At 43.2% G+C, this 70,407-nt stretch overlaps 6 protein-coding genes across 6 annotated transcripts; 2 read left to right on the top strand and 4 right to left on the bottom strand.

Annotated features, from left to right (window-relative positions):
• Positions 1 to 23,324: 23,324 nt before the first annotated feature.
• LOC121462146 (sperm-associated antigen 11) lies at positions 23,325 to 24,785 on the bottom strand. Its single transcript, XM_041673563.1, has 2 exons — positions 24,731 to 24,785; positions 23,325 to 23,488 (listed from the first exon to the last, which is right to left on the bottom strand). The coding sequence occupies exons 1-2, from the start codon at positions 24,783 to 24,785 to the stop codon at positions 23,325 to 23,327; spliced, it is 219 nt and encodes a 72-aa protein (XP_041529497.1).
• Positions 24,786 to 35,742: 10,957 nt separating this feature from the next.
• Positions 35,743 to 38,576, bottom strand: LOC121462145 (beta-defensin 15-like). The gene is made up of 2 exons (XM_041673562.1): positions 38,516 to 38,576; positions 35,743 to 35,906 (listed from the first exon to the last, which is right to left on the bottom strand). The coding sequence occupies exons 1-2, from the start codon at positions 38,562 to 38,564 to the stop codon at positions 35,743 to 35,745; spliced, it is 213 nt and encodes a 70-aa protein (XP_041529496.1). The 5' UTR covers positions 38,565 to 38,576.
• A 2,418-nt stretch (positions 38,577 to 40,994) lies between these two features.
• Positions 40,995 to 43,841, top strand: LOC121462303 (beta-defensin 12-like). Its single transcript, XM_041673826.1, has 3 exons — positions 40,995 to 41,064; positions 41,416 to 41,457; positions 43,189 to 43,841. The coding sequence occupies exons 1-3, from the start codon at positions 40,995 to 40,997 to the stop codon at positions 43,311 to 43,313; spliced, it is 237 nt and encodes a 78-aa protein (XP_041529760.1). The 3' UTR covers positions 43,314 to 43,841.
• A 3,356-nt stretch (positions 43,842 to 47,197) lies between these two features.
• On the top strand, positions 47,198 to 49,319 carry LOC121462304 (beta-defensin 13-like). Its single transcript, XM_041673827.1, has 2 exons — positions 47,198 to 47,255; positions 49,075 to 49,319. Exons 1-2 carry the CDS (start codon positions 47,198 to 47,200, stop codon positions 49,215 to 49,217), a joined length of 201 nt encoding a protein of 66 aa, XP_041529761.1. The 3' UTR covers positions 49,218 to 49,319.
• An 11,107-nt stretch (positions 49,320 to 60,426) lies between these two features.
• Positions 60,427 to 61,895, bottom strand: LOC121462144 (ubiquitin carboxyl-terminal hydrolase 17-like protein B). Its single transcript, XM_041673561.1, has 2 exons — positions 61,736 to 61,895; positions 60,427 to 61,646 (listed from the first exon to the last, which is right to left on the bottom strand). The coding sequence occupies exons 1-2, from the start codon at positions 61,893 to 61,895 to the stop codon at positions 60,427 to 60,429; spliced, it is 1,380 nt and encodes a 459-aa protein (XP_041529495.1).
• Positions 61,896 to 66,054: 4,159 nt separating this feature from the next.
• LOC121462394 (40S ribosomal protein S15a-like) lies at positions 66,055 to 66,489 on the bottom strand. The gene has a single exon (XM_041673957.1). The coding sequence runs from the start codon at positions 66,476 to 66,478 to the stop codon at positions 66,125 to 66,127; it is 354 nt and encodes a 117-aa protein (XP_041529891.1). The 5' UTR covers positions 66,479 to 66,489; the 3' UTR covers positions 66,055 to 66,124.
• Positions 66,490 to 70,407: the final 3,918 nt, after the last annotated feature.

Below are 70,407 nucleotides of genomic sequence, written 5' to 3'. Positions count from 1 at the left end.
TTTGCAACTTGCATGTAGGAATAAACACTCTATGGCTTAAACACCACTGAATTTTAAACATTGATATTGTTCTCTATCCACTATAATCCATACACTATATCAAGAGGAGAAGAGAGGCAGAGAGAAGGTGAGGGCAGAGTGTTCAAAGCATGAATAAAAAATTAGCACCAAGGATCCCTGGTTCATCCTGAGTCATGTAACTTGAGGTATAGCAGAGTCAATAATCCAGGCAGGCGCACAGATGTGAATTTTCCCCAGAAGCAAGATCACAGAGATGGGAAGCATCTGGGGAAACAAGGAGTGGCGATCAAGATTTGGTTCACATCTGCACTTGATTTAGTTAACGAACTATGGTGTGGGAACACTAAAACTAAGATTCAAGTTATCTGAAATTATAACCCTACCAATAATCCCTTGCGTGAAGACAGAGGAGAGATCCTGGAAAAGTGTGTACAATTTAACTGAGTCTTTAAAAAAAAAATCCCTGTGTTTACATAATCTACCTGCAAATAATGGTATCCAATGGCTGTTGGAGCATGGCCACCGGGGCGCATTCTAACCAACCTAGAAGCAATCTCTGGGTCTTTACCATTCTGCCCTCTGGTTCTCCTAGCAAAGACATGGTCCAGAGCACCTACTCTGATAGCTTAGGAATTTCTGCTTGGGAGAATATTCCTACACAGGCTGTGTGGGCCCCCTCGCTCTTGTTAAGAATGTGATCTGAGCCTATTTATGTGATGCAATGGTCTCCCAGAGAGACAATGGGGCTCCATTTTGGTAAAACACCAGTTATCTTCCACCACCACTCTGATCCCCTTTTTGTAAGAGCAAATGTACTTGATTTGTGGAGTTGATGCTTCCAGGACTGGCACTTGGTATTGGATAACCAATTGGGTTTGTTTTTTCCAAGGAAAGCTATTTTCTTCCACTCCCAGAATTCCTTAGTTGCTTGTAGTTCTTGGCCCATGGTTGGCATCCCATGAGGCTTCTCCCTTCTATGTTAGCATGTATATTGCCATTGTCCTTCTTCAGATCTTGTTCGGCAGCCGTGTTTTTGATACTTAACCACAGAGCTTCCTTGATATTTCTAGGACAGAGATTAAGCTTACGGTAAAGGTCTCCTTTCAAATTTCTGTGCATCCACCACTTCCTACTCAGACACTAGCAGACACAAGTGCTGCTTGGCTTTGGGAAGAGAGGATATCGTTTAGCACATGAACCCACATTCACATTGGTCACCAACACCACAGAGAACTCCCCTCCATCTCTTATCAGAACATGGGCCCAAATCCCTCCAACTGCTTTCCATGGCTGTCTTTCTTGAAATCATCATGCTTAACTGATATTGCCTGAACAAGCACTACAGGAAGAACAAAGAAAACCACAATTGTTTGGACGAATAGGGCCTCCAAGGACTACAGGGGATGGAGTCTGAAGACTGTGTTGTCCAGAGGTCAAGCCTTAAGGTAGTGAACACTATGTACAGAGATGAAAGGAGAAGCCAGATTACTGTAGAGAAGTTCTGGGGGTGAACATTCGTCCAAGATCTGAGCAAGGGCAAACTATGGCTTGCATGCACACTCAAGTTTGTTTCGATCAGGAAAGTGAAAATCAACCTGAATAGATGTTTATTTAGATAACTTGATATCCGTGTGCTGTAAGGAAACAGTTGGTTCATAAGGTGCGATTTCAAGAAAAAAATGAAAAGGATATATATAAGGTTCTAAAAATTGGTTCTTCCAGTTTACTCACTGTGGGGGCCAGGACTGATGGTCAAAACAGAAAGGCAGAGGTCTGCCACATAGTAAAAAGATAGGGCACACACAATTCAAAATTCCGGGAGCCGATAAAGTGGCACCAAGCACCAGATCCACTCTTCAGCCAGCTGGTTATACGCTGTATTTCCTGCAGCAGTGGAAGGAGCCAGGCCTGCTGATGGATTTTGAAATACAGACACCTTGGTGGATGTCAGAGGCCACTAATGCATGTACAAGGAACATTTGCAGAGAAGCCCTGCCTAGGCACTCCGAATTCCTCATTCTTGGAGTAAGCAGTTGGTCCTGAAGGTGTCCACAGCCTGTTGGCCTTTCCTAGCACAGTTCCCTACTCTGTGGTTTAGGTTAACAGGACCAGAACTCACCACTGTTGCCAGGTTAATCTCCATATTATAGACTCTTGCTCAAAGTTTTGTTTCCACCCATTCGTAATGCTTTTGTCTCAGAAAGTAATCGAATAATCTCCTTTTGGAGATGTATTTCTGTACCCTTGGAGCCCAACTCTGAACCATTGTCCCATTGCTACTTTGCTCAACTCTCTCTCAGCATCTATAGTGGCCTACACCTATGTATATATGCATATACCTATCTTACACTTACCTAATTGCCCATAAACCTATTATTTCCTGGCATCTGTCTCAATAAACCATCAAAGTTTTTCTTTTTAATTTCAACAATGAATTTTGCATATTCAATTCTTTGCCTTTTTTGCCTAATCATTTTACTTGGTCTCCTTGAATCATGTGACCTATGGGGCATATTTATGCCTATAGCCACCCCTCTACTTCAATACCCAGAAATCACTAAACACACCCTCTCTTGGGACCTTAGGAACTGAGACTGTACAAAGGTCAAACATAAATAGTATTCGGTATTTGGGCTCTATGGTCCATCACTATTTCTAGGTTTGATGGGGGGACACCACAGAGACTGACACGGGAAGACTTTCTATTTCCTCCAGTACCGATTGCTGCTTTTCATTCTTCATGGGCTGTCGCCTCTTTCTATCCCCAATCTGGCTAAAAGTAAACATCTTCAAGAATTCGACAATCCTTTTCTTCCTCCTCCTCCTGGTCTTGTCATCTACATTCATCTTTATCAAGCACACTATGTACCTATGCTCAATGCTAAGCAATAGAAACACACTTATTTCATTTGAATCATTCAATAGTTCAATCGAGTTATATTTATTTTACAGATAAGTAAATAGAGGCTTAGAGAAAATAATAAAATACCCCATGCTCTTAGTTAGGATGACGTTTGTACTCCTTTCCCTCTTCCCACGACACACAATCCTGGAATGTGGTAGAGAGTGTTTTCCAGCTTTTCTGGCTGACTTCCACACCTACTTGATTAGCATGAGCATGACATCTCAGTTTCTAACAAATCCTTCGGTCTTTTCTGTGAATGACACCTGCATCTTCCAGTTTTCTTTGTTATGGAATCTGGGGCTTCAAACTGTCTTGAGTCTTCTTGTTTCCTAATTGTTCAAATGCATCACTTACTGTATCCACACAACTATTTCCACATGGTGGTTTGCACAGTGTTCAGAGCCTGGCCCAAATACCATGCCCTGATGACCCCATCAGCATGATTAACAGGGACCCCTCGGTACTCTGCACTGACTCCGAGATGGTTTGTAAGATAGATGGACCTTTTAACAATTCTACAGAGGATATAATGTGTTATTGGTAATCATTTCTGGTGATCTGTATATTTATTGTCCTTTTTGTTTGGCTCCTTGGATTCATGAGAAAGTAAAGCCATGAGTCCTATATTTCCCTTACTCTTTGAAATATAGGAACTTTTCAAAACTTAGATACTTCAAGGCAAATATTATTAAGAACAACTAATTCCAGTGAGGGTGTAAATAAAAGGACCTTTATCGGATAATGGAAATGTATCACAACAATACAATAGCTAGTGGGTTAGATGGTTGTGGACACGAAGACCAGAAGACTAAGCTCACTGAGAAGTTGTCATATTTCAAGGACAATGGCACAAACAGATGGACTTGAGAGTCATGGCCATTTAGGAAGATGAAATAAAATTAATATCATAGTTAAGCTTGAGTTAAGGGAGAAATGGAAAGAAGCAGGCTGCGAAGAACACAGGGTGGAAGAGGATAGGGAGCACGGCTTAGAGTCAGCATTGGGGAAACCAGGACTGTCAATCATGCAGGTCTATTCTCTCCAAAGGAAGTGACTAATGCCTGGTCACCCAGAAGCCTTTAGTGAATGTTGTCTGACAACTTGGTGATCTTTTTGTTCTTCTATGGAGCCAGCCTTCTGGAATCCCCCCAAAATCCTGAGCATTGGAATCCCCCAAATCCTGAGCATTGGAATCCCCCAAACTCCTGAGCATTGTTTCAACCTTAATCATGAGCTGTGTCTCTTGGTAACTGGAACCCATCCTTACGAAAGAGGCACCGTGTACTCTGCATTCTCCAACAACAAAATTTAACCTTACACTTACTCCAAATTCTTCCTGTCTAGGCCCTGACCCTGAAATCTGTGTTTTCAGCCCAAAGAACTCCTTCTTATTGTAAAGGTCACAGGCGTTGTGGTACTTTGCACAGGGAGTTTCTATGTGGTTGTACCTAAAGCTTTGTTATGAGAATTATCACATGTGGATTTTTTTTTCTCTCCAAAGTTTGACCGTGTTTAAACGTGTAAGAGAATTAAACCACGGGATCAGACTCTCTACAAGTTTTGATCCAGTCTGACTGGTCAAGTCCAGATGTATCTAGTTTTCATCTTCACCTCTTCATATTTTTGCTTCCTTGCCAGTGATACCTGCAGATGAAGGTACCCTCCTGGAGGAGCAATCAGTAGTAACACTTGGCAGGGAGATAAGATCTGGAGAGGAGATAGCCAGAATGAACACACCCTACTTTTTGGATGTTTGATAATTTCCTACGTGCATAGGATGTACTTTGGTCAAAGCCATCCCTATCCCTCCTTCAGTTTCCACGCTATCCCCCATTACAATTCCCTCCTAATTCATTTGGTCCTGTTTTAAAATCGCTGAGTCCACCTAGCGTTGCCCGGATGCGCATGCATAAACAGCCACCTACTGCAGCAGGGGTAATGTCAACCCAGGAGATGACTGACACTCCCTCCTCCAGGAGCCAAGAGCTGCCAAGAGCACGGTCAGAGTTCGAGGTGGAGCTTAGTGACTGCCTCCCCTATGCATGCTGGGATTTTGCCTGGCTTGATCTGCACGGTCCTTGCCTACGCAGTCACAGCCGCTTTTGACATGCTCAAACTAGTTTAAGAATGTGCTGCTTAGCAGTGCTGTGAGCGCTTTTGTTCAGTCTCCAGAGTCACAGCTGACCCAGCAGGGGATGACTCCTGACTCTTCGGGATGAAATAAAGTAAGAGATAGCACAGCAAATTCTACAGAAGGTTGCCCCAAGGACATCCTTCTATACATTTAGCAGCGATTGGTTCGTGCCCAGTGGGATGAATGCACAGTGATGCCCCTATGTTTACATTGCTACTCCCTCATCAGATCCCCCAACTGCATTTCACAGCCCAGCTCCAGAGAGACCTCACCATGAAGCAATTCTTGCCAACAGCCCACACATCCTCTGAAAGAAGGTTTCTCGGGCAGGGGATTTAAAGGCATAAATGTTTCTTAGAAGATGATCTTGAAGTCAACTCATTAATGGAGTGGGGACTGGGATCAAGAAAATAATGTATCCACAGGCAAAATGTGGAACCCCAGGCATTATTTTTTGTATAACTTATTTATTTGAATAGGTTTTAATTGAAATAGAATTATACAACTTTCCCCTTAACTTTCTTCCCTACAATCTGCCCTGGCTACCTTCCCTCAAACCCCATTTTCAGGTTGATTGCCTCTTTCACTTTGATTATTGGTATCATAATATATTACATACAAACGTGTGTATGCATTGGTATGCACAAATATATACAAACACAACTTTCTGAATCTGTTTTTGGTGTGTGTTCAGGTAGTTTCAAGGTTGACCACTCTGCTTTATAATAACTAATAAGAGGGCTCATCCCTGAGAGGCCAGTTCTCCTTCTCCCAGCAATCAAAAGTTGTCTTTAATTCTTTCTAGTGGAGGGACCCCAAGAAAATTTTTCCCATGTTGACATGTCCCTTGATATTGTCACTGTTCTGGTCTTGTTTATGCAGCCGTCTCTAGGAGAGACAGTTTCACAGCAGACTTCCTGGTGTTCTGAGTCTTATAAACTTAGGAACTTTTCTTCTGAGGTGTTCCTTGATCACTGATTCAGGAACTGGGATGTAAATGTATCCATTGCCAGTGGACTCCATACAATCTCTGCACTGTGTTCAGCTGTGGTTCGAGTGTCCATTTGTTGTATTGTAAAGAGAGGCTTCTTGGGTGAGGCATGGTAGCCGCACCTACCTGTGGGCATAAGAATAAGATTTAGAATGTAGTAGGGATTATGCTGGTCTAGCAAAGTGGCAGTAGCAGATTCTTTTCTAAGATCCATGACCTTACTAGCTCCAGGAAACTGGATAGCTTTCCAGTACCAGGCATGACTCCTTCCTATTAAGCCAGCCTTGAAGTCCACTTAGATAGCCGCTTACATGTGAGCACACTTATTGCACATTTATGCATATCTCGCTACGCTGGTCATTGCTATGGTTCACAGGTGTTGCAGCTGGGTCATTACTTCCTTCCCTTGGCAGCTTGCATAGTATTTTCTGGAACCATGGGAGAAAAGAATGCAGGAAAGAGGCCTACAGGTCATATCCAGTTCAAATCATCCAAGACCACCTGTGTTGTTAATGTGTGGTGTCTTCGGCAACAGGGGCCCATCCTCAACCCTTGAGAGGAAACCAAGGCCTACATCTATAATCCATTTTTATGGGGACTCACTTGAACTACCCTCACTAAGTCTATGATTCTTATGGGAAACATTGTCAGACCAAGTGGCTGAGTTATAATATAATTTTAAGTAAATATAAAATAATATGATTTCTTGAGGATTTATCAAACAAGCTTGGTTTTGTTAGTCCCTCGTGTCCCCTTCTTCTTACGTATTGATCTCCTTCCCTTCTCCCATATTGGGGTCCCATTCATGTTATTTCTTTTCCCATATCATCTGCATCCTGCTTTTCCCCTCCAAAATCCCCTCCACCTATGGTCCATTTATACTTTCCTCATCTCCATGGTTATACCATTGTTGTATATATACTGTTCAGGCTAGTTTTCTTTTTTTTTTTTTTGTAGTTTTTCGAGACAGGGTTTCTCTGTAGCTTTGGAGCCTGTCCTGGAACTAGCTCTTGTAGACCAGGCTGGTCTCGAACTCACAGAGATTCGCCTGCCTCTGCCTCCTGAGTGCTGGGATTAAAGGCGTGCGCCACCACCGCCCGGCTCTCAGGCTAGTTTTCTGCCAACTTGACACACACGAGAGTCATCAGAGTGGAGGGTTGTAGTAATAGGGGCGGTGGGGCTGTGTCCCCAGTACCCCGGCTGCCTGGCTAGCTTATGCCCGAAATAACAACACACAAACTGTATTCATTTAATCACTGCTTGGCCCATTTCTATCTAGCCTCTTCTAGGCTAATTCTCACATATTAATTTAGCCCATTTCTAATCATCTGTGTAGCGCCCCTAGGTGCGCTTCCCAGGAAGATTCTAGCCTATGTCCATCCTGGGTCGGAGCTTCATTGTGTGCGTCTGCCTGGGAGCTGGGAGCATGGCCTCTCTCTGAGGCATCTGCTCCCAAGAGGAAAGCTGTGGAGTCTGAGCTCACTTCCTCTTCCTCCCAGCGTTCTGTTCTGTTTACTCCTCCCACCTATCTTCTAACCTATGAGGGCCAAGCAGTTTCTTTTTATTTAACCAATGACCTTCCTCCATCAGCGGGTTCTTCAATTAAGAAAACTCCTCTATAAGATACAGCTGCAGGCAAGCCTGTAGGGCTTTTTCTTAGTTAATGATTTATGAAGGAGTGTCCAACCCATTAAGGGTGCTGCCGTCCCTGGGCTGGTGGTCCTGGGTTCTATAATAAATCAGGCTAAACCAGTCATGAGGAGCAAATAAATAAGAAGCACTCCTCCAGGGTCTCTGTATCAGCTCCTGGGTCCAGGTTCCTGTCTGATTTCCTTTGATGATGAACATGCTATGGATGTGTAAGCAAATAAACCCTTTCCTCCCCAACTTGCTTTGGTCAAGGTGTTTCATCACAGCAATAGTAACCCCAACTAAGATGCTTACATCTGAGAAGTTAGAGCTAGAAACTGTTAATGAGAGAAAGCATGTAGTGTTTGTCATTCTGGATCTGGGTGGCCTTACTTAATATTCTTTTAGGTCCATGCATTTACCTGAAAATTCTCTAATTTCGTTTTTCTTTGCAGATGAATAGTATTCCACTATGCATATTTTCATTATCCGTTATCTGCTAAAGGATTATCTGTTATCTGTTAAAGGATCTTCAGGCTGTTTCCATTCCCTAGCTATTGTGAATAGAGCAGGAACAGATATGTCTGGACAAATATTTGTGGAGTAGGATGTCACATCATTCTGGCATATGTCAAGAAGTAGTATACCTGGGTCATGGTAGATTTCTTTGTTCTTTCTTTTTTCCTTTTTTGTTTTGGGATTCTCCACACTAATTTCCAAAGTGACGCCATTTGTAAACAGAAACTGTACTTTTGGTTCCTGGCCACACAGACCCGAATAATCGCACAAAACTATATTAATCACAACACTCCTTGGCCAGTGGCTCAAGTGTGTTCCTAGCTAGCTCTTACATCTTAAATTAACTTGTTTCTATTATTCTATATTTTACCACAAGGCTCATGGCCTGTTGCGTCACATCTTGCATCTTGGGTAACTACATGGAGTCTCCCTGATTCTTTCTTCCTGCATTCAATTTAGTTTTCCTGCCTAGCTACATTCTGCCCTGCCATAGGCCAAAGCAGCTTCTTTATTAACCAATGGTAATAAAACATATTTACAGCATTCAGAGGGGAACCTCACATCAGTGGCTATACCAATTTACATTCCCACTAACAGTGAATAAGGGCTCACTTTCTCCCACATCACCTCCAGCATCCCTTGCTCATTGTTTTGTTTACCTTGGCCATTATGACTGGGCTGAGATGAAGTCTCAAAGTTGCTTTGAGTTTCCCTAGTTACTAAGTATCTTAGCTACTTTTCTATTGCTGTGAAGAGACACCATGACCAAGGTACCTTGAAAGAGAAAAAGTTTATTTTGCTTACAATCTCAGAGAGTGTATTCATGACCATCATGGTGGGAAATATGGCAAGCAGGCATGGCACTGGAAAAGCATCTGTGATCCCACATGGGATCCCACATGCAATCTCACATGGGATCCCACACGGGATCTCACACGGGATCCCCAGGCACGAGGCAGAGAGAGAGGAGAGAACTCTCTCGGGTGGATGGGAAACTCCAAAGTCACCCCCAGTAACACACCTCCTCCAACAAGGCCACACCTCTCCAACAAGGCCACACCTTCTAATCCTTCCCAAATAGTGCCACCATCAGGGGACCAAACATCCAAATATAGAAGTCTTTCAGGGCATTCTCATTCAAACTATCACACTAAGGATGATGAACACTTTTTGAGGTATTTCTTAGCAATTTTTATTTCTCCGATTGAGAACTCACTGTTTGGATCCCTAGCTCATTTTTTAATTGGATCATTTGTTTCCCTAACCCCCCCCCTTTTTTTGAGTTCTTTGTATAATCTGCATATCAATCCTCTGTCAGATGTACAGCTGTCAAAGGTTCCTTCCCATCCTTTACTTTACTGTTTCCTTAGTTGTACAGAAGCTTTTTAGTTTTATGAGGTCTGGGTTGTTAATCATTTACCTTGATCCTTAGTTAATGGAGTCTTGTTCAGAAAGTCTTTTCCTGGACCTATATCTTGTGGGGAACTGCCTATGTTTTCTTCTATCAGTTTTAGTGTTTCAGGTTTCAAATTGAGGTCTTTGATATAATTGGATCCGATTTGTTCTAGATATGGGTACAATTTCATTCTTCTGCATGTAGACACCCAGTCTTCCAAGCACCATTCGTTGAATATGCTATCTTTTTTTCTAGCATATTTCTTCGCCTCTTTGTCAAATATCTCATGACTAGTTATTCATTATTTGAGTCTTAATTTAATTCCCTTAGCATACATGTTTGTTTTGTGCCAATACCATACTGTTTTAATTACAATAACTCTATAATATATCTTGAAGTCTGGAGTAGCAATTTCTCCAGTGTTCTATTTTTCTCAACATTGATTTGGTTATCCAGGGTCTTTTCTGGTTGCACATGAATTTTGGGATGTCTTCTTTTCCTATTTCTGTGTTGTGAAGAATGTTGTAAATATTTTAAAATTTGTAAAATTTCTTTGGGTAGGGTAGTCATTTTTACAAAATAAATTCTACCAATCCACTTAAGTTGTCTTTCCACTTTCTAGTGTCAGTATCAATCTTTCTTCAGAGAGTTGACATTTTTCAATGTAGGGGTCTTTCACTTCCTTGGTTAGATTTATTCCAAGATATTTTATTGTCTTCAGTGTTACTGCAGAATTACCACAGATAATCAACAGCACAACTGGAGCATCCTTTATGCTATTGTAAAAGGGAGTGTTGCCATGAGCTCTTTCTCAGTATGTTTGTTGGTGGTGCGTACAAAGGCTTGTGATTTTTGTAAGCAGATTTTTGTACCCTGTTATTTTGCTAAAATTGTTGATTGTTTCTAGAAGTTTTCTGGTATAATTTTTAGAATGTCTTATGTATAATATATATCATATCATCTGCAAATAGAGATAACTTAACTTCTTGTTTTTCTATGTGTATCCCCAGGGGTTGTTTTTAATACGATGTCTGATGCAACCAAGCAATCAGAACTGGTTATTGAAATGAACTTATTGGCTAATGGTGCAACAGGCACCGGTGAAGCACTCACTGTCTGTGATAGCTTGTGATCATGGAGCTGTGATTTCACACCTGGCCCTGTAGTTAGAACTATGTTTTCAGTTTGAATTTTAATGCACTTTTTTTTTTGACCCAAATGCCGTGGAGTTACTAGTATAATCTGTATTGTAAGAAGAAGAAAACCATAATTTTTGAATTCACATTTGAAACCTAAGTCATATGACTCACAGACTGTTATGCTGCAATCCCTCTCTACTACTTGGGCTCAGTGTAAATATTTTTCTATTCACCCTGTTGCCAAAGGTTTGAAAGTTCACTTTCTGAGTGTAAAGACCAGTCACTGTAAGTGAAGGAATATGAATGAAAGAAATTTAGGGAACTGAAGACATGCCTCCCCTACTCAATACAGACCACAGAACAATTCTGGTTTTTGAGAGTTTCCAGCTAGCCACTTTACAAAACTGCGAGGTGTGGTACTTATGATGCGGGTGTCGGAGAGAAATCTAGTCCCAGCAGCTCAGTTTCCTCTTCGGGACTCTTCAGTTTCATGATGCCCTTGGTCAGGAACCAGTGAGTCTCCTCTACAGAGTCTAGATAACGAGGACTTTTAGATTTTGATGGCCACACAATTTCTACTGCAGCTACTCAGCTTTGCAGTGTAGCGCAAAATGTATCAGAAACAATAACCAAACACCTATGGCTTTGTCCAATAGAACACTGCCTACATAAGCAGGTGGTATCTGGAGTGAGCTGGGGAGCTGCAGCTTGCTGAACTCTGGGATGCATTCCAGAGCATAGGAGTCTGGTGCGCAGTCCCCACAACCTGATAGCCATGTTGTGTGCTCTGCTCCTTTGGAGCAGGAGCTGGTCTCCCAGACACTAGCTATCTCCTGGCCAGGCTATCTTCTCAACCTTTGAGAGCCTAAGTTCGGTCCTCAGCACCCACATGCAAGCCAGGACAGTGGCACATGTCTGCTGTGCGGTCTCAATGCTAGTGGTCTTTTCTATGTCAAATGACGAGTTGCTCATAGCACCAGGCATACCAACAGCCCGTACCCTGCTTCAGCCTTTCTCCAAAACATACTGGGGTCTGCCTCTTAAGAAGAAGGCTGTCAGGGTGGGAACCGTTAGCCTGGTGCCCTCTGGAGCTCGGCCCCTCTCACACCCACAGGGGCATGAGAGCACTACAGAGTTTCCTTATCACAAAGACACGGTCTTTATCCAAAAGGAGATGCCTTTTTCTTTATAACTTTTTTATTTCTGTGTATCATCTCTCTATATATCTGATTTCAAATTTGGTTATGTAAGTAAAGTGACAGATGATTTTCACACCCTACATTTTATTACTGTTTTTCTGAAGACCTGAACTTCCTCTGTCCACCTTCCTTAGGAAGATGCTACCATTTCGTTGCATCCTAAGTGGGGAGTCCGACATCACTGCCTCTAACACGAGGAGAGAATAACAGTATGTCTTGAGTGTCCAGGCAGACGTAGGTGGGACGGAGAAGATACCAAATGGATTCCTAAGGCTTTGGGAAGTGAGGAACTCTTAGCATTCAGGGAACTATTTCCTTCACCACCGTCATTACAAGTGTACTATTTTGAAAGGCAAACACCCGTCCTAAGGAGTGGTATAAATCCTCTGCCCAGCAAGTTTATGATATAAGGGATGAGCTTCTCTGCACTCATGCCAGTGAGAACAAAGAAGAAAGCCTCGGGCATTGGAACCATGCCATTCTAGACAGAACGCCATTGAAACCCCACAGACACCGCTCACACCCACACACCCACAGTTATCCTGCAGCTCCTCATGGTGGGTGATCCAGTCTGGTCATTTGAGAGGGTCCCCAGACAGGCGTTCCTGAATTGAGCCAGGGATGGAATTTCCAGGAGTACGTGGGAAAAGAATAGAGGAGAAAGAGAGTAGAAAGAAAATGAATTTAGTAGTCAGATAGCTTTGGGGAGAGAGACTGAGCCCAGAACATATAAGACAGCACTTAGAAATCCAGCTTTTTAGGGGGTTAGGGAAGGTGCATTTTTTATTTTTTATTTTTTTATTTTTTTTAGAATCCAAAGAAATCGTAAACTTGCTTGACTTTACTATTTTACCTCCTCTAAGGAAATACTGAAGACTTGTATTTGTGTCTGAAACATCCAGGGCGGGTGTGTTGGGGAGCTGGAGGACATGGGGCAATGAGGGATTATCATCATTATTGTTAGTCCTCTGTGAGCTACTGGGAAGAAAACACCATCTACTGCATATCCGTGCCAGCGCAGACTGGATGAGCAGAGGGCGGCTCACAGGTTGTTTGGGAAGCACCAGGATTCCATAACGTAGGGGATGGCTGTCACCTCATGAAATAAAATAATTGCTCTTTTAGAACCTCGATAAGAATATTGAAGGAGCTACTCCAGTTGCACAGGTCAGATCCCTGGGAAGGGGCCTAGGGATAACAGTAGTTTCCTGAGCTCTGAGGTTGGGACTGAGCGTCACAGCATTGGAGGAAGCTGATTCCTGAAGGGTGAGGACAGATGTCTGCTTGAGACACAAGCCCTGCCTAGCAACTGGCAGGAAGGATCAGTGTCCCTCCAGCCTCCTCCCCATGAGTACACAATGAGGGCCACAGTGAAATGAGACTCTTTCTGGCTCCCGTGTTTATGCTCCCCTGTGGTGGGCACCACGCCTAGCATCAAGCATTGCAGTGCAGCCGACTCAGCGAGTCATCATGACGCTGCTGCCGACTGGTTTGGCAAACGTAGGTTCCAGGAAACCCTGGGCTGACTCGTCAATGCCTTCCATCCACCGGGAAAGGCCCAGATCACCACTACTCTGTCTCACGGTGTCTTTCTGCGCCTGGATTGCTAACATCCACAGTGCTTTCCTCACCTGGAAGTCGGGGGAGTCACGTGTGTTTGGGGAAAGGAATGGGATCGAGAGGCACTCCCTCTGTAGAGGAAGAAGATAGAGGCCCTACACAATGAAGTAGAAATGTTTCCTTTGAGGACTTCAACTTTCGACATTTTCCAATTCTTCCTGCTTCCGAGTAGTAACCTGGTGTACCTGCAGAACTTCCTGGTGCACCTCAGAGAGCCTGAGAACTTCCTCCTTGGCTGTCCCTCCCTTCCATTTGCTGCCCTGCCACCTGGTCTGGCACCGATGCCTTCTTCCTTAGGTTCCCTCATCCTACGACTGGGAATGAACCAAGAAGAGCACAGCAAGGGCACTGGGGCTCCGTTGACCCTCCCTACATTCTGGACGATCTTGTCGAAGTCACGCTTCTGGGTGGATTGTGGTTCTATGCTTTAAACTCTTACCCTTCCTCCCTCCCTCCCTCCCTCCCTCCCTCCCTCTCTCTCTCTCTCCCTCTCCCTCTCCCTCTCTCTTTCCTTTCTTTCCATCTTCTCCTTCTCCCTTTCCCTTTCTTTCTTCTGTCCAAAAATATGAAACAGATGCCCAGCTTAGGGTGCAAGAAAGAATGGCAACTCTGGGTGTTCTGAGTGAGTGGCAGCTGGGCCAGGTGACAGATGAGGTGTGTGCCAGCTGATGAGGAAGAAGGTTAAGGCAGGCGCCTAGCCAGTGCATTATAAAGTGTAGAAACGCACTGGGCATGGGAAACAGAGGTACAAAATAGGGAAATAAATGGCATGGTAGTTAAGAAATCTAAGACACTTCGAAGTGATTAAAGCTGACCATAGGAATAGCTGCAAATATCGGAGTTTGACACAAGGGGTCCTAGAGGTCATGTTGGAAAATTTAGGTGGATACCTAGGCAATCCCAAGACATGAGAGAAGCAAAGGGATCGTGTCCTTCTCACCTGTGTTCCCATTGGCTCAGTACAGATAACAAGCATATGCCAGAAGGGCTGTGCGAAAGCCAGGTTCCTTGTGTTTCCAAAGAGTCTTACAAACAATGGACCCAAGCCCTCTTAGGAAACTCACACATCAAGGTGAAAAGGCTGTGAGCATGACATGGAGAATTTAGGGGGGGAAATCATTTGCTGCCTGCTGCTACTGCCAGGCTGTACTAAGAGAAAATTCCCCATGTTCCTGGGCCACCTTAACAGCTGTCTGTCACCCCGTTTTCTTCTAAGATAGGACAGGAGTTCTTTGAATTTTGCTCTGGTGTGGCTTGAGGTAACATCCCAAGTTCACTTCGAGCCTTGCAAATCTAGAAACACCTGAGGTATGTCAGAAATTCCAACGTCTTTTCACATTAGCCCACCGCAGGGGGATGACAGGCTGCTTTCCTCCCTTCCTGCTGCTTTCCTAACTCAGGTCCCCGTTTCCCCATCTCTAGAGTCTGCATGACTCACTCGTCCCCCAGAATCAGGCACATATGTGAAGCATGATTCGCAGTTCACAGTCTTCCTCTCATGTTGTGCCTATAGTGAGTCTCACGATCTCCATCTTCTAAGCTAGAAAGCTCTGGGGAGCAGGAGTAGCAGTGTGCACTGGTGCTGCAATCTGTATGTTTTATGAAATGAAAAGAATGTGTCATAAGAGACAGTGGTTTGGACTAAAAACCATTGACTTCCTGAGGGTCATAAGTACATGGCTTTATTTTGTTTGTTTTGCTTCCTTTGTGTGTGTGTGTGTGTGTGTGTGTGTGTGTGTGTACTGGGGGATAGTCTCTCTAATATCAGTGAGATTTAAACTGGAATTCTGCTCTTAAACATACAGAAATTGTAGGTAATCTGCTGACTGATCTATACCTACTGAGCACCAGCAAGCCCAGCTATGAATCACAAATCTCAAGTTATGACCTTCTTTTTCTGCAAAGAGCTAAATATTTTGGACTTTATTGTCACGTGTGACCTGGCGCTGCCGCTATAAGATGAAGACAACAAGCAATACAGAAATAAACTGGTGTGTTGATTCCAATCATTAAAAATATGAGGTGTATTAAATTTATTCCAACATGTACTTTAATATAATCATACTGAAAGTCTCTGCCTCTGTCTTGACAGCTAAGAGTCGAGCTTCCCTGTAGAGCAGCTCTGTGGCTCTCAGTGAGTGACTTCATGTGCCTGTAACTTAAGTGTCTCATCTGCATTGTGGGCAGATGCGAGCCACTCTGTAGATGAACTGAGGTGGATTTGTGGGAAGAGCTTAACGCAGAAGCTGGAATAGGAAGGGCATTAGATAAGCCACAAGTAACTAGTGATTCCCATCCCCAGAGCTGGAAAGTCCTCAGGCTCGGTGCCCAGTGTGCTGCTGTTGGGAGATAATGAAGCCTTTGGTAGATGTTTGCCTAGTGAGAGGTTCTTAGTACGGGGGTCGTGCCTCTGAGGAGACTGTGGTGATTCTCACTGATTCTTTTCTCCTCCTCTCCTCTAATCCTCTTCTTCTTTCTCCTCTTAACCCTCTTCCTCCTCCTCCACTTAATCTTCTTCTTCTTCCTTCTTTTTCTTTTTCCTCCTCTTCATCCTCCTGCTCTTCCTCCTCTTCTTCACCCACTTCCTCCTTTTCCTCCTTTTGTCTTCATCCTCCCTTCCTCAAAATATCAAAGCCTCAGATGCTAGCTAGATGAGGACCTCCAAATGTGTGAGCCCAAATAGCACCTTTCTCTTTAAAAGCTGATTCTCTTCGATGTTTTTGTCTTCCTAGCAGTTAAAATTAGACAGACAGAGAGAGAGAGAACAGTGATAAGGAAGGATGCGGTGGTCAAAAGGACACATGGGGCATGAAAGAGAAGACACTAGGAAGGAGGTCACAAGGGGGGGGAATCGGGTAGGCAGGGGTGGGGAGAGGAGAGGGGGGAGAATCACTAATTGCACATTGTGTGACAATGTCATAATGATACCTCCTATGCTGATTAAAGAACAAATGCACAAAAGTTAATTATCTGCAGTGTTTTGTTCATAGTGACAGAAAACAAACACGGGAATGTAGCTGAGTGTGTCTTGGAGTACTGCCTGGCTTTTGGGACATTCCTCCCAGAATTCATTTGCATCTGGGTGCCGGAACACTTCATCTGAGTCTGAGCCAGGCTACACTAATGTTCTTTGTCCCCCAAGATGCCTCCCTGTGGCTCATACAGAAACTACCAGCCCCTGGCTGCCCCGTCAGTGGGAAGAGCACTCTCTGTGAATTCTCAGACCTAGCTGGAGGAAACACATTCCCTTGCAGGCGAGACACATAGCAGCCTCCAGTGAAGTCACCTGTGGAGCAACCTAAAGTCAGGTGAACTGATACACACTGGGCATCTCCCTACAGTCTAGGGTGAACTAATACACTCTGGGCATCTCACATTGAGAAAGCTTCGGGACCTGGCATGTTCACCTGGCCTCCAGTCACCCCGATGACTCAGGAATTTAGAGAGCCATTCATTGTCTGTGAACTGTGTGTGCTGAAGATTTGCTTCTCCCTGGAGTAAGGAAAGTAGCAGAGAATTGTAGGTAGAGCTCCTAATTTCTGGAGACCTGAACCTCTTTAGGAGAGAAGCGTGTGGTCCAACTGAACCAGATCTAAGCAGAGGGTGGCTTTTGCAGGAATGTTACGTGGAGGGACTCTGAAGCTAGTTCCATGAAAGTATTCCTGGTGTTATGAGCTGCTGTGACATTGCTGATAGAGTCTAGCTTCTGGCTCCCAGAGGGAGTGTTTGGAGTGTTCCTTAATTTGTAAATATATATTTCATTTGTCTATCACCTCTTGATCCTAAGAGAGCTGTGTTGGATTCCTATGTCTTAGTTTTAGGAGGTAGGGTTTGGCTCAAAAATGTCTGGTGGGGCTGATATAATAATGTCTCCCAGAATAGCATTGGCAATGGGTGGGATCAAATGGTAGTAAGTCACCTCTGGGGACAGGTGACAGGACTGCCCCTTCTGTCTTTATGTTCATCTCAGGCAAGGGTTATGAGCCTGTGGGTTGTGATCCCCCCAAAACCCTCAGAAACTGCAGACATTTGAATTATATTAATAACAGCAGCAAAGTTACAGTTATGAAGTAGCAGCAAAAATAATTTTATGGTTGGGGGTCACCACAGCACAAGGAACTGTATTAAAGTGTCATAGCATTAGGAAGGCTGAGAACCACTGAACTAAGGGTTCTAGGAGCTGAGAGGGAGAAGGGAGTCTAGAACAGTCGGCTGACTCTGATGTCACAGACACCGAGCTTACATGTGGCTAACAAATCCATCAAGGCTGCACTGCAGGGAATGATTCTGTGTAAATGTGAATGTATACACACAAGTGTGTTTTCACCACTGCAGGGAATGATCCTGTGTAAATGTGAATGAATACACGCACGTGTGTTTTCACCACTGCATTACTGTAAGCATGTGATACTCAAATATCTCCACGTTTAAAACAATCTCAAGTACATATCATGTCTTATCTGAAGTAAGATCAAACCAGGAGGCAGGAAAATGGATCACCCATGTGTTCCATCCAGTACTCTAGCCTTGGTCTGAAAATGGTGGCTCGGCTTTGTAATTACAGCAAGCCAGAGACTGGAGTAATTCATCAGTAAGATCATGAGTGAGTTCAAAGTCATCCTGTGCTATCAGTAAGTACTGGACTAGCCTGAGATACATAACAAAATGCTATCACATTTCCCCGGAACAAAATACAACAAAGCCATCATTCACCAAGTTGTACACATACACTATCATTCATAATTAATAACTGCAAAACTCAAACCCAAACTACAATGGTGGGGGCTGAACCTCTGTGCAGCCAATCAGGGCCACAAGTTCAAGACAGGGACTCGGGAATTTGACTTAGCTCAGGGATCTGTTGCCCGTCATTGAGGACAGACAGGTTTACTCAGTGACTTCCTAGGTCCCTTTCTTGTCTGAAGCTCTGGCAGAGGGACAGAGAGGAAGTAGAGTGTGGCATTCCCCCAAGAGGCTCGGGATTCAAGTGTCCCCTGTATGCCCTTACCATACCCCCCCCCCCCCCCCCCCCGCCTCTGTCACACTGCCCCCTGTGGGCATGAGCAGTTAATGCCATTCTCAGTGAATCCTAAGTGCCCCTTGGAACTGAATTGGTTACTGAGTCCCACTGAGAGGAGAGAAAGGACAAACCCAACCCAGTTGGAAGAGAAGAGAGGGACACAGCAAAACCTGGAGGGGCTAAGACAGAGGACACGGGAGGGGCTTGAGGTTGTCACAAGGATGCCGCCTGACACACACCAGCCCCTGGGTGAGAAAGAACAGGAGCACCGAAGGAAACCTGTGTTGACGTCTGGCTTAGTTAATTCGTGAATTCACGTGGTCAATAAAAGTATAAAAGTTAGTGTTTATAACTACCAGACCCTTTATGACAGTGGTTCTCAACTCTGCTAATGCTGTGACCCTTTAACACAGCTCCAATCATGTTGTGGTGACTTCCAGCCATAAAATGATTTCATTGCTACTTTATAACTGTAATTTAACTACTGTTATAAATCATAATGTAAATATCTGATATACAACTCCCCCCACGGGGGGTCACGACCCACAGTTTGAGAACCGCCGCTTTATAACTAGTCTGCCTTTAAGTTCTAAGTGTAATGAGAAAAACAGCAATGGAAGCAGATTATGGGGCCGAAAAGCCTGAGTCCTTTAGCAGGGATGCCGCAGAGGGCACAAGGAACAAAGAGAAAAAGCGACTGACCCTGCAAAGCGATGATGTGGGGAGGGGGACAGAAGGGGGGAGCTGTGGAGGCCACACTTGAGCACGTATGGAAGAGCAAGAGGGGAGCGGCTGTCCTTACAGCTTCCTATGTCCTCTGCAGAGGAAGCCAGCGCCCTAGAGGTAACGGAGCTTAACTGAACTCGCAGGTGAAGAGCCATGAAAACTCTTTGGCCCCGCTGGCTGCACGGAGCAGACTCCCAACCAGGGACACCTCGACTGCTTCTGGGGTCAATAGAGGGCCTCTGCTAGGCTCATCAAGAGAGTACTGAGCGCATCCCTAACGTGGATCAGCTGCTCTGGGCTCTGCTGCAAGGGTCACAGTGCAAGCGCGGTAGGTAAAAGCGTTGCGCTTTGAGGGCAGCTGCAGTGAAAGCCGTAACTGGCTTCTACTTGCCTGCACAACTACGAAGTTCCCAGGCTCTGGTATGATCCCTCCAAGGCGGCAATGGTGAGGCACAGGTCTGCTCTGGACAGGGCTGGAAAGAGCCCACCAACCGTGCGCTGAGTCAGCTCTGAGCCCTGTCTCACCAGCTAGCACGGACCTGCCTCTGGGCTGTTGTGCAGTAAGCGAAGGACTCCGCGGGGGTTGCAACCACTGAAGATCCGCCACAGAAAGTGGATGGGCTTTTAATTTGTTACATGCAGCTTTGACTGGACTCTGCTCTCAAACAGGAGATTCGTGGGGGTGTTTTAATAAATATCCTGATAGTCTGAACTGAATTCTTTTCCACTCCCCAGAGGAAACGGCTACCCTGGGCAGGGCAAAGATAAAGACACTGCGGTTAGTTAGTACCAAGAGATCCAGGCTTGAAGTCCAACTAATTCCAAATCCTGAGGCAATCCTGGGAGATTTTTCTTAATCACGGGACCAATCTCGGTGGGGGAAAGTAAATAAAATAAACATGAAAACGAAAACAAAAAAAACCTTCAGGCACTACCAGTGGCCGCTCGCCCTCTTGTGGCCAGTATTGGTATCGACGCCTTGCCCACCAGGCCCCGGCTTTCGGTCGCCTCGGAAAAACAATCATTAATAATACACCAGGACTGTTTAGTACCAAAAGTAGTTTCACTTAATAATATGAGAAAACGTCTAGCATGGGGATGAGGAATGAATGCTCTTCTTGGCGCTCATTAGGACTTCTAAACAGATCCCTTCAGACTCGGGGACATCTTTCACAGGGTATCAGATTGTCGCTAAACTGCCACTGAAGACTTCCTGGGGAAGCTTCCCTACCGACTGTCACTTCAGAGCGGTCTCAGTTTCGAGCAGGACGAGAGGCCACAGAAGCCTCTTTTCTTCCATCTGCGGTGCCCAAACATTCTTTCAAAGAAGCTTTGCATTGTAGCCAAAGAATATCCCTACAATGTTGGTCCAATTTCCAGCTCCAGATTTTTATACAGGGTCTTAGAGTGGGCTCAGTTAGTAGAATGTTTGCCTGGCGTGTGTGAGGACTGAGCTCAAGGCCCACTACTGAATACGCACAGTGTGAGGGTGTATACTCGTAACTCTAGCACTTGGTTGGTAGACACAGGAGGAGCAGAAGTTCAAGGCTGGCCTGAACTACATGAAAAGGTGTTCTTAAAAATGAAATAACAACAACCAAACACACGTAAAAGCATACCGTGAACAATATATTCTACAACGTGAGTATGTAATGAAATTTCTGAAATCTATCCGGCCTGGTCCTCAGCTGATCTTGATCCTCGTTTAGGCGTGTCCGCTGACTGTGTGGTGGAAAGAAGGTGAAGGGGTGGGATCTCTCAACACTTTGCTTGCGGAGAATCCCACCCGGGGCCACTAATGAAGTCTCATTCTGCTCTCAAAAGTTGGCAGCGTCCTGGCTGGGGCCTCAGCCATCTAGTCCAGGTGTGTGATACAGCCAGGAGCTAGCCTGTGCTACCGGCCTCCTGTGTCGTGCTCGTGGGAAGGTGAACCAGGCCCTCGTCTCAGCACCAGTTGCCACTTCGGGCCATTTATTGTTGAGACAGATCTGTTGCGCTCGGAGAGGTGACTCTATTGCTTGTGGGCAGGAGTTTCACTACCTCAGAGCAGAGGCTGAACCCGCGGCCAGCGCCCTCCCCAGACAGGCGTTCACACGGGCAGCCGTGGAGGACGCTCTGAAGGAAGATGGTATCTGAGGGAAGCGCCCCTCTGTGCAGTCCAGGGATTATATTTAGAGGGGGGGGGGGGGGATGAATGTGTACCTTGGAAGAAAGGCCGAATCCAGGATATCAAGTGTTCATTGTAAGTTGGGAGGAGAATTGAAGCAGGAACCCAAAGTAGTTTCAGCTGCTTCAGAAGCAAACTGGATTCAGGCAGTAAAGAGAAACGTGGGAACACGGATTTTACCTGTTAAGTTAAAGGGAGCTCGGCATGTGGTCTGTCTCTAAGCACATTTCCTTAAAGGGCCTCCGCATTCAGCACCTGTGATGAATTCTCTACTCCTAGGCAGCTGCCCCACAGAGAACAGCAAGCTGCTCCTAGTTAGGAAATTTCACCCACAAGGCCCTGCGGAGCTCCAAGTCTCCAGAAACATGTTCTTTGAAAGATAGCAGAATGCAGAGATTTTTCTGTTCCAGGTGTGTTTTTTGTTCCGTTCTGGTTTTTGTTCTTGTTTTTGTTTGCTTGCTTCCTTACCTTGTTTTGTTTTCTTTGGGGGGGGGGCACAGCAGAGGTGAGAGGGGATGTGGCTTCCTAGAAGGTGAACAGAATTGGGAGGTGGATTCAGCAGATAAAACCTGCAAGTTTTATCTGACCCTAATCACCAGAGTTCCACCCCCAGAACCTATGGAGGAAGAAGAGAACTCATTCCCAAAAGCTATCTTCTTACCGCCATGTGTGCACATAGCATGAGAAGGTGCGCATGCGCACACACACATACATGTATACATACACACAAACACAGCACACACATGCACACACTTTACACAGACAAAGACAGCAAACACATACACACATATATACACACACACTGTGCCCACAAAAGACAGCATATGCACCCACACAAACACAGCACACACACACACTGTACACAAAGACAGCAAACACATACACACAGTAACACACACACACTGTATTCACAAAAGACAGCATACACATGCACACACACAAACATGCTGTACACACACAAACACAGCACACACACAAACTATACACAGACAGCATACACATCACACACGCACACACACTGTACACACACAAAGACACCATACACATGCACACACACAAACACACTGTATACGTACATACATACCAACACACACACACAGATAAACATACACACACACAAACACAGACACACCACACACACAATAAAACAAACACCTAAAGATAAAAGTAACAGAAGGAACAACTCTTACAGGCTTATCAAGAATCCTGTTTATGAATTTCTGATTTGGGCAATTTGATTGGCCTTGAGAATATTTTTTTTTCATTTTTCTTAAATCCCACGGATGGCCATATATAAACCTTATTACATTCTCTATAAAGATGGTAAGGTCACCATTTATTATATTATAATAATCACCATTATTCAGGTGAGATAACCAAAGAGTAAATGTTGAAAGGGCAACAAAACCACAACGTGAGGAGGCTCCAGGACTGCAGCCGGCACCCTGGTGACTTGAGCAAGCGGGAAGAAGCTAGCGCTGGGCTTGATAATACGGGTACCACAGAGAACATAAGGCCAGGAAGTCAGCCATTTCTGTCCCTTTGAAAACTGTTTGGGGCTGTGCTTGTTTCTGCTCTCTGCCATCCCCAAATGTGTAGGAGACAGGTCCTGAAACCAAGGAAGGGTGAGGTAGAGAAATGAAGTGAATGTTGGAAGTCCCCCAAGTTCTTTAAAATCAGTGGTGAATTAACACGTTTCCAATAAAATCCTGTCATCAAAGCTTCGCTTTGGGGCTTCCAGTCATTCAACAAGTGTTTATTGAACACACGCCATCAGATGCCCACCCTCAAAGACTTCGGGGTGTTTCCAGGACTCCACCTTCCAGAGGCTTGCACCCCAGATCCTAGCTCTTCCATCCTATGTCATCTGTCTTCTGTGTTCAAGGGAACTGGGAATGCAGCATCTGTTCCAGGGGTCAGAGCAGATTTCCCCCTTTCTCTCACCAGAACGGCACAAAAAAAGTCTGCAGTGGCCATACTGCATGAGGCAGATAGTATTTCTGATTCCGGGTGGAATATCCCCTGTGAATCCAGTAGACAGAGAATTAGCAAGTCCAGTCTACAACCCAGTGCTAAGAGTTCACCATATTCTTACAAAACCAAGGCCCGATTTCAGTGAGTTTTGACTCCCTAGCTTATAAAACAATACTTTCTATCTCATAGTGGTCCCAGGATGGCATGAGACAGGCTGTGTGTGTCATGCAGATCACTTAGCTCAGTGCAGACCTTGAGAAACTTCTGTTACTTCAGTGGCCTTGGCAGGGTGGCATTTTAGAGAACAGAGTAATGGGAGGTGGGTATCAGGCTGTAGAAAAATTAGAAATGGGTCTGCCTTTCAGCTTGTGGCTGGACTGTCACAATTACTACAATTTATATTTTATAATTTTATAATTATATATATACAATTTATACTCTTTATTGAAGCAAAATAAAAATATGACTTGTGTGTGGCCTTCTAAGAATATATATATAAAAAAAACAACTAGAATTGCCACAAAGAAAGCTCTGTGGGAAAGAGACATTTTTAAGAATGTTACATATCATGAATTTAAAAGCAACAGTAACATAGCACAGGTCTTACGTGTTTAGAAAAGCAGTTCCCTGCAATAGCCAGACTTCCAATGGGGACTGATCTACGATAGTGTGCCCATCAAGTCTACCACAGTTCAGAGGGGACGAGGAGATGCAGGTGTAGCTCACCTTCACTAACGACCAACGAGTCACTAATCCAATGACTTCGGGGTCTGGACTCTGGTTTTCTTAAAGTAACTCATTTTCTCTCATTTGGAAGTTCATTTAGATGGATACATCTGTTTCGTCATGGACACAATAGGCTATCTACAAGAGCTAGGGGATGCTGTTGGCGAGAATACCCTCTCTGTTCTCTGCAGGGCTGTAATCTTTCTCTGCAGTCTGGTTTCCCTGCCCACAGACTCTGGGCTGCCTGAGAAGATCTCTAGTTCTCTTCCAGTTCTGAGTGTGACTATAGTTCTGGCCTGCACAAACTGTCTCACAATGTGATTAGACCTTTCTATTTGTACTGGAGAACACAGGCTTCTGTCTTGTGCTGTAAACCTCACAATTCTCAGAACAAACGAAAACAAATATAAAACCCCCAAACCTCTTCATTATACTGGTGGTCCAGCCCTGAGCCCCAGAGTGGCCCACCATCTGTGTCCACTGTCTGTACTAAGACACACCCCAGCACTGTCCCACGCAAAAATGGGAGTCCTGCCTTCTGCAGAGCTATCCAAAACCATTTACCTGAGTTTCCTTGGACCAAGCAGAAGAAAACAGCAAAGAATAACAAGACCTTCATGTTTTCTGCCTCCCTCGGTCCACTCTGCTCGTCTGAGCAGGAACACAGGTGTGACTAAAGATTGAGTGACTCCAGGTGGTGAGGGAGGAAATGCGGCCTTTATAGTTTTGAAGAATGCGACTTGGAAATGAGTGAATTATCTGCTCTACTGCGTTAGACTGTGGGCAGGAGAAGCAGGTAATCTTTCCCCTTTTTGGCCTAAAAATAGACAGGCATTGTGACATTCCCTAGAGGCAGAGATTGGCCAGTTAAGCTGGGAAACTTGAAGAAAGACAATCAACAGGGAGCCCTGGCTACTTCGCACCAAGCGCTACAGTCGTAGGTGACAGAGATGTAACCGTGTGAAGATGTGTCCTGGGCCTTCAGGGTATTCAACCGGGGCTGGACGCACCTCAGCTGAGAACACCACAGAGTCTGACCAGAAGCCACTCCCAGATATTTGCTCAACAGAAACAAGGCCCCATGTACACCCAAGAGGGTGTACAAGAACATTCAGAGTAGTGTGACTCATCAATCTGTAGACAAAATTTAAGCGGCAGATTACAACATCATGAAACAACTAGTCACCTCCCACCCAGCAAGGAAACAGCAGAACACAATGACAATAGCAACGATATAGGGATGCCGAGTAAAAAGTTAAAAAAAAAAAAAAGACCAGATATAACACACCAAATTCACAAAGTTGCAGAATCGAACTGGAATATTGTCCAGCAGTCATAGTTGAGTTCCCAGGGGGAGGCCTTAACCTCTCTGAGGAGCCGATGGGAGGTGAGTTGAGAGGTGAGGGGGAGGGGAAGGAGAGGAGGGAGGGGGAACTTGGATTAGCACGTAAAAAAATTAATTAATTAATTAATTAATAATAAAAACTTTATATATATATAAAGAGTTTAACTGGAGTTACCCTACAGAGGGGATCAAGCCCCTCCCAGAAGCTATAGGTTACCAAATAACTTTTACTTTTAAAAATAATTCATTTCCCTTCTAAAAATGGAATGTTGGTTGCCAAATTCATCCTCTAAATATATCCACATTAAAACCCATTTTCTTATATCCTTATTATCAGATTTACACATCATCCCAAGGACAAAAATCGTGACTGTGGGGACTGGAAAGATGACTCAGCGTTCAAGAGCTCTTGTTGCTCTTACCCCTCATGTTCTGTTCCCAGCTACCATGTGGTGGCTCGCAACCATCTGAGACTACGGTTTCAAGGGATGACACCCTCTACTGTCCTTCATGAGCACCAAGCATATTTATGGTGTGCATACATCCATGCAGACAGAACGCACATATAAATAAAAGAACATAATGAGGACTATGTCCCTCAGTGCTACGTCTGTATGAATTTGACCCTCTCTTAGTTCCTTGAATTAAGCTTATAATTATAATTATAACTTATAATTAATCAGACCAAGTGACAGGGAACAAGGAATCGCCCAGGGCACTTTTGTCTCTATTGTAGAAAGGAATCTACACGTACACCGAATTAGTTCTTAGCGAGCACACATTGTTACTCTTACTTCCTCTGAGTTACACTGCAGCTGGGCAATGCAGACACTGCCGTGACTCAGTCTTCCAAGAAGTGGCTGAACCCAGATGTCCGGAGAATGAGGAAAAGTGTAGAACGTGGTAAGAGAGGCAATACGTGTCACAAGCCTCATAAACATGGCTGATGGAATGGCCTCAGGGGCAAACCTGAACTCCTGTATGTTGGACTGACTGCCTTTGTCCTTCCCTTACCTGTGAAGCCTGCTGGCTGCAGGTGAGAGAGAAGTCAGCTTGTTTCCGAAGTGTTGAGCCTCTGGCTTCTCAGATCCCTGGGTCTCTAGGCCAAGCACTACTTAAAGATGCATCCTCTTAATGAGCTGTCTTACAGAGAAACAGAAGTGCTGACTGCCCACAACAGGTGCCTCAGATAAGAACATAGCAGGCAATGACCAGAATTCTCTGTGCTGAGAGTTCTTAGGAGTTAGAGGATGATGGCATTGAGGTCCAAGCAGGGAGTCCCCAGAATGCTTTCCTACTTCCCTCAATGCTTAAATACAGTGGCCTCGTATTGTTGGCCTGTCACCAACAAGCACTTCAACCCAACAGAGCCATGTCTGAGACCCTCGGAGAAGATCTCTGCTCACCAGGAGACTGTGCCTTGTTTCTCTGCCTTCCTCGTCTGCCTAGAAAAGCTGATGCTATTTGGGATTGCTCCAGGAACCTAGTCTGTTTCATCAAGAAAGCAACAGAACCCGTGTTTATGAGCTCAATCTCACAGCAGTTTCCCTTCTTACTCTAAAAGATTTCTTGGGAGCCATGGTATCAGTTCCCGTGACCTAAGTAGCAAAAACAAGCCAGGCCAGAAAAGCCCAGGTTGTAAAGTTGTAACGCCGACCACACATACAGACAGGGAGAAAAGGTTAGACATGGTTGTCATAGGTCATAAAAAGCCAACTTGGGAACAGCATTGACTGAACTTGCCATCCGTCAGCTGCCTAACTGACTTCGGGTACTGAGGAAGAAACAGATTTCCCAATGATGGGGAAGTCTCAAGGAATGAACAAAGCAGAGGGATCAAAGCTCTGGAAGACTTCCACGGTTCAGTGGGAGGGAGGACATTGTGTGTGCAAGGTGATGTGGAAACGAGGAAGACCGGGCAGTCAGCTGTGCCCCAAGTGGCTCTTGAATAGCCTGAGGTATTGCTGGCTAGAGCATCTTCCCACCAGGGTACAGCTGGAGTCCATGAAGATCCTGTCATTGTTTCGGATTCTGTAATAAACAGCTTCTGCAAAAAGATCATGAACGAGATGATTAACAGATCTGATGGTTCAAAATTGACCCCAAGAAGCCATTGTGTCCACTTCCTTGTCCAAAATCAGAAATGCAAAATTTACCTCAGATGGGTGACAAAGATATTTTTTATCCCTTGTGAATCTAGTGAGGCTCTACAACCTTCCTGGGTTGTAGTCATATCATTTTAAAGTCTTTATCACTTTAATGTTTAGAAAGTTCTGCCTTACATTAAATTTATAATTCTGTAGCATTTAAGTATTCTACAGAATACAGTTCTATGCTCAGGAGATATGGTGCTGTACAGTCATGCATGTCCTGAGGCATAGAGCATTTGTCCTTAGCATGTATATTTCAAATTTAAGAATAAATGCAATGATTTCATGGGGAACCGATAAAGATAAAATAATTAAAACCACCAGTGATATTTACATTGGACTCTGTATTGATTTCAAATAGTTTTAACAATGAATCTCGTGCAAAATTATATGAACATTTGTTTCCTATGAGGACAGAAAGCTACCTTTGAGGATTTTTTTTATCTTTTCTTTGGTTTCTCACTGCTTTTGTCTTTGTTGCATCTTTGTTTTAATATCCCTTTAAGTAAACATACCGTAGCTTGCTTAGTTAGATATGGCTCTCTTCTTCACACTATGGTGTTTTTCCCAAAACTTCAAAATGTTTTTGTGATCACCTGGGGGATAATTTCTGAGATGCAGAGCAGCTGAGATGACAGGAACATGAATTTTGAGTCTTGTGTTCATACAGATAGATCACTTCATAAAGTCTTTTGTAGGTTTTCTGCGCTTCTACTGTATGGAGTTTGGCTCCTGGTTCAGCTGGCTTGGGGAGTTAATGATTACTCACAGGTGTCCCGAGAGCACAGAAACCAGAGAGGAGCTTTAATGGGGCTACAACAGCTTAGAGCAGCTCTCCCCTTGGGTACCACACAAGGACAAAGAGCACAAGGTCTAGCATCCAGGTCATGGAGGGAGAGAGAGGTTTGCTTACACACAGTTGTCTTGCAAGAAGTTTGTCCCTATGTTAAGAACTCAACTTGTAGGCAAGGTGTGGTGTTTTCTTAGCACTGGAAGGGTAAGGTCAGGAGTTCAAGGTCATTCTTGGCTACATATTGAGTTTGGGGATGGTGTAGGCTACATGCATTCCTATCTAAAAGTAAAGACACTTTACAAACAAAAAGAAGCTCAAAGTTTACAGCTACCACCTGAGTGATTGGCTTGGCTGCGGAATGGACGAGGCTTTGTATTTTGAAGTCTTCTGAGACTAGAGGGAAATAAGAGCAGGTTTTACTTTTGCTTATCTTCTTTTAGCATGTATATTTATGAAGACATGTGTGTGTTTCTGTGTGTGTGTGTGTGTGTGTGTGTGTTCTTAATTTATGCTGTCTGCAGCTATAAATGTCAGTGAGTGGAGACAGGGGGTGAATCTTCAGGTTGTGTTTTATTGAGAGCTTGCGGTCTGAGAAGACCAAGTGCTAACAGCTGAATCAGACTGTCTTACATACCTTCCCCAGCCATCCAGCTTCAGAACGGGTTGGAGGATGTTGGAAAGAAACCAGCCCAGCACTGCCGGTCCTTCTTGAGCTCAAGATGTAATGTCCTGCAGGACTGGTGATGAGTCACCTTTCTGAGACTTGTGATGTCTGTACTTCTCTCTGGTTCTTGTTCTTACCTTCTTCCTCAGTCTCTAGATGGAAAAAAAAGGAAATCTAGGGCAAGGGGTAGAAAAAGAGATGAGGGGTAGCAAGGGGCGTGGAAGACCAGGAGAATGAAAGCCACAAAAACACACCCTGTCTGAAAATAGCATAATGGAATCTAATACTTAGAATAAATTCCTTTAAAGAATAAAAACACTAAATTTTGTAAGAAAGAAAAACTTAAAAGAATGGGTTTGAAAAACATCAACTCTACAGAAAGAAGAAGAAAAGCAGTTTGGAAGGAGGCACAGGAAGAGGAAATTCAAGTGGTGCAAAGGCACGGTTACACAGGACCAGAGTCTAGATCGTGGAGTACAAGGATTCCAGGAAGAATGGCTATGTCATGTATCCAATACCTGCTGACTTGGAAGAGCCCAACATTCTTACATTCACGAAAGTCAACTGTATAAGACAGGAATATGTTAGTCTACTTGACTTGTATGCCTTCAGTATGAATACGTATATCATAACACCCCACCCTTAATTCTGTACACTAAGAAGAAGGGGAAAGTTGGTAGCTGTTAAGGAGATCAGCTACCATTTCCATCCAAACAGGAAGAATTAATTTTTAATCATATTAGGGGTTAGAAAGAATGTGGAGAATTTCCTGTTTAATACACTGCTGATAGAAAGAATAATAATTCTCTATCTAAAGAGAAATTTGGGCACATATTGTAACAATAAGTACATACTCTATGACCCAACAATGTTAACTTTATTACTTGAATCATTTATTAGAGATAACTAAAATGCTTATCATATAATTATATTTATTATCAAAAGATTATAAGCTAATAAGTGATATTAGGTCCATCCAAGAAATAGAATTTATATAGTCACTCATAAAAAGGCACATTATGTGTAAAGACCTCCAGAATGACATTTTAAAAGTTGTATAAAAGTGATCTTGCAGTTGAATCTGCATAGCATTTTCTTAAATATGTTCTTTGGAAATTGGAGTATGTAATGAAATGATGTGTAAGATTAGATAATGAACTTCTAGAACTGAACATACAAGGAAGCATATTACATCTGCAATAGGTGGTGTCCAAGTTCACTGAAGAACATTCCATGCCTTATTAATCATGGCTCAGGAATGAAAGGGACCCAATTAGGAGACAGTAGATTGAAGTTTTCTTATTTGAAAAGATGAGCTGGACAAAGGGATTCTACCATATAAGGCTCCCTTTTTTATCCAGTGCTATGGAATGTCTTTCTGTACACTGCGAATATGTGTTGCTCTCATTGGTTGATAAATAAAGCTACTTTGGCCTATGGCAAGGCAGGATAGAGCCAGATGGGAAATCCAAGCAGAGATACAGGAGAAGAGCAGAGTCTGAGAGAAACCAGTCGCCACCAAAGGAGCAAAATGCCAGAGCACCACTAGTAAGCCATGGACCACATGGCGATACACAGATTAATAGAAATCGGTTAATTTAAATATAAGAGCTACTTATTAAGAAGTCTGAGCCATCAGCCAAGCATTTCTAATTAATATGAAGCCTCTGAGTGATTATTTGGGAACTGGAGGGTGGGAGAGAAACCTCTGGTTACAATCCAGTCTGCCAAAGTTATCAACTGAGCAGGAAGGCAGTGGCCCTCTTCCCAATGTACTTGGCTGTGTTTGGTCATCTCCACCCAACCTGCAGGTTCTTTAGCAAACCCCCAGCTCACTCCGACTTCTTATTCCCTTTTTTCTGATCACACTGGCCTCTTCACAATACTCTTGAAATATACCAAATAAAGCTGGTCCTCAATGCGTTGTCTTTTACTGTTACATCCCCATGGTGTCCATGTCCACCATGCCCCAACATATTAGGGTTTTATCCAGTGTCTACCTTCTCAGTGAGACTCTAAAAATCAACATTCTGTCTCACAGTTTGTATTTCCTTCCATGATTTTCTTCTCTCATTGTATTTGCTGTTTTCTAGCATGCCATGTATCTTACTTACAGATATTTATCATGGTTTGCCATGACACTAGGAATATAAAATACATGAGCACAGTGAGTTTGCTAATGATTGTTTGAAACCAATAATAATAGCAACTGAAGTAAAGATGATGTTTGCTAGATATTTGTTGAGTAAGTAAATGAGCAGATGAATGAAGAACAGAAATAATACTAGATTTAAGACTAATAATGAAATACCTATACCTGCTTTCTTACAGGGAAGGTTTTAAATTCTTCCATGCCTCCATCTCAGCTTTATTCCTTCTTTGAGTATGTCTCACATGGACATGCATTCCACCACTCCACCCTCAAGGTTCATCTTACTCACTATCTTATCTCACAAACACACAAAATGCCTCCTTGAATACATTTTTGTTCTCTTCACTTAAGGAACACTGACCTCCTACAACTGAACATCTGAGGCATTGTTGCTAATAGAACTCAATCCTCAGTCTGGAGCCCAACTGTCCCCCGCTTACCAAGGTATGGTAGCTCAGAAAAGAAGGAAGAACAGAGGAGTTATGCATCACTGCTTTTCAGGACCACTTCCCATTGACCTCTATGACTCTCCAGTCCACCAAACCATCTCCAGTCTTAAGTTTTAGAATTGTGTTATTTCTGGCACTTCAATTCGTATGCCCCACCACCCCCAGAAAGTCATTTTCTGAATTATGTGGGGGGGGATATTCAATCACCTGTGAACCCTAAGTTTGCATTTGTATTAATTAAATAAGACTCACTTTGGGTCAGGAGGCTGAGTTACCAACTAGTTGACAGAAAGTAGTCATAGAGCATCAGAGCGCATCCAGGAGAGATAGAGAGACACAGGAAACCATAGAGAGGGATTTGGAGTGGCATGGCCTTTTCTCGTTTGGCAGAGCAGAAGCATGAGCCTTTTAGAGATGCCAGCAAGGAGAGGTTAGCTAGTTGTGACCCAGCCTCTCTGAGCTAGCAAGATTTCACCCCAGCCTTTGAATCTTGAGACTTATTTATAAATAGAACAACAGAGATTTAGTTAAAGATACCTTTAGTGGTAGCAACAGAACTGGTGCCCGTGGGAACAGAACTCATGCCAGGCTACAGCCTGAGCAGCCAGGCTACTACCAGAGAAGCAGGCCGGTAACTGCGAAGCTGCAACTGCTGGCTGAAATAAGAGTAGATTAAGGGGCAGCCACTGTGCCGAAGTTAAAGCAGCAGAAGTAGAGATCCTTTATCCCAGAAAGGCATCTCTAACGGGTTTTAGCACTTACTGACAGAAGACTGCAACTTGGGGTTTTCATTTCCTCTTTTCCCCGGGTTTTAATACAACATTCAATTCCTCGCTGGACATCTGCGAACGCTTTAGAGCTCAGTGCATGCAGAGCAATCTCTCCGTGCCCTCTCTTGTGCTGTGTGGGTAGCTTTGGTTAACATAACTCACCTCTACCCTGTTGTTCCTCCTTCTCCGTGGCCACCAGTCCCGTGAACTCCACTTCCATAGAGTCGTCTGGTGAGTTCCTCTCAACTGTCACTCACCTTTAGTCATGATTGACTTTCTCCAACTTCAATGGCTGCAACCACCTCTCCCCTGGTCTTTTCGCTTCTCCTCTCTAGTTCATTCTTAATTCTGTCGTTAGAATGAGCATTGAGAGGCTCTGAGCATCCTAGAGCACCTGCTACAACTTCCTCTTGTTCAGCAGTCCAAGATGTTGCTATCTGATTGCCTTGGCGACATCTCACCAATTCCTGTGGGAAGCTCACCTGCTTCTGTGAGTTGACCTCCCTTGCAGCTCTACTTAAACTCTCCCCATCGAATTGACTAACCAACTCCTCATGTCCCTATTCCTTTGTGCAAACTCCACCCTATGTTCGGAAATGTCTGCCCCCTCTCCCAACTTGACTAGTTTCTAGTCATCTTACAAAACCTTCTCAGATTTCCCCAGGAGCTACTTCTTAATGGTCTACCAGTACTGTCTGAAATACATCCTTGTTAAAGCATAAATACAGACGTATTTTTCTGTCCATTCAGATATTTATTTCTGTGTGTATCTTATCCATGTTTTTAATTCATACTTCTTAGGATGCATGACAAAAGAAAGCAACCAAAATGATTCCTGAAGTGAGAGAACACATTGTTTGAATGCTTTCCTATGAAGGTTTATCACAGCCACCTCTTCCGGCATGAATGACGTGACTTTGAAGATGTCTCTGAAGTTAGCGGGCCTTTTGTAAGCTAGTTTGTAGACAGCTCTTGTTATTTACTTTTGTCATAATAAAATGTTTAGATTGCCTGACATGGGCAGAGATGCCTCCGCCTTTCTCTGTTTAGCCACCTCTTCAGGGCTCCCACACTTGGAAGGACACTGCAGTTCAGGTGAGCTGGCAGGGTGCAGGCCTTCGGCCTTAGTTATTGGTGACATCAGTTTGTACGTGTGCAGCAGGTTTCATTCTTTCTCGGACGGTTACATGTATTCTTTATGTATGTATTTGCTATTCACTTGTGTGGGGCAAAAAGGGAAAAGAGTGGCATGTGGAAGCTGTGCCAAGAACAGTGGGTCTGAGTACCTCAGCTACAAAAGGCTCCACGTTTGTCTTGGACATCCTAAATGCACCTGCCGCGAGTCCCTAACTCTAAAACTCGGTGTCCTCTGTGTAACATAAGATAGGGAGGAGGAATTCTTTCTCTTGAATAGCTAACGACACCAGCGCATCTGAGACCCCACCACATTGACTTCTCCCCAAAAGCCTCATTGAAAAAAATGGGCTCTGTACTCTAGAACTTTGATGCCTTCTGACCCACCCCACACTTCCACACCCAAAGTGGCAATTGCTGAAAAAGCCTGACCCCCAAGACTAAGCCACCTTTCTGCTTTACCTGGAAACAGCAGGACCACAAGGAGAAGGCCGACAAAGAAAGGAAGGGCTCTCTGTCTCATGGCTGCAGAGGGGACTGCCGGCAGAGGAGGAGCCTAGGTGGGTGGGTAGCAGCTGCAGGATCTCTTATAGCTGTGCTTAGAAAGTGGGCTGGGAGCCTCCAGACAGGGCGCACAGCCACAAAGGTCACCAGAAGACGTGTTAGTTCCCATACTGTTCCCAGAACAAACTTTTGAGTTATGTGGGTTTTTTTTTTCAGAAAATAAATAATATGCCTGAATGCTTTGGATGAGCTTGATGAATAAGAATCCAGGATTAAATTAAGATGGAAGGCATGGAGAGGAAAAATAAACATTAGCACATCTCCAGTTCCCCCAGTTACTTTTCAGTGCCCCTCCCCAAGGCATCAAAACAGTGATTAACAGAAGGCTACCATGCTGATTCTATGTTGCCTGTAGAACACGTGGTTTTAATGGAAAAATATTGTGCATAAAAGCTTAAAACATCCCAGCTAGGAAGGGCTCCAGGCAGTCACAGCTGTGAAGATTTCCATGGCTGCTCTTTCTTCTCTTGCTCAGTCTCTTTCTCTGTTCTTCACTCCTCCCTTGCCCTTCATCTCCTTTACTATCTCCCTTTCCATTTTAAGTTATCTGGATCATCTTCATTTTCCCTTTCTCCTTCATTCATTTGACTCCTTGGCACCTCCTGGCGATGCTGTTAGATCCAACTCAGTTTTGCAGAAAAAAAAAAAAAAAAAAAAAAAACGTTTTACAGTTGAGCCCAGGTTTTCTCTTGCAGTGATAACCACACAAGAGGCTCTTCTCCCTTTTCTCCTTCATTCTCTCACCAGGCAGGCACCTTCATCTCGCTGCCTTCCCTCAAACATGCGTAGCCCAGGAAACAGAATCCAGACTAAACCCAAGTACCATAGGTCAAGAGTTATTTTAAATAAATAAATGCCCAATGTATTTTGCATGGAAGCGGTGTTTTCCATTTTAAATGGGTGAAGTTATTAAGTATAGAGCAAGCAGAATAAATGAACAAAAAGTAAGCAACAGAAAGACAATAGAGCATTGGCATGGAAACTGCCTGAGAACAACCCAGGCATCAAAGCTCTCAGCTGGAGGGTGTGACCAAGAGAATCCCAGGCAGAGCATCTCCTGGGTGATTTGTGTACTGTTGGAAGGGGATTCAAGTTTGTTGATGGTCATGTTAGTGAATGGTCTTCTCTTAAGGGCTTAATCCCTAGTATCACCCGGGTGAAAACAAACCACCGTAACAGCAACAACATCAAAACCAACTAGATATAAAAACACAATCAGAGTGAACTAAAGCCAACCATTATACTACTGATAACTATTAAAAAAAAATAGCTGGCTTCATAGAAGTGGGCTGCTTCTTACTTTTTTCTGTGTGCCATCTCTGTTGCTGACATGGTTCTTGGCTGTTGTATTACCTCTCTGGAACAATTGCCTCACCCCAAAAGCATAAAAAAAAATAAACAAGAATAGAGGGACCGTAAAGTTTAGATAGCCATTCTTGGCCTTCTGAAAGAAGGAGTTAACAAGCTGAAGAAAAGCAGCCATTTATTTTCGTCGGCATATCTGCTTCCAGCAGACGCCACAGCAAAAAGACACAGCTAGGTCATCTCTGAATCTCTATGTAGCCGAATCGTTGCCTTTGCTCCTTTCGCATGGCTGGACTGTCACACAGCACTTCAGAGACTTCCGACAGAGAGAAGTAAGCTCTTCATTTTTCAGACAGTAACCCGTGCATCTCCCGTTAAGCTTGCTGCACTTCTCATCGAAGAAAGCATTCTTGGCTACAAAAAGAATTCAGGTTAATTAACTCAGGTTAATTCTTTTTTCAAATGTGGCTAATTATCACTTGTGATTGGTGTGTGACGTCAGCAACAGTCTCTTTACACATGCTAGTTCTCTAGTAGATGGGTTACTAACACGAGCATTTTCTGTGCGGCATCTCTGCCTTTTGTCACCCGAGGTAAAATATCAGAAAGAACTAGGTAATACTTGGAAAGTTTTGATTAGGACTTTGGAAGACAGAAGCTGACATCCCTTTATACAAATCTGAAGGGGAAAAGAATATCAACTCAGCTCATAAATATTTCACAGCTAGGAACTTCCCGAAGATACTTTCAAAGACTGCTATTCCGTAAGGATTGAGAGCAAGGCCCGAGAAGGGGGAGATGACTCAAGACTGTATTAAAAGTGGTAGCTGTATACATAAAACAAATGTTTAATGGAGTAGTCAGAAAATAAAGAGGCCTGTAGACTATCCAGTTCACAACGGTGGCCCAGGCAGATTGAAGCCAAAGAACATCTCTGTCCACGGGTTTCTAATGGGCCATCACGATACCCAAGTAGAGAAAGACATCTGGTTTCTCTACCACGTTCCAGGATGCCACTGTGAAAGTCAGACAGTCTAGGGGAAGTGGGGGTAGTTGAGACAAGCTCGCTGTGACTCTTACATTCATTATCTTACTCATTATTTTTCATGAAATTTTAGTTCTTGCATTAGCACCTTGTCCGCAGCATTCACAAGAGCAGACCACTACATGTTAAAGATAGACAATCTGTCTTACCAGGATTAAAATCTCAAGAGTTGCTGACTTGCAGTACATGCAGTGGAGGTATCCAGTGTATAGAGATTCCATTTGATATGAATGCATGAAGTTGCTAATTTAAATTTATGCAAAACATATAATCTAGGGGTGACGACCCTCAACTGTACTGGCCATGAACTACTATGAGACCGTCGGTTCGCAGGTATAAGCGGCCCATGTTTCAAAGCCCCTTGAAATCTGGCTTTCACTGCAATATTTAACACTTTCTCTGCTCTCCTAATATAGTAAGGCTATGTCAGACTACAAGTTCAGGACCTTCTTCTCCAAGAGTCTTTGTAGGACATCCAATTTACAGTGATGAACCAGCAGTTTTTGGAACAAAAGAACATCTTTGCTGATAGCTTTCTAATGGCTCAAATGGAGTCTCTACATGTGTGATGCATTTGGTATGATAGATAATTTTATAGTGGATAATTTTGTGTTGTCTTAACTAACTCTGTAGTACATATGAATGATTGTAATACCTCTCATCAACCCCAGTGTTCACATCAGTGCCAGGAGGATGCAGGATAAACCATTCATTCACTGAAGGGCTAGATCTCCAGATCCTGATGCAAAACCCATCACATAGACTTGTCACAACACAGACCAGGGGCACACACAAAATGGTGAGCAACACACACGGGCTGCTACATCACTAGAACCTGGAGTAAAGTTAAATTCACGTTGGCTCCCAAATGCCCCTTCACTCAGCTCCCTGGAATTAGGACCTGTGCCTTAATTTTGGAGAGGATACAGCTACATCTTTTCAAAGTTGCCAGAAGGGTGAGAGAGCCTAGAGAGTTCCAATGCGGGAAGGATATCCCACATCTCTCTCTGTGTAACACAGGGTACCAATTCTGCCTTACCTGTATGTCCCTGAAATGAACCTTCTAATGCGGGAAGGATATCCCACATCTCTCACTGTGTAACACAGGGTACCAATTCTGCCTTACCTGTATGTCCCTGAAATGAACCTTCACCCATCTGAGTCTCTGTCTGCATGAACATGTGCGTGTGTGTGTGCATGTGTGTGTGTGCGTGCGTGCGTGTGTGTGTGTGCATGTGTGCATGTGTGTGCATGCGTGCATGTGTGTGTGTGCGTGCGTGTGTGCGTGTGTGTGTGTGTGTGTGTGTGTGTTTAGGGTAAATATTTCAAACTAAACGAGAAAAGCCTGAGTATCATTAAGTTAAAAGTAGAACAGAAATTTTCTTAAAGGCACTGGTTGTAGAGAACTCAATGCATTTCTTTATCAGGAGTCTGCAACAGAGCATCCATCTTTAGATAAGCAGTAAACAAGTGGTCGTCTCCAGTGTGGTCTTTTGCCTGATGCCATGATGGACAAGGACATGGATATGTAGTTCCGTGGCTTTCCTCCTCCACACCTTTCTTTTTCTATCTATTTATGGCCTATTTACTCTTCATTTAAAACACATTTGAAAAATCTGGGGTTTTTTTTTCATTTTAATTACACCTTTAATTTTTGTCCATTATTTTTGTTAATAAGCATAAACCCAGGCATCAAAAAGTATCTTTCTTCATGTTCTGCAACTTATTCAAACCTATGACAACTTCTCATAGATACTAATGGAAAATGCAATGTATGAATGAGTATGTGGTTATTGATGAATAGATGATTCATTATAGGAAAGTTATCTTCTTCAAGCAACTGTTCTCTTTCAAGGCAACAGACCAAAGACATCCTTCCATCTTAGGATTGATCACACCTCGGCATTTGCAGGATAGACCTTGTGTCTGGGCCAGCATCTTAGATCACCCTTCATATAAAGAAGTTTGTTTTCTTTACCTGGGTCCAGAAAGAAGAGAAGAACAAAGAGAAAGAAGGATGTCTTCATGACCTGGAGGACGGTGAGGGGTCAGCGCAGTGTCCGTGGGAAAGGAAAGCAACACCCACCTTTATACATTTCTCCAGACTAAGATTCTTGATCAGTGAAGCTTACAGAATGAGTGAACCCATGCCGTGCTACACGGAGCCTACCAGCCGCAGTGGGTGTCTCTCAACCTACAGCTGTTGCTTTTCTGGTTCTGGAAAGTTCCCAAGAAGGAAAATAGGCATGAGAAGAGAACAGAGGTGGGCGCAGATGGATGAGTGGGGACAGGGGTCATGGGAGACAAATCTGGAGTTCAGCCATTTTATTGCTAATCCTGACTGTGTTCCTTAATAGCGTCAGCTCTCGGGTGTAGTGAAAGTGTAAGCATATGACAGTTAAGAACGGGTGCGCTGTGGTCAGGTGGACTCTGAACTCCAAATTCAGTCTTTGCGAACTGCGCACGCTGGGCTAAGAACATGACCTAAGCATGCACACCATTGTTTGTTTTAAATTCTGGACTTTGCTATATGCAGCCCATTTCAAGTACTACTCATCTTACTTTAGCTGAGGGTTTCTTGTTTTTGTTTGTGTGTGTTCTTTTTTTTCAAATTTTGCACAATATATTTTGATCGTATTCTTTCCGCTCCCATAACTCCTCCCAGATCTTCCCCACTACCCACCCAACTTCGTGATGTCTGATTTGTGTCGGCCAACTACACTAAGCATAAGGCATGTCCTGGAGTGTGGTTGATACACCCATCACTCCAGTGACAAAAACTGATTCTCCCTCTTCCAGAGCTATCAATTACACACAAATAGCTTCTTGTCTAGGACTGAGCCTGGTGCCCGCCTCCCCTGCAGTGTGCTGGAGCTTTATTTGTTAAACTAGCGCTGGTCTTGTGCACACTTTCACAATCTCCGTGAGTTCATATGTGCATCAGTGTCAAAGGAGTTCCCTCAAAGTTGTCCACTACTGCAAGTGCTTATAATCGCCCCACGTCCTCTTCCACATAGATCCCTGAGCCTTGAGTGGAGGAGAGTGATAAGAATCCCAGTAATGGCTGACATTCCAGCCAGTCTTTTGCTCTCCACACATTGTCCAGTAGTGAAGGTCTATGTTAATTACCTTATAATGCAAGATTCTCTGGAAAGGGTTGAGTGATGCCCTGATCTGAGTATAGAGATGTCTTTAGGTGTCTTATTACTATGCTCATTTAGCAGAGTAGTTGTTCAAAGTTATATAGAAATATGAATGTAATAGTAATAATAATAATCAGACATTACGCTAAACACTTCTATGTTATATGCGATGTTTTCAAATGTCCCATGAGATAGATATCATAATTCTAACCCAATTTTAAGGATAAGGAGACTGAGGTTTGAAAAATTATGACCTATAAAAGGTGATCTTCTTGGTAGGTATCTAACTATATAGTCTGCATTTTTCATGTATGTGCCTCTCTCTTTCTGTGTGTGTGTGTGTGTGTGTGTGTGTGTGTGTGTGTGTGTGTGTGTGTAAAGGGAGAGAGAGAGAGGAGCCCTGAGAATTGAGTATAAGGTTTTGTGTGTGCTAGACAAACACTACAACCCTCTTTTTAAGTATTCTATGGTCTTGAGCTCACTGAATTCACTGAATATCCCAGGCAGGGTGTTAGCTCACGATGCTCCTGCCTCGGTCTCTGGAGTAACTTGTTGATAAACCTATGGCTCCAGGCCTGCCTCGGCCTCCAAGACTGAAGATCAGAAACATCATGTAACTATAAGCATCAGGGTGGCAGTAAACAGGACACCGTTCAGGGGACTGACATGAATGACATGATTATTCTTTTTGATACCCATGTTTTTAATTGTTAAAGATCGCTATGGTTATGACTGGCCTGTGATGTGATGTCTGACAGGAGCGGGATTCAAAGCAAACTCAGCAAAAGGGCTGTTACCCCTCACATTCTCCTGAAACATTTCCAGATACGGCAATGAGAAAGAGGAGGACAAGTGTGCACATCTGTGGATTGCCTCCCAGTCCCCGCCAGAGCTCTGTAAGAGGCATGAGCATTCAAAGTACTTCTGTGTTGGGACTATACCAGATCCCCGGGACATGCTGCAAAGGCAATACATGCGCTTTGGTTCTTAGGGAGATACGAAGAACCCTCGAGATTCTCTCCCCTAGATTCCCACAGTAGAAGAGTGCATTCTACCCTGTGATCTACCAGACTTGTACAAACACCCACTCCGCTCCACAGGCTGGCCGGGTGTTGGGGAATAAGACTTTGCAGGCTCCAAGGTTCTAACCCACTGCTCCAGTTCTTGATCTTGGCAAATGGAGCATGCAGTTGTGCTTTCTTCATTGATCCACATCACTGACCAAGAACAGAACCCATTACTTTCAAATATAAATGCCTTCTTGTCCCCTCAAAGAAATCCTGATCCTGTGTTCTGAAGAATCTTTGCTCAAACATGGCCCCGAGCAGAGTGATGTTTTCTTTTGTGTGTGCTTTGTTCTTCAGTGTAGCCCTATTGCCGTCAGGTAAAGAAAAGCTGATGGGACCTTGATGGGGTGATGGGGGCAGATCATGAAACCCGGTGACTCTTCCATGTATCACCCTGAAATTGACAGTAAATCTCTTCCCCAAAGAATTCTTGGAGCCGTACTCATGTATCCTAAGAACCACCTGAATAGAGCTTTAATTTTCATTTTGTTCTTGTTTTGTACATTGATCTTCCTGGCTCAGGAGTGCTGGTCTTGAGAATCAAATAAAGATGGCAGCCATATCATCGGTAGTCCCTCATGAGCCCTGTCACATGCAGGAGAAGTATTATAGAGTGTCATTTCTTGCCTTAATATTCTTTTCTAATATGTATTTTGTTTTAAATTTAGGGTCCTGGGCAGGACTTGAGTATTCCCAGTCATTTCCAGGAGGTAAATTATATTTCTTACCCATGCTTTCTCATTTTCTCTTGGGGATTCAGGCCTAGTTAGCTATCTTTGACTGATAAAACCAAGGATGTATAGACTGAGTTCTGGATTCTTGGCTCCATCTTCTCTTCTTCTTGTACCCATGATCCTATTTGTACTTTTCCATTGACTCTCCCATTCATTTACGGTGCTTAGCTTCAATCTCATCCACACCAATTGGCACTACCTAGAGATCACGGTTTCCCTTATCTTATAACCTAAATTTAATGAGGTCTGCACAGTTGTGTGCTGCTGGAGTAAGGAGGATGAAGTAAAATGGTTTTGTAATAAGTCATCTTTGTTATAGAAAAAGCTGCTTATAATGGTTAGTCACGAGCATTGGGTGTGCACAGGAGAGTCTCTTACATGGGAAGACGGCAAAATGTAAACACTAAATAAATATTGAAATATTCTTGGAAGGCTGGAGGAATAGCTCACTGGTTAGGAGTACTTGCTGTGCAACCATAAGGACCCAAATTGGACTCAAGCCCCCATGCAGCCTTGCTCGAACCTGTAACCCCAGCACTGTGGAAACAGAGCTAGGAGTCAATGGAAACTTTTTATCTGCCAGTCCAGCTAGAAAAAAATGGCTAAGATTCGAAGAGAGACCCTGCTTCAAGGCTGAGAGTGATAGAGGGAGAGGATACTCAATGCCTTCTTCTTGATTCGATGTGTGCACACACATGGATGCATGTACCTGTACATACATGTGCGTGTGTACCAAACACATAACTCCCTCTCTCTACATACACACACAACAATAATAGTAGTAATTTATTGAATAAATTCAGACGATATTCCAGAATGAGAAATATGGAAGTCATAGACTACCAACTTCTCCAGGTCTCAATATACACGCATCAATTATGCCATTTAATCATTACAGCACCCTTATAAGTAAATACTCTACAGCACAAACATCACACAGTTAATTTGTTTGGCCACAGAGCAAATTTAAAATGTGAACAGGTATTTCTGATATGTCCCTAAGCTGAATAAAGCTAGGTAAATTAAGAAATTTATTGAAAATATATGGCCATTACTAGGCCCACACGAGAATTGAGACTAAAATTCTTCATTCCAGCTTCAGGGATTTGAAACCCTAATCTATTCCTTGCCTTTTCACAAGCAATTTTTCGGTAGTATGAGATGCACATTTAATAGTTCTGAAAAAGAGATATTATTTTATCACTTATATTGGAACAATGAAAGACAATAAACACCTGGGGAACATGGATGATGTTTTTCTCTTGTTTTTAACTCTTCTCAGCTCCATACCATGGTAAACAGAAGCTATGCGGTAGTGCTTTTCTTATATGGGGTGTGTGTGTGTGCGTGTGTGTGTCTGTGTGTGGTGTTCATATACGTGTGGAGACCAAAGGTGGAACTTAGATGTCATTCCGCAGGATCCATCCATACCTTGTGTTTTGAAACTCAAGCTGACTACTGAGTTTCCAAGACTCAACTGTTTCTGCCTCCCCAGCTCAGATCCAGCCCAGGATGAGACTCGGGTCCTCATGCTTATCCAATAAACACTTGACCAATTGAGCCATTCCCCAAAGCCTCTGGGCGAATTGTAGAAAACGCTCTCCGTAACCATATGTGCGAACCATACACGTGTTCGGGTGGCCTAAGACATTCTTCCCATTCCCAACAAGTTCCAGCGAACATCTCAGCAGCTCTTTCCTGGCACAGGTGAATTTGCTGTGTGTGAGACCTGCCGGCTCGGTCGGGGGAAATGCAGGACGGTGTGCTTGGAAAGTGAGAAGATTGCAGGAAGGTGCAAGCTGAACTTCTTCTGCTGTCGGGAGAGGATCTGAATGCACCAACCATCGCTCCTCGGACCTTCCACTCGTACTGAATGAATGTCCAAAGCCAGAAGTTTTGTGGCTGAACTGGGCCCCAGTGAATGTAGTTCAGTGTCCGTCTCCCCTCACTTTTGTTTCTGTGCTTCCTTTTCATTTTAAGATGATAAAAATCAAAACAGCAATGAATACCTTCTACTCAATCTCTCATAAAGCAGGGAACAGGGTCACCACCCGAGAGTAGGTGTGGCTGAATGCAGAGCGGAGAGCCCATAGGCCAGTCTCCTTTCCTTTTGCTGTCACACACCAACTGAGTTCAGTTACTTTATAAAGAAAAGTTTATTTCACCCAGACTAAAGTCCAAGATCAGGTGACCTCAGGCATTTGACTGTAGAGAGGTCTCCCACGCTGTGTCAGATCATGGTGAGGCCATCCCGGAAGAAGAGCGTGGATGAGAGCAAATCCTGTGCTGCGTGAAAACAGGCCTGAGGGCAGGGAGGGGAGTGGGGGACATTTTCATTATTTCATAATAAACTCTCTGGGAACAGCCAGTGTCCCCATAAGAAACATGCTAACTCCTTCTAAGGACAGTGTCCCCAGCAACCTAATAAACTTACGCTAACGTACACATATTGTTTTGGTTTTACTTTTGTTGAAACAGAGTCTCAGTATGCGGTCCAGTTGGGCTGGTACTCACTCCATAACCCAAGCTGGCCGGAAACCCCCTGCATCCACTTCCTGAGCACTAGGGCACGTATGTGCCACCACAGCGGGATTCAAAGCCCTAATTGTAAAGTTTCCATCATATCTCACACTGAGGGCCAGGGTTAACACTTTAATCATCACAGGTGGCTCCCCATACTTTCATTCCTTGACTAGACATTTTCTTTTCTCCAAGATGGCTTCTCTGCATCTTTCTCACCATTTCGGCAGCTCCGTATTTCCCAGAAATTAATTTACATGGATTGATCTGTCAAGGGCTCGCTCTGTTGTGGATGTTGGTTTTTATTCTTCCAGATAACTGTACTGCACAAAACTACACTGGCTCCATTGCCTTTAGGACAAAATTAGAGTCTGTTGGTAGCACATAGCTGTGTAGGAAAATATACATGGCTTTCCCACCACTGATGGTTATGGAAGAAATTTTAAGAATATACCATCTTCAAAGACTTACATATGCATAAGCTTGAAAGATTTAACAATAATTTGCATATAATTGCTTGTTTATTTGTGAATTTCCCTAAGCAGACAGTTTCCCACTAGAAAATTAAACAACACTGATTTAAGAATCTAATGGAGAAAAGCAATCAAATTTGAGCTGGATTCTTCTATGAAATTTAATATCTATTGGGATAGCTAAAATTTATTCTAAACCTCAAATTTTTTTTGTAGCTTTTTCAAAATTTATTTTGCATGAGGATAAAGTGGGACTTCATCCTCCCCATCTTTAATATCTGCTCCAAATAAAACTTCAGGATTAAAACCACCAGCCCCTGGAACATTGTTGTTTTAATCTTTTTTTTTTTTTTCCCACTGTGTCCTTAAGAACAAGGGTAAAGCCCAGCTTTCCTGGTAAAAGTTGCCAGCGCAGAAGCCAGGACAAGCAGTGGGGGGCACAGCCCAGCCTCTTTCCTTTGCCTGTTCCCGATTCCATGGCCTGAGGCGGTGGTTTGCATTTTTAGGACAACAGCAGGCTGCGAGCAAGCAGGAGACCTCTCATCAGGCTTCCTAACTACGTACAAAATGACAAGAGAGAGCCTGTGGTCTCCAGCTTGGCTTATGGAGAGTCAAGTGCCAAGAAGCCGGTGCCTCTTTTTGCCACCCCCAACCTGTACTTCTGCGGAAAGGACCCACGGACTGTGCAGACTCCAGCTTTGCGATAGTCTAGGTCTAGCTGTCATGCACTACTCCCATGGGAAAACAGGCCCCTTCACCGTCTTGCTTGCTCCTGCTTGGTTTATACCTTTCCATAAAACCCAGGAAAGAGCTGTACTTGCCAGCTCACAGGAGTCCAGTTCTTCCCCTAATCAGAGCATCCCGGGACCGTCCCCTTTGCACACTATCCTGATCAGGGAAGACTGGCTCCCTTGGATTTGGGAGAGCATGCAGATAGCTGGGAATACAGATTCCAGGCCTCACAAGGTCAGCGCGCCTTTATAATCACCTCCCTAATTACAGACTCTATCCTCAATTATGACTGCCCTCTTGAAAAGAAATCCCACAGCCAGCCAGCTGCAGACATTCCCATCGAGAAGGAAGTGGACAGAGCTCCTGTTCGGAGGTCAGTGGAAGGAAAGACCTGTACGGAAACGGCTTCTGCACAGAAGCTGGTTCATCAGCAAAAGCCAGCATGAGGGAGGTTACTGTTGGTCTGCAGACCAGGGATGGTTACAGGATGCGGGGTAGGATGAAGAGATGCGGAGAATAGATTTTGACACTGTTTGACCTTTGTTAAGCGTGACCAGAGTAGTGAGTACTGAGTTAAAGAATGCCAAGTGAAAATGTAGTATGCTGATGACCAGCTTGGTCATGGAAGGGTTGGGGTGTCTCAGGGGGTCCAGCAAAGATTTAGCTAAAATTTTACTTTACTTTTGAGAATGCTGATGATTGAGGTTTGGGGAAACTCACAATTTAAATATAATGGAGAATGCTTACAAAATTATGTGGCCACAGCTAAGACATGTCACTTGATGTACCTTTCCCAAAGAAAGATGAATCTCTCTATATCAATAGAATGGCCAACAGCCTAATTTGTCCAGTGGTCACACAACTAAACCTGACTCAACATCCCAGAATAACAGAATGAAAGACTACTTAGCAAATGCATCTGAGAAGAAAATATTCTTTTTTTTTGTGCTTTTTTGAATTTTTATTGTGGTTATAGTTATTCTGGAGAGCTTTGGGATCACTTTTGTTATTCATTTATTTTTTTTTCTTTTAAACACTGCCTGGCCCATTAGTTTCAGCCTCTTAACCCATTTCTAATAATCTATGTAGCACCACGAGGTGCGCTTACCAGGAAAGATCTTAACCTGCATCTGTCTGGAGTGGGAGAACCATGGCGACTCCCTGACTCAGCTTCTTTCTCCCAGCATTCTGTTCTGTTTACTTCACCCACTTAAGGGTTGGCCTATCAAATGGGCCTAGGCAGTTTCTTTATTAATTAACTAACGAAAGCAACAGATCAGAAAGAAATCTCTTCCACATCATTTCCCCTTTTTCTGTTTAAACAAAAAAGAAGGCTTTCATTTTAATATAGTAAAATTACATATAGCAAAACAGTTATCAAGCAAGAATTACAGTTACAATATTTATATCTATTTTATCTTTTATCATAACTAAGGAAAACTATAACTATTTATTTATTCTTCAACTCCATCAAAGACTCCAGAAGGATATAATATTACCTAAATAAACAAGAAATAAGAAAACTCTAGAAATGACAGAGACATCTTGCTGCCTGGACAGCTAAACCTCAAATTTTAAAAGCCACTCTAGCAGGTATCAATCAGTTAACTAACAACCGGTGGCTAAAACTTATAAGCGTACATTATACATAAAATTTTAAGGCACAGGAAGAAGAGAGAGCATGGTTATAGGTTTTGTGGAAATGGGGACACTTGAGATGGAACACAAAGGGAAATGGAGAAAGCCTAAGAAGAAATGGAATAGAATATTCCAGGCAAGAAGGCAGGGTTCTTTCTCTGCCTTGTCTCCGATAAAAGACTTAGACGAAAACCTGATCTGCTGGCCCACATGATACTCAATGGAGCATGGAAAATGGTTCTCTCTTAAGGCCATTTCTGAGCAGCAGAATGGGTCTGACTCTGCTCTCACAATAAAGGAGCCAGGCTCTATGCCGTACCTCCTTCATCTCCTCTCCACTGATGGTTACAGACATGAGAATCCTTTCATTAGTTGTTGCTGGGCTCATTCTTCTTGTTCAACTTCACCCAGGTAAGAGAAAAATCTCTGGAGAGGTAGTGTTAGCACTTTAATAGGGCTCTGTCTTTGGAAAAGCAAGCTGACTTCAGGGAAACCTCACTGTTCATCTCTATAATAGCAATAATCTCAGGCTAAGCCAGTCACTGAGCTGAGAAACAGATGAATCCAATCCACTGTCTTAGATCCTTAGCAACTAGAGCACCTGGTCCATTTTTCTAGTCAGTCTACACGGGGATTTGGGCTTCTTCGTTCTTTTAGATCCCTCCCCTGGTTTTCAACTCTTCAACACACCTCAGCATATGACAAAGTAACTGCTTTAAAATGGAAAACATCATCATTTTCAATGTCTCAGTAGTGGTTCAAATACTTTGCCCTGAGAGTATTTCACACTTTCTTTGGGATCTCATAGATAATAAATAGAAAATGATCTCACTGAAACCCCTACCATCCTGACTTGTTTGCATTTGAGACTTGGGGCTTTAAACAGATCTGTTTGCTCAGTATAACCTGCAACCAAACGAATCTTCTGGCTAGTCCTCCTCAAATACCCTTGAAACATGCTACCTGTATTCTGAGGTCTCCCGTCCTTCCTTCATAAGCTCCCAAGTGTTTAATCCTCCTGAGTGTGTGTGTCATCCTCAGAAGCTCTAGTTAGAAAGAGATCCTGACAATGTGTCCTTACGACTTGGGAGACATTGTCCCCACCTGCATTTATTCACTTACACAAAACAAACAGAAAATTTTAATTAAAGCTGAACCTTTGTCCTTAATTTTCTAGAAACGTATTGGTCTATTATTTCTGTTAATAAAATATAGACTCCCTGAGAGAGTAATCATTCAAAACTTATGATGTATAAATAAGTAAATGAGTGAGAAAAATGCATACATGGAATTTCGCACAAAACAATACCCCTAAAAAGCCAGATTGAAAAATATAGAGAAACCGTGTTAGAAACAGAGCAAGCTATGTTCTCACTAGGAGGTGCAGAAAGGCCTCCTGGGGATGAACCTTTGGGAAGAGGCAGCCCTAGAACGAAGCAAGGAGCATCCGGGGAACAGGGCCTGTGCCGAGCTCTCCCTTACAAACCAGGTCCCTAGCTAGCTTGTCCTTTCTCTTTGCAGAGAGGTCAGACAATGGGTGCAGAATAGAAGAGTGATTCAATCTGTCCTCTCCGTCTCCTCCTACCTAGGGAGTTCTCTGTAGCCAGATCAGCACATAGACTTATGTGTTCACCGGCCCCAGAACTCAATCTATTTATATTGGAATTCCAGCAAGCAGGGGGCAGGGGAGATAGTGGTGAAAATTGTGACCACCATTGCCAAGGCAATGAGGTGGGGGTGAATTCAATGATCAGCAGAAGGCAGCACCCATGAAATGATTTGAACTCTGTGCTTACTTTTCTTTTCTGCCAGTGGCAATATTGAGAGCGTTGTTGGTTAACTTTACATCTGAAACTTAAAGATCTTACAATAAATGGGCACGGTTTACTGTTGATCTGCCTATAATATTTTGCACTGCTTTTAAATTTTGAACTAAATTGTACTGCTTTGTAAATTTTGATCTCTGTCCGACACTACTAGAAATTCAAAGAAGAAACATCGTGTTGGAAAGGTTTGTTTGTTGGAGTTGGAAAGAGACATTCTCTTTTGGTGTAAGCCGGCTGATTTGAGCAGAGGAATGACCTGCATCTTTTGGAAATGATGCCTGAAGGCATTGCATATGATTTACCAGGAGTCTGGCCTCCCCACCCCCAGATTTAATAATTAAGAATTTACTGTTTGGCCTAGTAGATTAGTAGATGACTAACAGCCAGCCACTCTCTTCCCCTAGGCAGTGCCTCGTTCTACAGACAGCATCTCTGTTCAAAGCTGGATGGTCACTGTGCGATTGACTGCCTTACCTTTGAAGAAAAGATCGGGGGCTGTCGGGCTGACTTAACACCACTGTGCTGCAGAAAAAGAAAGAAACACTGAATTCTCAACACCAGCTCCCAGGATTAAATTCTCAACACCAGCTCCCAGGATTAAATTCTCAACACCAGCTCCCAGGCAGAATCTCCCAACAAAGCTCTCTGGACTTTCTCGACACTATATCTCATAAACCCTATACACTCTGTTTCTGGCAAAAAAAAAAAAAAGAAAGAAAGAAAGAAAGAAAGAAAGAAAGAAAGAAAGAAAAAAGAAAAAGAAAGCCTATGGGCTCTTTTATTGGCTGATCAAAGTAAGAAAACATGTAAAAGCAGGTAAAGATGGAAGACCAACTGATTTCTCTAGTTCTCTCCCTAGCTTTAAGCAGATCTTTGACAATAGGTCTTTCTTCTCCCCCAGTGTCTGATAGATGTGATTAGAGGGAACTTGACCCTCGCAGTAAATGGCTACTTGCAAGACACCAGTGGCTTCAACTGTAGCCCTGTCACGTGTTACGAGGCATTGTTTAGGCTGCCTTCCATACGCTGTGTGGCCTAGAACACGGCGTTCCATAGAGGGTGGAGCTCACATCAAAATTCAGGTTGGCTGTAGAGTAGATATGTTTCTCACAGGCCACGTACAGAGAACTTTACATCACAGCCCATGCAGACAGCCCAGTTCTCAGAAGTCATGAGCACAGTGCCTCACAACGGATGAGCCCGCCTTCAGTTTCTGACTTACTACATTCATAACACAGACGTCTGGCTTTTGTGTCTCATGTCCTTACCATGCCCAGTAAATAGTGTTCTGTGTAAAAATGGGACAAGGAAGGCCGTTCACAAAGGTGGGACATGTCTTAGGAGGAAATGTGGTAAGCTGAGTGGAAGAACAGGTTAAAACAATCTTCTGAGAAAGAAAGCTCACGCCGCTGGTGAGCCCGTGCTCCATCTCCCACAAAAAAAAAAAAAAAAAAAAAAAGATAGCATGCTCCAGCCTGCCCTTTTCCCTAATTTGACAAAATTGGAAGGCCAGGGATTTGTGTACCCTGACATAAAATCAAGCTTGTTTGGTCTCTATTTAAAATAATGGCTTTACAAAACTTTAAATTTGGTGGTGTCAGACATCGAGTTAATAAGCATAGGCCCAATTTCAAGAAGTAAGTGTGGTTTACAAAATTCAACCTGATAATACCATTTGAATTTTTTCTTCACATTTTGATGGCTCCGTTTTGATTTTAGAATTCTCTAGGACAGTTTACATTTCAAAGGATCAGAAGATAGTCAATGGCGCCATCTAGTGGAAATGTCATTCAGTGAGCATTCCTTTGCATCCTGCTCTTTTTGGCACCCCAGCTCCACCCCCTTTTCTCTGTAAACTCTTTGAAGGCATTGCTGACTATCCTGTGATTTGATCCTGTCTGGACAGATATATCCTAATGAGCAAGTAACACACTTGGGAAAAGGGAAGAGTACTGTAATCCTCGATAGTAAAAGTCCGTTGGAGCCAAACGTGAACAATGGAAATGTTTAGAGTGATGCCCTTAACTGAGTTTATCTCTTAAATAATAAACTAGTATCCTAAAACAGGAGCTAAGTCCACACATAACTCCAATAGAGAATAATTACGAAGATAAAATCAGTTTTTAAAACCAACTTGTCTCTGTCAAGAGGTTCTATTTGAGAGTATTATGGGGACACAGGAGATAAGTCTATCAGTAATGTGACTGACTCCCTGCAAACACGAGGACATGAGTTCAATCATCAGTGCACACGTTTAAAAGCCAGGTATTTGCAGGCCCATAGCTGTAATCCCAGGTCTGGGGAGGTGGGGCTCAGTGACAGGTCAGGCGATCAGATGTGCCAGCAACACACCACTGAGAAACCCTGTCTCAAAAAGAGAGGGTAAGACCTGAAAAAATAACAGCTGAGATCTCTTCTGGCCACCACATGAATGTCACACGTGTTCTGATAAATATACACAAGCTATTGTGTGTGCACAGATACATACCACAAATACACACGCACCACACCACACACACGGGAATTTATGTGTGTCTGTGTGCAAATCCTGATAGCTATCATTGGGAAGAAAGTCCATAATTTTACCTTTAAAAAGTTTTATAAACAGCTGTGAAAGCTTGGTAAAAATAATCTTAAATTTTCCAAGCTAACTTTTCCCTGGAATTTAATGTATCTGAGAGTTTAATCATATAAAAATGCCAACGGGTGTGTTTTGTTAGTCAAGATGCCTTCCTCTTTGATCTTCTTAGGACAGCGCCTCTCATCTGCAGCGTGATTTCAGCCCACGTCGCCCAAGCTCCTATCTCTAATCCCCACTTGATGAAGCTCTGAAGACTGATGTGTGTATCACAGTGCTATTTTTCTTCTAAAATCTATTTTTATAGTTTCATACTTATATACAATGTATTATTATTATCATATTTTCCCCATCCTAGCACCCTCCTGCCTTCCCTTCAGAACCCATTCTCCCACACGCTAGTTCTCCAATGTTTACACCATTAGAAGTGATATCACTGCCTCTAATAACCGCCAACAGCCATTAGCTCCTCAGGAAGAGATGAGGCATCGTCTCCATCCAGGGTTGAAAGTTGGGGGTGTTACGGCTAGAGAAGCTCCATTTTATGCCAGGCATCCATCTTGATGCCCACCAGCCATTTGACTCTGACTCCAGGCCCTGGAAGATAAGTTCACAGGACATCCGACTCAGTAAACCCCATCTGAAAATGTACAGGCACGACTCTGCTTGTTATGATTTGACTAACTGCTTTTATTTTGCTTCTGTCAACTAGGGTAACTGAGCTTGAGTGCCCAGAGTTGCATACTTTGTGATAGTTGTAGCTAGATTTCAGGATGTCAATCAGGCCAAACGTTCAGCAACACAGCACTTGTTTGGACAGGGAGCTGTACAGATTTTCCTACCTCTCAGTGGTTGAGTGTAGGTGTGCACAGTGTCTGTGCGGCACCTGATGAGGTAGGTTGAGCCACTAGGGTTTGCAGTAAGTTATTGAACCATACATTGGTAGTGTAAATAACCCCATGTGATCCACAAGAAAAGCCCTGTATATACATAATTACTAGGATAATTTTAATGCTATAAGTTAATAATGTCACACCATTTGACAACAAGATAGTGATGAACATTGAGGTCATCTAAAGGATTCTTTTGAGGTTCTTTTTTTTTGTTTTTGTTGTTTTGTTTTATTTTTTGAAACAAGGCTTCTCTGTAGCTTTGGTGCCTGTCCTGGAACTAGCTCTTGTAGACCAGGCTGGCCTCGAACTCACAGAGATCCACCTGCCTCTGCCCCCCAAGTGCTGGGATTAAAGGCATGTGCCACCACCGCCCTGCATCTAAAGGATCTTATAGAGGTTCCCAATGGTGGCAATGGAAAGGCCAGGTGAACCTTTCGAGAGTGCTTCTCAGCGGCACACTTCAGAGTCCAGAGTCCACGCTGAGGTGATGCCGACGGCATGGATATGTGAGTCAAGCCATCGGAGGAGTTCTCAGTATTGCTGCCATTTGGATGGGAACGTGAGAGATTACAGTCATCTCCTTATCCATTCTGGAGGGGAACATCCGAATCCACGCAGATTCTTTCACCCCCCTAAAGCTGTTGGTGTAAGCATTGGAGCCATGTGTCTTAAGACAGAAGACATGTTTTATGACACTTGTGCTTTTCTCTAAATCTCTGATTCCTGCCAAGATGAGCTGTTTGGTAAGGGCTAAGAGAAAAGCTATTTCCATACAAGGTGGACAAAAGAATCAACTGCTGTTTAGTGGGGGGAGGGGACGACTGCAATTCAGGTGAAAAAAAGAAAGACTCAAGGAAGCCATCCACCGTTTCACTAGCTGCAAAGTTGAGTGTAAGTCAGTTTGGGTAAGCAACTCCACGGCTGAGTAGAAATCCAGAATTAATAACTAATTCTGGCAGGTGAACTAGTTTCAATATACATGAGGTAAATTTTCAGGAAATACTTCAACTTGAATATTATTCAATATCAATTATCCTTCAAGACAAAAGAAAGGACAGAGAAGCCGGGCAGTGGTGGCGCAGGCCTTTAATCCTAGCACTTGGGAGGCAGAGGCAGGCTGATTTCTGTGAGTTCGAGACCAGCCTGGTCTACAAGAGCTAGTTCCAGGATAGGCTCCAGAGCTACAGAGAAACCCTGTCTCAAAAATAAATAAATAAGCTATCCTTCTTGGGCTCTCTGCAGGGCCTCCACTCCCTGCATACCTCCTCTTTCTTCCTAGCCCACCCAGCTCCCATTCAGAACCCTCCCCACTTCGGCCCCACTGTCCTCTTTCTGCACATAACATCACCCAGCCCAGCCTGTCTGGGCACTGGGTCTGAATCCTCGGGGCACTCAAGCGGGCGGGACTCCCTTTGTTTCTATTGCCTGCCTGCACCAAGCAGGGTAGGCACTTTGTTTGCAACCTGCCCACCAGCACGGAGGCCTGATCTCTGGGCGCCAGGAGAGACAGCATTGGAGAGAGCCAACGTTGGGGAGAGCCAGCGTTGGGTAGGCAAGGAGACCTAAAAGAAGATTCATAAGGGAGCATTTGGAAGAAGAGATGGGCAGACGCCAAGGCAAGAATTCGCCCAACAAGCTGAAAAGCAACATGAAGCCACCAGAAACAAGCGACCTCACAACGGGAGGACATGAACACCTTAATCAAGAAGAAGTAGAAAAGACTGACTTCATGAAAGTGATTGATGCCCTTAAACAGCATGTAAAAAACGCCCTTATAGAAATGGATGAGAAATATAACAGAAAGTTTGAAGAATTGAATAAATCAGTGAATGATACCCTAGAAAACCAAGGAAAAACAATCAAACAGATAATGGAAACAGTTCAAGACTTGAAAACTGAACTGGAGGCAAAGAAGAAAACACAAACAGAGGGCCGGCTGGACATGGAAAATTTACATAAACAAACAGAGTCTACAGAAACAAACATAACCAACAGAATACAAGAGTTAGAAGAAAGAATCTCAGATTCTGAAGATACCATAGAGAAAATAAACACACTGATCAAAGAAAACAGCAAGTCCAACAAACTCTCGTCACAAAATATTCAGGAAATATGGGACACAATAAAAAGACCAAACCTAAGAATAATAGGAGTAGAAGAAGGAGAAGAAGTGCAACTCAATGGTCCAGAAAATATATTTAATAAAATTATAGAAGAAAACTTTCCCAACCTAAAGAAAGATATACCTATGAAGGTGCAAAAAGCATACAGACGACCGAATAGGCTGGATAAAAAAAAAACATCCCCTCGCCATATAATTATCAAAACACAAAGCATATAGAATAAGGAAAGAATATTAAGAGCTGCAAAGGAAAAAGGCCAAATTACTTATAAAGGTAAACCTATCAGACTTACACCTGACTTCTCCATGGAAACCATGAAAGCCAGAAGGTCCTGGATAAATGTACTGCAGAAACTAAGAGACCATGGATGCAAGCCCAGATTACTATACCCAGCCAAGCTTTCGTTCACTATAAATGGAGAAAATAAAATTTTCCACGATAAAAACAAATTTAAACAATGCGCAGCCACAAATCCAGCCTTACAGAAAGTAATAGAAGGAAAATCACTAACCAAGGAGTCCAACAATGACCACAATAACTCAGACATCTAGAGACCCTTCACAAACACAAATCAAAGAAGGGAAACACACAAACTCTACTACTAAAAAAATGACCGGAGTTAACAACCACTGGTCATTAATATCACTTAATGTCAATGGACTTAACTCACCTATTAAAAGGCACAGGCTAAGAGATTGGATACGAAAACAGGATCCAACATTCTGCTGTTTACAAGAAACACGCCTCAACCACAAAGACAGGCACGTACTCAGAGTAAAGGGCTGGGAAAAGGCTTATCAAGCAAATGGACCTACGAAACAAGCAGGTGTGGCCACACTAATCTCTAACAAAGTAGACTTCAAACTTAAATCAATCAGAAGAGATGGAGAGGGGCATTTTATACTCATAAGGGGAACAGTTCATCAGGATGAAGTCTCAATCCTGAACATCTATGCCCCTAATATAAAAGCACCCACGTACACAAAAGAAACATTGCTAAAACTCAAGGCAGTCATTAAACCGCACACACTAATAGTAGGAGACTTCAACACTCCTCTCTCACCAATGGACAGGTCAATCAGACAGAAACCTAACAGAGAAATAAGAGAATTAATGGAGGTAATGAATCAAATGGACTTAACAGACATCTATAGAACTTTCCACCCAAATAGGAAAGAATATACCTTCTTCTCTGCAGCTCATGGAACCTTCTGAAAAATCGACCACATAGTCGGTAACAAAGCAAACATCCACAGTTACAAAAAAATATTAGTAACCACCTGTGTCTTATCAGATCACCATGGATTAAAGTTAGAATTCAACAACAATGCCACCCCCAGAAAGCCTACAAACTCATGGAAACTGAACAGTCAACTACTGAACCATACCTGGATTAAGGAAGAAATTAAGAAAGAAATTAAAGTCTTCCTGGAATTCAATGAAAATAAAGAAACAACATACTTAAACTTATGGGACACTATGAAAGCAGTCCTAAGAGGAAAGTTCATAGCACTAAGTGCCCACTTAAAGAAAACAGAGAAAGCTCACATTGGAGACTTAACAGCCCACCTGAAAGCTCTAGAAAAAAAAGAAGCAGACTCACCTAGGAGGAGTAGAAGACTGGAAATAATCAAACTGAGGGCTGAAATCAACAAAATAGAAACACCGAAAACAATCCAAAGAATCAATTAAACAAAAAGCTGGTTCCTGGAGAAAATCAACAAGATTGACAAACCCCTATCCAAACTAATCAAACGGCAGAGAGAGAATTTGCAAATTAATAAGATCAGAAATGAAAAGGGGGACATAACCACAGACACAGAGGAAATTCAGAGACTCATTAGATCTTACTACAAAAGCCTATATGCCACAAAACTGGAAAATGTAAAGGAAATGGACACTTTTTTAGATAAATACCATATACCAAAGTTAAACCAGGACCAGGTGAACAATCTAAATAGACCTGTTAGTCGCGAAGAATTAGAAGAGGTTATCAAAAACCTCCCTATCAAAAAAAGCCCAGGACCAGATGGTTTCAATGCGGAATTCTACCAGAACTTCCAAGAAGAACTAATACCTATACTCCTTAATGTATTTCACAATATAGAAACAGAAGAGTCATTGCCAAATTCCTTTTATGAAGCTACAGTCACTCTGATACCAAAACCACACAAAGACTCAACCAAGAAAGAGAATTACAGGCCAATCTCACTCATGAACATCGACGCAAAAATCCTCAACAAAATACTGGCAAACCGTATCCAAGAACACATTAGAAAAATTATCCATGATGATCAAGTAGGCTTCATCCCAGGGATGCAGGGCTGGTTCAACATACGAAAATCTATCAATGTAATCCAGCATATAAATAAACTGAAAGAAAAAAACCATATGATCATTTCATTAGATGCTGAAAAAGCATTTGACAAAATTCAACACCCCTTTATGATAAAAGTATTGGAGAGATTAGGGATACAAGGGCCATACCTAAATATAATAAAAGTTATATACAGCAAGCCGACAGCTAACATCAAATTAAATGGAGAGAAACTCAAAGCCATCCCATTAAACTCAGGAACACGACAAGGCTGTCCACTCTCGCCATACCTCTTCAATATAGTGCTTGAAGTTCTAGCAATAGCAATAAGACAACATAAGGGGATCAAGGGGATTCGAATTGGAAAGGAAGAAGTGAAACTTTCGTTATTTGCAGATGATGATAGTGTACATAAGCGACCCCCAAAACTCCACCAAAGAACTTTTATAGCTGATAAACACCTTTAGTAATGTGGCAGGATACAAGATCGACTCCAAAAAAATCAGTGGCCTTCCTATACACTAAGGATAAGGAAGCAGAGAGGGAAATCAGAGAAGCATCACCTTTCACGATAGCCACAAACAGCATAAAATATCTTGGGGTAACTCTGACCAAGGAAGTGAAAGATCTATTTGACAAGACCTTTAAGGTATTGAAGAAAGAAACTGAGGAGTATACCAGAAAATGGAAGGACCTCCCTTGCTCTTGGATTGGGAGGATCAACATAGTAAAAATGGCAATTCTACCAAAGGCAATTTATAGATTCAATGCAATCCCCATCAAGGTCCCATCAAAATTCTTCACAGATCTTGAGAGGACAATAATCAACTTTATATGGAAAAACAAAAAACCCAGGATAGCCAAAACAATCCTATATAATAAAGGATTGTCTGAAGGCATTACCATCCCTGACTTCAAACTCTATTACAGAGCTACAGTGATGAAAACAGTGTGGTACTGGCATAAAAACAGAGAAGTCGACCAATGGAATCGTATAGAAGACCCGAATTTTAACCCACAAACCTATAAACACCTCATTTTTGATAAAGGAGCCAAAAGTATACAATGGAAGAAAGAAAGCATCTTCAACAAATGGTGGAGGTCAACCTGTAGAAGAATGAAAATAGACCCAAATCTATCACCATGCACCAAACTCAAGTCCAAATGGATTAAAGACCTTATTATCAGTCAGAACACATTGAACCTGATAGAAGAGAAAGTGGGAAGTACCCTACAGCAGATGGGCACAGGAGATCGCTTCCTATGTGTAACCCCAACAGCACAGACATTAAGGGCAACGTTGAATAAATGGGACCTACTAAAACTGAGAAGCTTCTGTAAAGCAAAGGACACTGTCACCAAGACAAAAAGGCAACCTACTGACTGGGAGATCTTCACCAACCCCGCAACAGACAAAGGTCTGATCTCCAAAATATATAGAGAACTCAAGAAACTAGACTTTAAAATGCTAATTAACCCAATTAAAAAATGGGGCACTGAACTGAACAGAGAATTCTCAGCAGAGGAACTTCAAATGGCCAAAAGACACTTAAGGTCATGCTCAACCTCCTTAGCGATCAGGGAAATGCAAATCAAAACAACTTTGAGATATCATCTTACACCTGTCAGAATGGCTAAAATAAAAAACTCCAATGATAGCCTTTGCTGGAGAGGCTGTAGAGGAAGGGGTACCCTCATCCATTGCTGGTGGGAATGCAGTCTTGTGCAACCACTTTGGAAATCGGTGTTTCAGTTTCTCAGGAAATTAGGGATCAACCTACCCCTGGACCCAGCAATACCACTCCTGGGAATATACCCAAGAGATGCCCTATCATATGACAAGAGCATTTGTTCAACTATGTTCATAGCAGTATTATTTGTAATAGCCAGAACCTGGAAACAACCTAGATGCCCTTCAATGGAAGAATGGATGAAGAAAGTGTGGAATATCTACACATTAGAGTACTATGCTGCGGTAAAAAACAATGACTTCTCAAATTTTGCATGCAAATGGATGGAAATAGAAAACACTATCCTGAGTGAGGTAACCCAGACCCAAAAAGATGAATATGGGATGTACTCACTCATAATTGGTTTCTAGCCATAAACAAGGGTCACAGAGTCTACAATTGGTGATCCCAAAGAAGCTAAGTAGGAAGGTGAACCAAAGGAAAAACATATAGTTGTCCTCTTGGCTATGGGAAGTAGACAAAATGGCCGGGGAGAAAATTGAGATCTTGGGGGTGGGGTGGGATGGGGGTAAGGGGAGATGGGGAGAGAAAAGGGAGAAGAGGAGAATGGGGGGAACTTGGGGAAAAAGGAGGATTGGGATAAAGGAAGGTTGGATAGGGGAGCACGGAAGCACAATTCTTAGTTAAGGGAGCCACCTTAGAGTTGGCAAGAGACTTGAACCTAGAGTGGCTCCCAGATGCCCAAGCCAAGGTCCCCAGTTAGTTCCTTGAGCAGCTGAGGATAGGGAACCTGAAATGACCCTATCCTATAGCAATACTGACGAATAACTTGCATATCATCATAGAACCTTCATCTGGTGATGGATGGAGATAGAGACAGAGACCCACACTGGAGCACTGGACTGAGCTCCCAAGGTCCCAATGAGGAGCAGAAGGAGGGAGAACATGAGCAAAGAAGTCGGGACTGCAAGGGGTGCACCCACCCACTCAGACAGTGGAGCTGATCTATTGGGAGCTCACCAAGGCCAGCTGGACTGTGACTGAAAAAGCATGGGATAAAACTGGACTCTCTGAGCATGGCGAACAATGAGGGCTGATGAGAAGCCAAGGACAATGGCACGGGGTTTTGAACCTACGTAATGTGCTGGCTCTGTGGGAGCCTAGCCAGTTTGGATGTTCACCTTCCTAGAAATGGACGGAGAGGGGAGGACCTAGGACTTACCACAGGGAAGGGAACCCTGACTGCTCTTTGGACTGGAGAGGGAGGGGGAGAGGAGTGGGGGGAGGGGGAAAAGGGTGGGAGGAGGGGGAGAAGGGTGGGAGGAGGGGGAGGGAAATGGGAGGCTGGGAGGAGGCAGAAACTTGTTTTTTTTTCTCCTTTTCTCAATAAAAAAATGGGAAATAAATAAATAAATAAGAAAGGACAGAGAGTGTCAAGTAACAGATTTTATTTGGTAAAAAGAACTGTAGTTCAAGCACAATGAATAAAACTATCCCCCCAATGTGTTCTATTCAGTAAAACCAAGAGAAAGGTTTTTAAAAAGGAATTAGCTTTAAAAAGTGGGTCTGGCCAGCACCTCCTTGGCTGAGAGGAAATCCTAAATATAAAACTTTTGGGTGGCAGCGTCTACCCTACTTTGGGTACATGAGCTCCAGTAGGGGGCGCTGCAGACATCACCTCCTAAATACAAAAGACTACTGAGGGTTAACTAGACCAGATCTCTGAGCAGTCTCTTTCATGTCCAAAGTGACTTTCCTAGGGTCGCAGGGACAACAGTGGAGGACACCGGGGAAGGTGGAGAGAACCTTCAGGGTGAGAAATTCTGTACTGCCTAGAGCACAGGTTCCCATCTCTCTCTCCAAAGTTACCTTCAAGATCACAGATCCCAGGGTCAGGGAGTGGAGTGAGACCTAGAAAACAGCCAGAAGCCTCCTACCTTAGTTTATCTTCTTCTTAGATCTTGGTCTCCCACCCTCACTACAGAGCTGCCCAGTGTGTCCGTGATCCCCAGATGAGACAGAAGCCTGGCAGAATGTTGACAGGGTGATTCTTCCTGTCGTGATGGGGATGGTGCCTCCCCCAGTTCACTCTCTGTATGGACTGGAGAATCACAACTCCATTGGCTGACAGAGTGAATTCATTTTCGCCAAGATTCACCACAGGATTGGGTAGTCAGAAAACATATTGCACTGGTATAAGAAATCGTTGGTATTTCTTTTCTTTGTGAGATCTAGTGGTTCTGTCATTTCTTTGATGGATCCTCTGTTGGTCATTCTCTGCCCAGATGTTCCTACCTGGGATTCTGGGCAAAGATCCCTGCTTACTCTGCCCGTGGGAGCATCCACAGTACTCCTTGTGAGAGCAGTCTGCTGGACGTAGAAGAGTACATAGGCAGGCTCCCTCAGGACCAAAATCACATCACATCTGTCGACACTACAATCATCCATCTTATACCATTGGCCATTGCCAGCTTTGACATAACAAAAGTAATGGCCACTGTGACAAGTCAGACCATTATGGACCAGCACAGCATACAGGGCATACACCAATGGGCCTCCACTGGACTGAGATACGTATGGCTGGAAATAAAGGGACTCACGGTAGCTCACTTCCCTGGCCTTGTTGTCACCTGTGAAATCTGAGAAGCGATTCAACACCAGCAGGAGAACCTTTGGGGCATCCTGCACAGTCAGAGTTTTGGAAGCTGCCGTCTTCTCCTGACAGTGGCTGCAGTGATAGGCATTTTCCCCACACAGCTTTTCCTCCTTTACTAAAGCCTCCAAGGCTTGCTCCACACTCTGAGCTGCTTTGATATCCAGGGTGATGTCAAGGAAGGGCTCTAAGATGTCTGTGGTTTCCTGGCAGTGGAGACACTTGATCTGAGATCTCCAGGAGCCTCCAAATATCTCACGGATGAGGGTGCTCTGCTCAGATGTGGACCCCAAGTCCTTGTTTTCTTGGAGACAGGATGTGTGCATGGCATTCAAGATGAACATCAGAAACTCATGGGCATCTTCCTGCTTGTCCTTATGGAAGGCACCAGTTAGCGCCTTTGAAGGCCGCATGGCACCCCTCGCGCGGAGGAGACTGCGGGACACATGATATTTCATAGCACACATCATGCAGCTTCCTTGGTTACAACGGTTCTGAGAGTGCTCCCAGGACAGCAGGCGGTTGACAAGAGGTGGTGTGTGTGTCAGGCACTGCAGGGCAGCATTCAGGTAGCAGCTGTTCCCCGTGTTCTTGAGCCCAGCTCCCACGTCATAAGGCTTCTCCCACGTCAGATTGTGCTTCCCCCTGGCAGCCAGCTCTGCTGACACCTGAGCTTCATCTTGATGCTGGGCTGGTTGGTCAGGAGATGACAGGGCAGGATCTGTGGGAGGACAAGATCACAGATAGACTCCAGAGCTAACAGCCTTGGTTGAGGACATGTAAGCTATATTGACTTACTGTGAGACTCACCTTCTAAGAACAGCTTAGCAGACTCTATGTCCCCAGCGTCCTTCTCCATACATGGAGCTGGTGTCCTTTCAGCAGGCAGGATGCTTTCCCTCTCGTAAAAGCTCACTTCTTCATTTAAGCAGGCTACCTGGCTCTGCTGGTCTTCATCAGATGCTGACATCCCAAAGGAAGTGTCTCTGATGCCAGAGGATGAACGGACTTGCTAGCAGGGTAGGAGCAAGCAGGAAAAGTCAAAAGCTTCCTTCTTCCAGGTTCTTAAGTAGGCTTCCAACAGAAGGTGTGGCCCAGAGTAAAGGTGTGTCTTTTCTCCTTATAATCCCAATCAAAGCCTGGAGTTGGTGGCTCGCACCTTTAATCCGAGCACTCAGGAGGCAGAGGCAGGGTATCTCTGTGAGTTCCAGGGCAGCCAGGGCTGGAACCCTGTCTCAAAAAAGCAAATTTAAAAAAAAAATCCCATCAGGTGTATGTCTTCCAGAATCATGATGAAAGTTAAAGCCTTCCGTCTTCCCACCTCAAAGTCTGGTGTTCCTTTTAACACAAATCTACACAACAGCCAATGCAGAAAGGTTTGTAGACATGCACTCCAAGACTTTCACTTCAGTGGTGGGTGGGGCAACAAATGGACATGATCCTGGTTTTGAACTAGCTTCCAAGATGGCAGAGGCCATGCCCCTGTGGTAGCATTCCTTTCTGCAGCTTGTTTGCTTGTTCCCTAGATTACTGTTTTCCCTCAACCCTATCCTTGATTGTCGAGGTAACTACATCTGGAACTATCTAAAATCCAAACATGGCAGCCACCTGTAAGAGATTTTTTTCCTTAATTTGAGGCAGGAAGATCCACCTCTACCCAGGATCTTTAAGGTAGGAAGACATGCCTCTAGTCCACATCTTAGGTCAGAAAAGAGAAAGCCTAATTTCACAGAACTAACCTTACGTTTGACACTCTGGAGACAACATTTTGCTCTTGGGAGCAGGAGTGAAACAGGAGGAGGGTGTTTCTCAAATATTTCTTCTCCCTTTGACCTCCAGACTATGCTCTTTGTTCCTTACTCAGATTTTCAAGGTCAAACTTATCACCCAGAAGTACAGCTGTGCTTCCCCGGCACAGGCAAGGCTGCTGGCCTCTAATGGCTGTCAATCTGCACACAAATTGCTCTAAGCAGGCTTCTCAGATGCTTCATGGTTCAAGCATCCCTCTATCCTGATCACTCCCTAGTAACCCCACTACTGAGTAAGAGATCTCTGTCTTATACGGTGGGACATCCCCACACCGGAGAGGTATGAGATCAAACAGTAAAATATCTTCGCACCACAAGGCAGAAGCACACAGCTAACTCAGCACACCACAGTGAACGAGCTAGGCTGTGAGAGTCATGCTTTTGAGGAGAAAGGGTGCGTGGTGAACCTGTGTCCTCGTGGAAGGTGCCGGTTGACTAGTTTGAATTATGTACAGATTTACAGAGATGGCCGTGACAGAGAGTTATTAATCAGGAGAGGTGTAGCCAGTAGATTAGTTAGGTGCTGGCCAGGTGGGAAGTATTTTGCAGTGGACAAGAGGCATTCATGCGTGCAGGGTTGCTGTTAGGTCTTTGGAATTTGGTGAGGCAAGAATATATCAAGAGAGTTGGGAGTTCATCCTTTCCACACTCAGGCCTACGGCAATCTTGTTTTGTTTTTTCTTTTGGACTTATTCCCTGGGTAGGGGATTTCAATTTTCTTAAAGCAAAAAGGAGGTATAATCAACGATAAGATAGACAACATCTGTGAAGAAAAACAAACAAATGTTACTGTCTCCCCCATGGCTGGTAGGCTAGGACAATCACTGACCTTTCTTTGGCATGCCATAAAAGATAGGTGTTTGGTTAGATTCCCCCAAATCCACATTTCCTTTTGACGCCTCCTCCTCCCTGCAGTATTTCAGAGAGACCTCTCCTCCCCCACTCAACATAGCTGCTGAACTTTGACCTCTAGGGGACCTCACATGCAGGACCCTGAAGAGGGGGACATAATCTGTAATTAAGGCAGCCTCTGGATCGCAGGAGCTCCTGGCCATCTCAGGCGAGGAGATCTCAGGCAAGGGAAGGGTCTTGGTGCCTTACCGAAGGGTTTAAGGTGCCAACCCATAACTCAACGTGGCCTCTGGGCCCTGCCTACAAACCAGCATACTGGTGCCTCTATGCCATCCAGCTAGTGAGGAATCCCGCATCCAGTTCTCCAGCTTCCACCTTTGCCAGCACTTGGCACTTTCCTTGTGTGGTTTATTTTCTTTTCTTTTTTTGTTTTTTCCCTTTTTGTTGTTGTTGTTTTGTTTGGTTTTTTGTTTGTTTGTTTGTCTGCTTTGTTTTACTCCCTAAGAAAGGTCCAAAATTAGGCAGGTAGTGGTGGCATATACCTTTAATCCCAGCTTCGGTGAGGCAGAGGCTGATGGATCTCTGTGAGTTAGAGGCCAATTTGGACTACAGAGATAGTTTCAGGAGAGCCAGAATTACACATAGAGAAACGCTGTCTCAAACAACAACAATAGTAATAATAATAATAGTAATAAATAAGAAGGTGGAAGAAGTCTGGTAATAATGTAAGTTTCACAAAATGATTAAAATTACAATAATGAATATTTAAACAAAAATTCTAAGATAATTAGTGTTTATCATGAAATAGGTCTAAGTCCTAGGCTAGGGTTCCCTGGAGTTTACTTTGTGGTATAAACTGTACTGATTCCCTTCAAAAATCTTGCTGACTCCCACTTCAAAAAGATAAGATGAATGTTTAGGTAGCAAATGCTACTGTTGTGTTTGTTTCTGAGGCAAGATCCTTTGAACCATCCTGACAGTGCTGGTGGATTTTGTGTGTTACCTTGACCCAAGCTAGAGTCACCAGAGAGGAAGGAGCTTAGTTGACAAAATGCCTCCCTGAGATCCAGCTGTAAGGCATTTTCTCAATTCCTGATCAACGGGGGAGGGCCCCGGCCATGGTGGGAGGTGCCATCCCTGGGCTGGTGGTCCTGGGTTCTATAAGAAAGCCGTCTGAGCAAGCCAGGGACAACAAGCCAGGAAGCAGCACTTCTCCAAGGCCTCTGCTTCAGCTCCTGCCTCTAGGAACCTGCTCCTTTTAAGTTCCTGTCCTGATGTCCTTCAGAGGTAAAAAGCAATGTAGAGTAAGCTGAGTAAACCCACTCCTGTTGGATTCAGGGGGGGTTGCGCAAAGATAGGGACAGACCACCAAAGTCTAATAAACCAGACGCAAACTTTATTCCAGAAACCAGAATCCAGGAAAAAAATTAAAAAATTAAATAAAAAATCTCCATGGGGCACAAAAAGTTATCAGCTGAGACCACAGCCAGAGATTTTTTTGGGGTGGGGAGGTAAGGCTGTGGCAGAGGTTGGTTTCTGAACACACTCTTTTATAGTAGGCACCAAGCATTAGGTCTGAACAAAAAAATTTTTTTACAATTTTAAGGTAAAACTCAGATACAGATTGCCTTACTTTACAAGCTCCATTAATAGTTTTTTAGTTAAACTAGTGTGTGTACTTATTATCTTCCTTGGTACTTCCAGGTGGTGTTTACTGAAGCCCTTGCTGTCTGCTTGATGCTGCCAGTTTAACATAGCAGGGATAATGCCTAACCCAGAGGTCATATAACTATTTTCTAGCTCTCAGTTTGTGGAGAGATGCTTTGGCCTTGTAAATAGAGCTATGGGTTGTAAAGTGGAGTAACCCACTGTGAATAGTTAATCCTCAAGCTGCCGAGAGAGCTGCTGACAGTCTGTTCTCATTCTCCTAGGCTTATAACTTCATATTTCTTTATTTTTACATTCCTATTTCTGGAATCTACATTTTTATATTCTTATTCTTGGACCCTTCCCTCCCAAACTTACTTTTTGGTTATGGAATAGAAGAAACCCTAAGAAAACCTGGTACCAGTATACTGGGGTGTTGCTGGGACAACCCTGGTCATGATTTAGGGATAATTGTGGAATGACTTTGGAACTTTGGGCTAGAAGAATAATTGAGTGTTAAGAGCTCAGTGGGGTGTTCTTTAGGACCTTGAAACTCAAGAATGTTAAGAGCAACCCAGAAGACTAAGACCTGGCTTGTGAAGTTTCAGAGGAAAGTTTAAAGATTCTCTCAAAGCCTTTTGTCATTTTGAATAAAGATTCTGTGGTTCTGGTTAGCAGAGGCTGAAGAATCAGCTGTGGTTAACAACATACTAGCGCTGTAGGGCATTTTCTCAATTAGTGACTCAATGGGGGAAGGTCCAGCTCCCAAGTGGGTGGTATCAGCCTTGAGCTGTTGGCCCTGGGTTCTATTTTTTTTTTGTCCATAAAGGCTCTTTATTTATGTTTTACATCTCTAGAAAAAGAATCCCAGGATTTTCCCTCCTGTGTGCTTTCATCTTGCCTCTTCATGGTCCATGATGCCAGCTGAGGTGGTCAGTACAATGAAGCCAAACTGACGGGATGGGAGCAGATTGTTCTGCCATTTTTCTAGGTCTTTGAGTTGCACATCAAATCTAGGGCTTATTACTCCACACTTGTTCAACCTGCCAGTGAGGTTCACAACGATCTTCCCAGCTCTGTGGTCGTCAATGATTTCAAATTCACCGATATAACCATGCTTCATCATCACGGTTAGGAACCGAACGATGACTTTGGAGCAGGGCCTGATGAGGACCTGGCGTTTGCCTCTCTTCTCTGCATTGTTGATGCTCTTGAGAGCATCGGCCAGGACGTTCATGCGCACCATGGTGGCGGCGCGGGAAGATGGCCGAAAGAGGCCTGGGTTCTATTTTTTTAAAAAGCAGGTTGAATAAGCTAGGGAAAGCAAGCCAGAAAGCAGCTCCTCTCCAAGGCTTCTGTGTCAGCTCCTGCCTCCAGGATCCTGCCCTGTTTGAGTTCCTGTCCTGACTTCTTCAATGGTGGACAGCAATGTAGAGGCATAAGCTGAATAAACCCTTTCCTCTCCAACTTGCGTTTGGGTCATAGTATTTCATTGCAGCAATAGAAATGCTAAGTAAGACACTGACTTTGAGCATGTTCTCTACCTGGGCTGGTGTGCGTGGGGTAGTTAGAGTTAGAGACGACTGCCAAGATGGAGGTAGCATGAAAAGGTACAAGGAGAGAGAGGTAAAGGTAGGGGAGGGGAAAGCAAGCAGAGCAAGGATGGTACTGTGGACATGGTGGGGAAGGGAAAGAGGGAGGGGAGGAGAAGGAAGGGAGTGTCTTTGGTGCTCAATATTCTCTTGGGAATAGATTAGTGCTGTCAGGATCAATCATATCTCATGTCAACAGAACCCTAATTATTTAAATGCTATGTTTTACAGATCCTTGAAGTGGTTGAAGATTACCTATCTAGGCAGAATACAATTTCTATGTATCTGAAGATCCTAATTAATCTGACTATATGTATAAAAAACATGAATAACTATTGACCTATAATATGTAATACCTGCATAACTTAAAGACTAAGACTTTATATCAAAATATTAAATAAATTGTAAACAAATGTGTAGCAAATAAAGACAATGAACTCAAAATGAAAACAATGTATAAGTATCTTGATCAGAGGTAAGAATAGTATATAATGTAATATGAAAATATATCCTAAAAACTGTATCAATATACAAAATGTCTTAAACAGAGGTAGAAAGGTGCATGCTTACAATCTGACAGAATAACTTTGCATAGGTTCACAAATATTGTAAACAGAAACAAGTATAATTTGAACTTTATCAATATACAAAAACTATACTAATGTAAATTTATCCATAATAATAACTCACAAGTATTCACTCTACTATCTACTATTATTATTAGTGTGAAGAAGTTCTCACTAAATTATTATCCCATTTGATTTTTTTCCTTTTTTAAATCTCTGAGATACATAGTTAATTTTGTATTATCTGGTATAAATGTAGTGGTCTTAATATGTAGGACAACTCTTTTGCATATTGTGAATAGGAAACTATATTAAGAGGTTCTTTAAAATCTCTTAGTACCATAAAAATAGCATACAATATTGTCTTCTAGACAGAATTATAAGTGCTTAGTTCCACCTTCCTTAATTCTTTTGATTTGTAACCTGCCTTCCCTGATTTATTTGCATCAGTATAAAATAAGCAGGCTCCAGATATTGGTGCATCATGTAGTTTGGGGAAAGAATCCAAGAAGTTCTCTTTATAAGGTTAAGTCTATCACTTTTAGGATAATTGCTATAAATTTCTCCCCCAAAAAATAACACAAGTTTTTTGCCATGGTTCATCGTCTTTTCATAACTTTTTTATTTTATTAGTAGTAAAAAACACTATAATCTCTGTTGGGTGTATACCTGCTAATTGAGGTAGTATCAATTTACCTTTTATAATTAATTCAAAGACTTTTTCCACATAAGTTTTTAACTTTTTACTTGGTTTATGTGGTAAAAGATCTATTTTAAGATAATATCATCCCTCTGTATTAAAATTTCTGTAGGAGAAATTCTGGAAGACAATATGACTAGAATACAATTAAGATTTGGATTCATCCTATCTATGTGTACCTCCTGTAATTTCTCCTCAACAATCATCAATTCCTTTTCCACTTCATCTGTTAATTCTCTGGGACTATTTAAGTCTTTGTCACCATCTAAGGTTTTGTTTAAATGAATTATCAGATTAGCTGTTATCCCAACGCCAGTCATAGACTGGAAATATCTCCTAACAATCTTTGAAAGTCATTAAAGTCTGCAATCAGTTTCTCCAAATTTGTGCCTTTTTTGTTCTAATTTTCTGTAAACATATTCTGTAACCTACATAATTAACAGAATTTTCTCTTTGAATCTTTTTAGGGGCAATTTTTAATTCCCATTTAGGCAAAACTTTTACTTCTTCAAACATTTTTTTTAAAGTAACTGAATTTGAATCTCATAACAAAATGTCATCCATGTAATGGTAGATTATAGACTTAGGAAAATGCTTACGTATTATTTCCAGTGGCTGATTGACAAAGTACTGGCACAGGGTGGGGCTATTGAGCATTTTTTGTGAGAGGATGGTCCATTGGTATCTCCTAGTAGGCTGAGAATTACTGTAAGTAGGCACTGTGAAGGCGATTTTTTTTCTCTAGCCTTTTCTTGTAAAGGTATAGTGAAGAAACAATCCTTTAAATCATTAACTAGGAGAGGCCATCCTTTTGATATAGAAGGCAGAGGAATTCCAGATTGTGGAGGGCCCATAGGTTAAATAACCTTCTTGATTGCTCTAAGATCTGTCACCATTCTCCATTTTCTAGATTTCTTTTCAACAACAAATATAGGAGAATTCAAGGGCTAGTAGATTCTTCAATATGGTGAGCATCTAGTTGCTCTTGTACCAGCTATTCTAAAGCCTGCAGCTTTTCTTCGGTTAAAGGCCACTGTTTAACTCATACTGGTTTCTCAGTTAACCATTTTAAAGGTAGGGCCATTAGTACCTCTAAAGGTTTGTCAATTGCTTTGTGTTCTTGTAAGTCTGAATGGCTGGTGACCTTTGTCTATAACATCTTCTAATATCTTCCCCAGAAACATGAGTTTTTGGGGAGCTGCATGAATGTTAATCTGAGCATTCCATTGCTGCAATAGGTCATGACCTCACAAATTTACTGCAAGATTAGCTACATATGGCCTGAGCATTCCTCTATGTCCTTCTGGCCCTATATATTCAACCTATCTCATTCTTTGTTACACTTGAGATAAGGTTTCAATTCCTAGGAACTGAACACCTGCCTCTTGAAGAGGTCAATTTGGATGCCAAGATTCTGGAGTAATGATACTTATATCTGCATCTGTGTCTATAAAGTCTTCAATAACAATGACATCTCTACACACTCTTAGCTTTGGTCTTTGATCATTTATAGAAGTCTTCCAGAATATATGCTTTCTATTTCCTACTGGAGTTTTTGATTCATCCTCCAGATCTATTCCATCATTCAGACCAGTATGGTTTTTTACAGTAGGCACTGGATTTTTAAATTTTCCTGGTGAGACTTGTTTTCCACAGTAACTGGAAATGATTATACCACGTTTATCATGGGGGCCTACAAGAGGCCCCCCAAGGAGTTTTCTGATGGTATTGGATTATCTTGTCTGTCTTTTGTTGAATGACGTTTATTGGTCCAGTGTCAGCCTTTGCCACACTTCCTACATATACCTGAAGGCTGAGTCCTCCTATTCTTGCCACTCCCAGAAGAGATATTATTCCTAGGAATCCCTTGTCTACAATCTCTTCTCAGATGTCCTATTGTACCACAATTAAAACATTTGGGATTTTGATGTCTCCTCATTTCTTTGGAAATTGTGGCCTCTGGCAGTGGGACCAGGATCTAACTCTAATGCATGAACTGATTTTGTGGAGCCCATTCTCTATTGAGAGATACCTTGCTCAGTCTCAGCACAAGAGGCAGGGCAGGAGTGGGGGGGAGGGTTGGTCCTGCCTCAATGGGCTGATGGAACAAATTTAGTTGACATCCCAGAGAAGGCTTTACCCTCTCTGATGAGCAGATTGGGGATGTGTTGGAGGAAAAGGGAGAGTGGGTGTAGAGGAGGGAGGGGAAACTGAGATTAGTATGTGAAAATAAATTTAATTATTTAAAAAATATCTAGTTAGATATAGTGGCATTTATGTAATGCCATCAGCCCATGCCTGAGTTACTTCTTGAGGT

Source organism: Microtus oregoni, unplaced genomic scaffold (assembly GCF_018167655.1).
Source record: "Microtus oregoni isolate MIOR12 unplaced genomic scaffold, Mior012 000024F_ref0000369, whole genome shotgun sequence".
In the NCBI taxonomy this organism is placed as follows: Eukaryota; Metazoa; Chordata; class Mammalia; order Rodentia; family Cricetidae; genus Microtus; species Microtus oregoni.
This window is presented reverse-complemented; position numbering and strand designations above follow the sequence as displayed.

What these genes read in the sequence shown, in the direction of transcription:
- LOC121462146 (XM_041673563.1), bottom strand. Translation starts at nt 24,785, where the DNA reads ATGAAGGTCTTGTTATTCTTTGCTGTTTTCTTCTGCTTGGTCCAAGGA. An exon ending in CTTGGTCCAAGGAAACTCAG is followed by an intron (nt 23,489 to 24,730) that starts GTAAATGGTTTT and finishes CTGGATTCACAG; the next exon opens with GGGATATTCCACCCGGAATC.
- LOC121462145 (XM_041673562.1), bottom strand. Translation starts at nt 38,564, where the DNA reads ATGAAGACATCCTTCTTTCTCTTTGTTCTTCTCTTCTTTCTGGACCCA. An exon ending in TCTCTTCTTTCTGGACCCAG is followed by an intron (nt 35,907 to 38,515) that starts GTAAAGAAAACA and finishes TTCTTTTTGTAG; the next exon opens with CCAAGAATGCTTTCTTCGAT.
- LOC121462303 (XM_041673826.1), top strand. Translation starts at nt 40,995, where the DNA reads ATGGCCCCGAGCAGAGTGATGTTTTCTTTTGTGTGTGCTTTGTTCTTC. An exon ending in TGTAGCCCTATTGCCGTCAG is followed by an intron (nt 41,065 to 41,415) that starts GTAAAGAAAAGC and finishes TTTTAAATTTAG; the next exon opens with GGTCCTGGGCAGGACTTGAG. An exon ending in TTCCCAGTCATTTCCAGGAG is followed by an intron (nt 41,458 to 43,188) that starts GTAAATTATATT and finishes TTCCTGGCACAG; the next exon opens with GTGAATTTGCTGTGTGTGAG.
- LOC121462304 (XM_041673827.1), top strand. Translation starts at nt 47,198, where the DNA reads ATGAGAATCCTTTCATTAGTTGTTGCTGGGCTCATTCTTCTTGTTCAA. An exon ending in TCTTGTTCAACTTCACCCAG is followed by an intron (nt 47,256 to 49,074) that starts GTAAGAGAAAAA and finishes CTCTTCCCCTAG; the next exon opens with GCAGTGCCTCGTTCTACAGA.
- LOC121462144 (XM_041673561.1), bottom strand. Translation starts at nt 61,895, where the DNA reads ATGTCAGCATCTGATGAAGACCAGCAGAGCCAGGTAGCCTGCTTAAAT. An exon ending in TGCTAAGCTGTTCTTAGAAG is followed by an intron (nt 61,647 to 61,735) that starts GTGAGTCTCACA and finishes GTCCTCCCACAG; the next exon opens with ATCCTGCCCTGTCATCTCCT.
- LOC121462394 (XM_041673957.1), bottom strand. Translation starts at nt 66,478, where the DNA reads ATGGTGCGCATGAACGTCCTGGCCGATGCTCTCAAGAGCATCAACAAT.